The sequence below is a fragment of the Arachis hypogaea genome, chromosome 8, assembly GCF_003086295.3.
Source record: "Arachis hypogaea cultivar Tifrunner chromosome 8, arahy.Tifrunner.gnm2.J5K5, whole genome shotgun sequence".
In the NCBI taxonomy this organism is placed as follows: domain Eukaryota; kingdom Viridiplantae; phylum Streptophyta; class Magnoliopsida; order Fabales; family Fabaceae; genus Arachis; species Arachis hypogaea.
In genome coordinates, this window is record NC_092043.1 from 13,933,951 (window position 1) to 14,006,039 (window position 72,089).

At 33.6% G+C, this 72,089-nt stretch overlaps 2 protein-coding genes and 2 long non-coding RNA genes across 7 annotated transcripts; 1 reads left to right on the forward strand and 3 right to left on the reverse strand.

Moving 5' to 3' along the window:
* The first annotated feature begins 25,914 nt into the window (after nucleotides 1-25,914).
* Nucleotides 25,915-26,565, forward strand: LOC114924307 (uncharacterized). The gene is made up of 2 exons (XR_003811357.2): nucleotides 25,915-26,047; nucleotides 26,208-26,565. It is a non-coding gene; the product is annotated as an uncharacterized lncRNA (long non-coding RNA).
* A 356-nt stretch (nucleotides 26,566-26,921) lies between these two features.
* On the reverse strand, nucleotides 26,922-37,025 carry LOC112706222 (protein ALTERED SEED GERMINATION 2). Its single transcript, XM_025757406.3, has 20 exons — nucleotides 36,702-37,025; nucleotides 36,518-36,586; nucleotides 35,828-35,905; nucleotides 34,969-35,103; nucleotides 34,785-34,886; nucleotides 34,528-34,656; nucleotides 33,977-34,092; nucleotides 33,765-33,882; nucleotides 32,719-32,824; nucleotides 31,981-32,126; nucleotides 31,679-31,843; nucleotides 31,029-31,139; nucleotides 30,564-30,675; nucleotides 29,389-29,735; nucleotides 29,156-29,246; nucleotides 28,709-28,804; nucleotides 28,515-28,585; nucleotides 28,217-28,344; nucleotides 27,834-27,945; nucleotides 26,922-27,328 (listed from the first exon to the last, which is right to left on the reverse strand). Exons 1-19 carry the CDS (start codon nucleotides 36,771-36,773, stop codon nucleotides 27,858-27,860), a joined length of 2,280 nt encoding a protein of 759 aa, XP_025613191.1. The 5' UTR covers nucleotides 36,774-37,025; the 3' UTR covers nucleotides 26,922-27,328; nucleotides 27,834-27,857.
* Nucleotides 37,026-40,948: 3,923 nt separating this feature from the next.
* LOC112706223 (uncharacterized) lies at nucleotides 40,949-46,911 on the reverse strand. 4 transcript variants are annotated; one of them, XR_011864547.1, is made up of 6 exons: nucleotides 46,766-46,911; nucleotides 44,300-44,389; nucleotides 44,148-44,188; nucleotides 42,101-42,252; nucleotides 41,487-42,023; nucleotides 40,949-41,388 (listed from the first exon to the last, which is right to left on the reverse strand). It is a non-coding gene; the product is annotated as an uncharacterized lncRNA (long non-coding RNA). The 4 variants fall into 4 exon arrangements; XR_011864548.1 differs by lacking the exon at nucleotides 44,148-44,188; XR_003811358.2 differs by lacking the exons at nucleotides 44,148-44,188; nucleotides 44,300-44,389.
* Nucleotides 46,912-50,045: 3,134 nt separating this feature from the next.
* Nucleotides 50,046-53,347, reverse strand: LOC112706224 (transcription factor bHLH145). The gene is made up of 4 exons (XM_025757407.3): nucleotides 53,214-53,347; nucleotides 52,163-52,845; nucleotides 51,873-52,039; nucleotides 50,046-51,778 (listed from the first exon to the last, which is right to left on the reverse strand). Exon 4 carries the CDS (start codon nucleotides 51,758-51,760, stop codon nucleotides 50,660-50,662), a length of 1,101 nt encoding a protein of 366 aa, XP_025613192.1. The 5' UTR covers nucleotides 51,761-51,778; nucleotides 51,873-52,039; nucleotides 52,163-52,845; nucleotides 53,214-53,347; the 3' UTR covers nucleotides 50,046-50,659.
* Nucleotides 53,348-72,089: the final 18,742 nt, after the last annotated feature.

Sequence of the window (72,089 nt, forward strand, 5' to 3'; positions counted from 1 at the left end):
TTTAGAATTTAGATGTTAATGGTCTACATTGAGTTAGTAGGTTTAATTAGATATTAGTGGGTTATAGTATACTCTATATCTCTATGATAGTATGAGATGTGATATTTTTTACTAGATTTTGGAGAATTATATTATTATATAATATAATCGTATAATAGTATGAGATGAGATTTCCTAATAGATGTATATGTACATGTTCAAGTAGATTAGATGTTAGTAGGTTGTAGGGTATTCTATTCTATTACTCTATAATGGTAGGAGATTTGTTGGAATCTGTTTTTTCTTATTCAATTAGTATCCAACGAGTATAGCATAGGTGTTCTTGATTGTGGTAACTACATATGTATGAATATGTATGTGATAGATGATGATATACGATATGTGATACATATTTTTCACCTTTTCTTTGAGGTATTCAAATTCAAATCTTTTGATGATGTCTTATCTTCTCTATAAAAAAGGACTTCTTGGTTGTGTAGTCCAATACATCTCTCCTCCTCTCTCAAATCCTTTGTTCTTACTTTTTATTTATTGTTAGTTCACTCTATTGTGTTTGGTGGTTGAGTTAATGCCTTCTCGTTTGATTCTATTTCTAAGATTCACCCTCTAATGGAAACATAGAGACTTAAAGTTAGGGTACTAAAGACTTGGATTGTTCCTTTATTCGGGAATCATGATGTTGCAAATTCAATAGAACTTGTTCTTGTTGATGCAAATATGAGTGGCTGTTCATTATTAGTTTTTGGTTGATTTTATTTATGACTTTCTTTGTTCCTAAATTTTAGTTGTTGTGGCTGTTTTTTTATGCTTAATTTATTTTCGCAGTCTAACAAAATTCAGACAACTGTTAAGAAGCAGCTGATAAATAGGTTTAAAGAAAATATTATTGAGGGTCAAACGTATCGAATGGCATATTTTAGTATTGTTACAAATCAAGGCATTTATAGGGCAGTAGAACATGAGTTTAAGTTGGTTTTCCTTAACCGTACAAGTGTTGTTCCTGTCCCTGATGATGCTATCTCCAAGACATGTTTCAGTTTTTGTCCATTTGATGAGTTCTTGAAGATGACTGACGATTATGTTTACTTAGTTGGTAGGTGACTTCGTATCTTCTTTATCCCCCTCCATTTTCTTTTTTTCTTTCAATTTATTGTTTCTTTTTCGTTGGTTATTTGTCTTGTTCGATCATAAAGCTGCTTATTTATTGAAAAAATCATGTGCTGATCTGTTTGGGGAGGTTCAAAAGGATGCAAATGTATGGTTTATGCTTTTTTTCTTGTTGTTGAATTTAGTAATGGATAGGATCTATTTGTATCATGTATAATTGTATATGTTGATTGTGTTTGAGTGTGCAATTGGTCCTTGATTTTTCTAAGAATCACACACTTCAAATTATTTCATAGGTTGTTTGTGGAGATAATTATCCTGTGATGTTCCAATAATTGTTGGGAAAAAATTGCTTCTTAAGATAGATACCAAGAGTGTTGGTGCTGATAAATATTTTGGAACTTTTCGTGTGAGAAGAGTTTGCGATAATGCTGCTATTATTGCCATGTTTGAGTTGCCTAACTATGAATCTATGATGCTGATGATGAGCGTACTCCAGTCAAGGTTGCCTCTTCAAACTCCTGTATTTGATAGGTGTCTCTTTCATAATGTTGTTTTACTTTATTCCTTGCTGCTTCTTTGTTGGTTTCTTGTCGTTTGATTTTCTTTTATGTTTTTAATAAATGCTGTTTAAGATGGTTCTTTGGGAAAGATCCCTTCAAGTGACCATGAATATATTGTTGGCAAGAAGGATCCGTGTGAGGTGTTGGGTGAGGGTATTTCTTGTGATGGAAATTGTTCCGATATGAAGACAAACTGCAGACCTTTTATTGATTTCCTTGGTGAAAAAGATGCTGGAGTTCCTGGATTGGATGATATAAGCAGCGAAGTTAATATTATGAAAGAGAAAGGCAAAACTGTTGATGATAGTGTACTTGTTGATGGGGGAGTGCAACCTCGAAATTGAGGTCCTCTTGAATTTTTTTTCCACTGAAACTACGGTAATTTATTTATTTTGGAGAAATTTAAATTATGAATGTGTTGGTTGGTTAAATTATCTGCTGTATTTCACGAATTAGGGATGATTGTAAATTTTTTTTTGCTGGAAAATTAGGATGATGCGCCTCTTTATATGGTTGCATGTTCTCTCCTGTATACATTTATTTAATTATTCCATTCTTTTGCATGATAGGAAGTACTTTCCGCTGTTCTTGATGGATCCCCTGTTCATGTGATCAAGAAAGAGACTGCTGAGAATCTTCATAAAGATGCAAAGGTTAAGAGAAATTTGAAGAAAACTTTTGATGAAGTTGCTGATGAGGAGCTTGCCCCAGTTTTCAAAGTTCTCAAGAACCGTGATTCTTAAGATGTTTTAGTGGAGCTGCTGGTGTTATTGTAAAATAGCCTACTAATCTAAGAAATAGTTAAGCCATAGGCACTGAATCCAATGTTACAAATGAGTATGAAGATGCTGTCTCTCTGTCCCATCCATTTTTTTAGTTGTGTTCAAAGACTAGCATGGTTTGATAGTTCCCTTTTGCTAGTTTCTATTTGCTAGGAATTGTACACAGTGTCCTGTATAAATGATGTGATATAGTCAGGTTATGGATTCTAACCTTATTTTTTTTATTTCTAGCTATGATGTTTATGTATATGTATGTTTGTGTGTGAAGAGAAGGGGGGTTGAATCTTATTTCCCTTTTCGCTCAGTAACACTTGCTGTCCTTCGAAATAACTTCAGGAGACTTTTTGATTTTGGTCTCGTTCCTAGCCATGTGACTTTTATTTTTGTCTCGTCACTTGGCACGAGATATTTTTAGTTTTAGCTCATGTGTAGTAGAAACAGAAATGGAGTAGAGAAGAGAAAAAATTACACCCAGATATATCCTGGTTCAGCTGCTAAGTGCAGTGCAACCTACATCCAGTCTCCATCACAACAATCATGAAATTTCACTATAATCTTCTTGATTACAGACTGTAAAGTACTAATCCAACTTACAAGGGGATTCCTACAGAATTATGATACACAACACAGATGTACAAAGGAACTCTAAGGACATCTATGGCTTTTTCTTTTAATTTTGCACTCTCTACCTTTTTCCGCTCTATGGCTTTTTCAAACAAACCTCATTGTTTGCCTTTTTTTTCCATGAGACTCAAGACATGACAAAATTAAACAGAAAAATATAAAACAGAATACATTGAAGGAGAAGAAAAACTGTTAGTTCAGATAGCTCTGAGAACCCTGTGCATTGCACTCTAACTTCTTTCTCCTTACTCCAAACTGTGGATGTTCTCTCTTTTTATAGAAGAGGGAAGCCTCCACAGTTGAAGCCAAAAACAAGCCAACTTCTTCTTCTCCATGCAAAACCAGTTCGGCCAAAGAGAGAGAAGAGATAACCCATGCAATAACCAACATGCAATTACCTCTAGTCCTTTCTTGGTCATCAATCTTCATCAATCCGAGCGCTCCATCCTTGGCTTGCTCTCCAAGATGAATTTCTGGCCCTTGATGCTTCATGATGATGATGACTTCTTCTGCTCCACTTTTGCTTCCTTCCTCACGTAGCCACCCTAGCTACATTCTGTGATGAGTGAACCCAAAAGCAGAGACAAGCCATCTCTCCAAGGATCTTCTCCTTACTGGCCGAATCTCCTTCAACAATTTTTGGTATGGAGAAGCCAAGATCTCATCACCATATCTTACCATAAGTGATAAGAATCTCAACCACTACATTTTTTATGTTTTCTTGCCATCAGTTCGATGGTCTTGATGCATATAGCTTCTTCTTTCTTTTGGTAGCTCAACTTAGCTTCCATAATTTCCTGTGATATGACCGAAGAGAAGAAAGAGATGAGAGAGAGGATAGAGCTAGAAGAAAAGCAATTAAATGAATCAAATTAATTGAAATGAGATTGGTTTTACTTCCCTTGTAGTTTAGCGTGCAGCATTTATGTCCTCAATCAAATTAACAACACTTTCTCTCTCATAGTTCCCATGCATTTATTAACTTCACTTTAATAAAATTTGAATTCCATCACATGGTGAAGTGTGAGATCCGTTGAAGGCATAAAGCAATAACAACATTTGCTTTCCTGGTTAATTGTTTTTGGATCCTGCATTGGGTGTATAGCAAAAATAATTAACTTGGGCTTGTAGAAATAATAGTTCAATTTGGCCCAAGTAATAAAACATTTCAGCCAACATTCATATGACAAAAATTGCATAAGGCTGAATTTTGATTTTATTGGGTTTGGGATCTCTTCTTTTCATTTCGGCCCAAATAATCACAAATTGCTTCAGCCACATAATAGAGGAAACATTTAAACAAGGCTGAATGGTTTTAAGTATATTGGGCTTGCAATATTTATCTTTTATTTTCGGCCCAATAAGAAAACCTGCATCACAAAATTATTAATTAACATATGTTAAATGAAAATCAAATTAATAATTTTGTAATTAACTATTTCAATAATGTTTGTTCATCATCAAAATAAATCTGAGCTTTCCAAACTCATCAATCTCCCCCTTGATGACAAACATTATTAAAAATTGAAATGGAAAGAAATTAAAGATTAGAGTATAGAGTACTCCCTTTGAATATTTGAATTTCTCCCCCTTTCTAATTGTCACATGACTCCCCCTTAATATATACCATTTTTACCAAGGGAAGCTCCAACCTGTAATAATTTTTATCAAGCCTAAGGCAACAATGTTATTCAACATATTCAATGTAAGATGTTGAATGGCTTGATTTATGAGCAGAATTGGATGATAATCAAAACTCATTTGTTATCAATGATGACAAGTCATCTTAGCCTAGTTTCACTAGTCTTTTTCTTTTATTTTCACTTGAATTATGCACTTTCTTGAGCCATAAGCAAGCCAATTAAATAGAATTTCATGCTTCCCTTGATTGAATCAACCATATGTGAATTAATGCAATTTCATGAGGTTTGATGCCATAATTGGTGCATATTATGATAGATTGAACATCTCATGATTTTGAGCATAGCTTTGATGTGTTTGGTTGATTTATGATAGGTGAAGAAAGCTTGGAAAAAGGTTGAAGCAAGAAGGAACGGCTAGAAGCAAAGAGGAGACAATGAAACAAGTGAATTTGAACCAGGAAACATAAAGTTGGAGTTGAAGTTAGCCCTCAAACTTTGGCACAAACTTTTGGTGAAAAGTTAGCCTCAAAGTTAGCCCCCAAACTTGAAGGCTAACTTGAGAAGTTGAAATTTCTTCCCTGGGTACTCAAAGTTTGCGCCAACGTTAGCCCCCAAACTTGGAAGCTAACGTTGGCATGAGAATTCTACTCCAGGGTGGCCAAAGTTTGCGCCAACGTTAGCCCCAAACTTGGAGGCTAACGTTGGCATGTCAATTTCTCCCAGGGGTGGCCAAAGTTTGCGCTCAAGTTTGACCCCAAACTTGGAGGCTAACGTTGGCATGTCAATTTCTCACCCAGGGTAGCCAAAGTTTGCGCTCAAGTTAGCCCCCAAACTTGGAGGCTAACTTTGGCGCCAATTGTGTTTAAGGAAGGGCCAAAGTTTGCGCTGAAGTTTGCCCCCTAACTTTGGCACCAACTTTGGCACCAGAAAAATGGGCTTGCTGATATAAAAAGTTGGCCTCAAAGTTAGCCCCCAAACTTTGACTCAAACTTTGAATCCAACTTTACAAAACTCAAATCCGGTTCACATGGTTCACTTGGGTTTCTCTCCAAACTTCAAGAGCAATTAACCAAGGCCTCTTTCAACCCAATTCCACCAAGAGCAAAGGCCCAATTCAAGGCTTGAAGATCAATTGAAGAAAGTGTATAAATAGGCTAGAATTCAAGTTAGTCGGGGAGTTCCCTTTTTATTAATTTTCATAGAAGCTTTCCTTTAGTTACAGAGTGATCTTTAGTTTCTTGTTTCGGGGGAAGGAGAATTCCATTCTCTTCCTCTGAGCTTTATTGCTTTTTATTTCAATTACAATTGTCTTGGATCTTGGGTTGGAGAATTGAAGGAATTCTGTTTCAATCTCACCTTGGATCTTGTTTAATTTTCACTGCTATTGAATTTCCATTTTCGATTACTTGCTTCTCATCTACTCTCTTTGCAATTTACAATTTCCTTGCTATTGTTCTTGTTGGATCTAGGAAGGCATTGAGATCTAGACTTGGTTTTCTAGTCTCTGGGTCCTGAGATCTAATTTTCCCATTTCAATTCTCTATTTCTTGTTTTAATTGTTCATTTACTTTTCTGTTAGAATCCGATTCAATCCCAATTCCCAATTATTCTTATTTTTGACGCAATTTAACTTCTCTTTGTTTAATTCCTGCAAATCAAAGTCCCAACCCCCTTACATTTCAAGCCATTTACATTTCTTGTCATTTAAGATTCTTGCAATTTACATTTCTTGCTCTTTAAGTTTCTGCCATTTAATTTCTTGTTTCTTAAGATTCAACACTTTAATTTCTGTTCTCTTTAGATTCATGCCAATTTCCCATTCCCTTTACTTTCAATGCACTTTAAATTCTGCAAATCACCAATCAATCAACCAAATCTTGATTCGCTTGACTAAATCAACCACTAAACTAAAATTGCTCAATCCTTCAATCCCTGTGGGATCGACCTCACTCCCGTGAGTTTTTATTACTTGATGCGACCCGGTGCACTTGCCGGTTAGATTGGTGTTGTTTTGGGAGAGATTCTTGTCTCCACCAAAATTTACTCATCAAGTTTTTGGCGCCGTTGCCGGGGATTGATTAGATTGACAATGATTAAGTGAAGTGGAGATCTAGATCAAGCATTTTTTTTCTTTTCTGTTTCTTTAACATTTGACTAACACGCTAACTGTTTGAATTTTTGCCTAAGCTAACTAATATTTCACTTCAACCATGGATTAAAGTGTTATTGCTTTTCTGATATTATGTGATTCTTTTGTTTTGCTTGTATGTCAGATACAAGAAGAGAGATCCCTACCTTTCATGAAACTGACGAAAGAATCCTCCAAAGGCTAAGAAGAAAAGCAAGAGAAAAAAATGTTGCTGGAGAAGAAGAATCAGATGAAGAATATCATGAATTGGAGGAACACTCAACAAATCCAACAAATCCACCAGTGAGAATGGCCAACAACAATGGTCAACCCCAAAGGAGAGTCTTGGCTTCATATACATTTGCTAATCCAAGGCATTGTGGGAGTAGCATCCTTACCCCAAATGTCGATGCAAATAACTTTGAATTGAAGCCCCAACTCATCACCTTGGTGCAGAATAACTGTTCTTATGGAGGAGGCCCCTTGGAAGATCCAAACCAGCACCTATCCACTTTCCTGAGGATTTGTAACACTGTCAAAACCAATGGTGTGCCTCCTGACAGCTACAAGCTATTGCTATTCCCATTTTCTCTCAGAGACAAGGCCACTCAATGGTTGGAATCATTTCCAAGAGACAGCATCAACAACTGGGATGATTTGGTAACCAAGTTCCTTGCCAAGTTTTATCCACCACAGAGGGTTATAAGGTTGAAGACTGAGGTACAAACATTTACACAAATGGAGTCTGAACCCATCCATGAGGCTTGGGAGAGATACAAGGCTCTAATCAGGAAATGTCCTCCTGAAATGTTCAATGAGTGGGATAAGCTGCAGAATTTCTATGAGGGCTTAACATTGAAATCCCAGGAAGCTTTGGATCATTCAGCTGGAGGTTCTTTGCAACTCATGAAAACTGCAGAGGAAACTCAAAATCTCATCGATATGGTGGCCAACAACCAATACTTCTTCGCTCATCAAAGAAACCGCCAACCATCACAAAGGAGAGGAGTAATGGAGCTAGAAGGAGTTGACACCCTCCTAGCTCAAAACAAGATAATGCAGGAGCAGATTCAACAACAATTTGAGCAGATGGCTAAAAAGATTGATAGCCTGCAAGTTGCAGCAGTGAATACAAGCCAACCATCAACCAAATGGGGGCAAAATGAAGAAAACCAAGAAGATCAGCAGCAGGAACAACCTCAATATGTGCGTAACCAAAGTTCCAGCCAAAATGAAGTCTATGGTGACATCTACAATCCATCCTGGAAGAACCATCCAAACATAAGATGGGGAGATAACCACACTCAAAACCAGCAACCATGGCAACGAAATTCAAACCAAAATAACTCAAGAAACAACCAAAATCACAACCAGCAAAATACTAACCTCAATCCATATAGAAAACCCCAAAACAACCACCCAAATTCTAGCTACTATCCACCCAATAACCAAACCAATAACCAAAACACCTACCATCAACCTTCAACATCTCACAACCAGCCACAAGCGTCACAAGACACTCAAAGAATCTCCAATTTGGAGATATTGATGGAAAAGATGATGAAGCACCAAGAGATAATGATGGAGAAACTCATGAAAAATCAAGAGATGGCAAAACAAGATCAGGAAGCAGCACGGAAGGATCAAGCCATAACAATCAAAAACCAAGAAGCTGCAATCAGAAATCTTGAGAGGCATATGGAACAAATGGCTAAACAAAACACAGAGATGGGTGAGAAGTAATCAAATGCATCCCCTAGTACCACTTTAGACCACCCAAGGGACAAAGGAAAAGCTACAAAGTGGGAGGAGTGCAAAGCAATTATGGTGGGAAGTGAGAAGGAAGCCATCAATCAGGAAGAACACAACAGAAAAGTTCCACAAGAAGAGACAGAAGAAAGAAGTGAAGAGGAGAGAAATACCAAGAATGCAAAAAGCTCAAAGAAAGATGAGGACATCCTTGAAACACAGCTACAGGAGAAGAAGGAAGGGGTGAAGCCAGATGTCCCCAAACTTCCATACCCTCAGAGGTTCAAAAAAGAAAACGAGGATAAGCAATATTCAAAGTTCCTGGACATATTCAAGACACTCAGTATCAATATTCCTTTCTTAGAAGCACTTGAACAGATGCCATTATATGCCAAATTTATGAAAGAAGTGCTAACAAAGAAAAGATCCCTGAAGGAAGGACAGATTGTTGAGATGACAAAGAAATGTAGTGCTATCCTCCAAAGAGAGTTGCCAGAGAAGAAAGATGATCCTGGGAGTTTTTACATACCTTGCACCATAGGAAACATAACAATTGAGAAGTCATTCTGTGACCTCGGTGCAAGCATAAACTTGATGCCTTTAACTCTAATGAGGAAACTTAAAATTTCTGAGCTGAAGTCCACACAAATAGTTCTCCAAATGGCTGACAAATCCATTAAGCAAGCACTGGGAGTTGTGGAGAATGTGTTGGTAAAAGTGGGAAAATTCTTTCTCCCAGCTGATTTTGTTATCTCAGATATAGAAGAGGATCCTAACACTCCCATCATCCTGGGGAGACCTTTCCTGGCTACGGGCAGAGCATTGATAGATGTTGAAAAAGGGGAATTGTTGCTGAGAGTTCATGATGAACATCTAGCATTCCATGTTTTTAAAACCTTGCATGAGCCTACTCAAGAAGAAAATTGTATGAAGGATAAGGTCAGAGATCAAAGCTTGAAAGAGGCATTCAATGAGTTAACTCCAAGACTTTCAAATCCATTCTTGAAAGAAGTAGAGATGGTGCAACAGACCAAAGAAATCAAGGAGGAACTAGATCCAAAACCCCCAGATGAGAACCTCAACATTCCAGATAAAGAACCACTAAGGCATGAATTATCTCTTGAGAAAAAAGAGAAGAAGAAGAGGCCAAAAGGGTGGAGAAACAAGAAAATCCCCACTGAAGGCTTCTCACCAGGGGATAAAGTGATGTTGAACACCCAACCAATGAAGGTGTGTCCACAATTATCTGAGTATTATACTGTGAACCGGATCCTTTCACTTGAACACCTAGAAATCATCAAAGAGGAGACCGGAAGGAAGTTCACAGTAAGAGGAGAGAAGCTGAGGCACTATGATTTTCAACCCCCATGATCAAAGGATAAGATGTCAAGCTAGTGACAATAAAGAAGCGCTTTTTGGGAGGCAACCCAACCTGAGGTAGTTCACTTTTCATAGCTATTTCAATAAAAGGATTAATTAGACTTGTCTATATTGCAAGGAGCTAAGTTTGGTGTTGCACACCAAAATAAATTAAGGGAGAATGAAGGATTCTAAGTTTGGTGTTCCACCAAAATCTCATTTAAAAGCACATTCTCACCTTCTGCATACATGGCTGCTAGCTCCAAGCAATCAGATAAACCAATTAACCAATTGTTTACTTTTTAGTTTTTCTATTTTTTATCACCTTCAGCCAGGCCAAAAGAATTCATAAGTGGACAACTTGTTGCATTAGAGGCAGTGGCAAGGAATTAAGTTTGGTGTTCCCACACCAAAATAAATCCAAAAGCCACACTCAATTCATGCATACTAACCAGTCACCTAAGGGCTTGAGAAGCAAGCAACTTTTGAGATTTGTGCAGGGAACTAACCACCATTTGAAGACATTATGCATCATAACTCAAAAGGGGCACAACAGAAGGAAGGACAAAAGAACTGCAAACCAATAGGTTGTATCTATACTTAACTCTTGCTGTTGAGAAATGCTTTGACTTGTGTCTTGCTAAAGTGTTCATCTAGTACAAGTAGAATCAATTTTTTTTGGAATAAATAAGCTAGTCTAAGTGTGTGCTTATGTGTTTACTTTCACTTAGCAAAAAGCATGCTTTTGTCCCCTGCATCTTTAATTCAATAAAAGAAATGTTTGAAGGTGAAGTGAGATGGTTCTCTGTTAGAAAGAAGTAGAATAAAAGTAAGTGGTGGTATGTGTGTGATTGTATAATAACTCACTTTTAGTGAATAAAAGAACTAGGCTGTTTCCTTTCAAGTAGAAAGTAGCTCACTGTCTATGAATCTCAATCAAATAAGAGTCCTTGGTTAAAAAGAAAAACAAAAAGAGAAAAGAAAAAGCCAAAGATGGCAGCAGAACAAAAGAAAAAAAAAGGAAATAAAGCTAGACACCAATAGCTTGAACCTTAGAATATATGCTTGTGGTGTCTTTGTACTAGGATCTGCTTGGATTATTAAGTTCTTTGGAGTGCATCAACACTCGGTGACTTGGATTAACTAATCCGGGATCATCAGCTGAAAATCCACTATCAAGAGCAACCTAACTATAAGGCATTTAGTAACCCAAAGAGGTGCTGGGCATCAATGTTTAAAAGGAAAGGTGAGCCAAGTGTCCATGGTGAATAATGTGTCAAGTATACAGAAAAGAAAATGAACTTGCTACACATGACACTCAAATAAAGCTTTGAACAAAGTAATAGCCAAGGATAAAGGAATAATGAGAGGTCATAGCAGTAGGTTACTTGAAGCTTGAAGGAGACTTTCTAGGCCTAAGAGTCAATAAGAAGTGAGTATTGCATATCCACACAAAATCCCATGAACTACCAATAACATTCTGCTAGCATGAACATCCTCTTCCATTTCATTCTTTCTTCTTAATAATTCATTCATTGCTTGGGGACAAGCAAGCTTTAAGTTTGGTGTTGTGATGACAAGTCATCTTAGCCTAGTTTCACTAGTCTTTTTCTTTTATTTTCACTTGAATTATGCACTTTCTTGAGCCATAAGCAAGCCAATTAAATAGAATTTCATGCTTCCCTTGATTGAATCAACCATATGTGAATTAATGCAATTTCATGAGGTTTGATGCCATAATTGGTGCATATTATGATAGATTGAACATCTCATGATTTTGAGCATAGCTTTGATGTGTTTGGTTGATTTATGATAGGTGAAGAAAGCTTGGAAAAAGGTTGAAGCAAGAAGGAACGGCTAGAAGCAAAGAGGAGACAATGAAACAAGTGAATTTGAACCAGGAAACATAAAGTTGGAGTTGAAGTTAGCCCTCAAACTTTGGCACAAACTTTTGGTGAAAAGTTAGCCTCAAAGTTAGCCCCCAAACTTGAAGGCTAACTTGAGAAGTTGAAATTTCTTCCCTGGGCACTCAAAGTTTGCGCCAACGTTAGCCCCCAAACTTGGAAGCTAACGTTGGCATGAGAATTCTACTCCAGGGTGGCCAAAGTTTGCGCCAACGTTAGCCCCCAAACTTGGAGGCTAACGTTGGCATGTCAATTTCTCCCAGGGGTGGCCAAAGTTTGCGCTCAAGTTTGACCCCAAACTTGGAGGCTAACGTTGGCATGTCAATTTCTCACCCAGGGTAGCCAAAGTTTGCGCTCAAGTTAGCCCCCAAACTTGGAGGCTAACTTTGGCGCCAATTGTGTTTAAGGAAGGGCCAAAGTTTGCGCTGAAGTTTGCCCCCTAACTTTGGCACCAACTTTGGCACCAGAAAAATGGGCTTGCTGATATAAAAAGTTGGCCTCAAAGTTAGCCCCCAAACTTTGACTCAAACTTTGAATCCAACTTTACAAAACTCAAATCCGGTTCACATGGTTCACTTGGGTTTCTCTCCAAACTTCAAGAGCAATTAACCAAGGCCTCTTTCAACCCAATTCCACCAAGAGCAAAGGCCCAATTCAAGGCTTGAAGATCAATTGAAGAAAGTGTATAAATAGGCTAGAATTCAAGTTAGTCGGGGAGTTCCCTTTTTATTAATTTTCATAGAAGCTTTCCTTTAGTTACAGAGTGATCTTTAGTTTCTTGTTTCGGGGAAGGAGAATTCCATTCTCTTCCTCTGAGCTTTATTGCTTTTTATTTCAATTACAATTGTCTTGGATCTTGGGTTGGAGAATTGAAGGAATTCTGTTTCAATCTCACCTTGGATCTTGTTTAATTTTCACTGCTATTGAATTTCCATTTTCGATTACTTGCTTCTCATCTACTCTCTTTGCAATTTACAATTTCCTTGCTATTGTTCTTGTTGGATCTAGGAAGGCATTGAGATCTAGACTTGGTTTTCTAGTCTCTGGGTCCTGAGATCTAATTTTCCCATTTCAATTCTCTATTTCTTGTTTTAATTGTTCATTTACTTTTCTGTTAGAATCCGATTCAATCCCAATTCCCAATTATTCTTATTTTTGACGCAATTTAACTTCTCTTTGTTTAATTCCTGCAAATCAAAGTCCCAACCCCCTTACATTTCAAGCCATTTACATTTCTTGTCATTTAAGATTCTTGCAATTTACATTTCTTGCTCTTTAAGTTTCTGCCATTTAATTTCTTGTTTCTTAAGATTCAACACTTTAATTTCTGTTCTCTTTAGATTCATGCCAATTTCCCATTCCCTTTACTTTCAATGCACTTTAAATTCTGCAAATCACCAATCAATCAACCAAATCTTGATTCGCTTGACTAAATCAACCACTAAACTAAAATTGCTCAATCCTTCAATCCCTGTGGGATCGACCTCACTCCCGTGAGTTTTTATTACTTGATGCGACCCGGTGCACTTGCCGGTTAGATTGGTGTTGTTTTGGGAGAGATTCTTGTCTCCACCAAAATTTACTCATCAATCAATAATTTGATTTTCTGCTCAAACACACATTATAATTATCCAAAAAATATGTTTGAAGATAAATTGCTATTTTAAAATATTTTCCAATCAAATCAGAGTAACATACTTATGGTAAGAAAATATTTTTAATCACAACATGATCACAGCAATTTTCAACATTTATTTTCATACCCAAGGCTTAAAGGAACTGCCAAAAATAAAGTATTCAACAAGCATGTTTACCAAGATGAATCAGAATATTCCTATTTCAAGAGAAGCATGCATATTCATCAAGATACATCAACAACCAGGTAGCCACATAATAAAAACAAATGCATTATCAAACATCATAAACCAAATGCATTATTAATATGCATTATCCAGCATCAACAAGGGTGATCATGAACTCTCAAAGAGAATTTCATCCCCTGTTTTTCAGTTTCAATTTTCAGCACTATCTCTCCCCCTTTTGGCATTAAGAGGCACATGCAAAAAGATGACATATAGAATAGAATGTGCAAAATGTATCCAAAAGGTCAAGAGTGTATTACAGTGTCATGTGTCTACAGTACCAAAATAAACTACCACAGAATTAGATTGAGCCTAAACATGCCAAATATCAACAAACATAGAGAAAACAGTAATTAATCATCAGAGAGATTAAAGTTAGATTCCTCAGCGCCTTCTTTACTATCAATTCCTAACTTGTCCTCGAGGTTGTCCAGCATCATCCTCCCTGTAACTCATCCTCCCTAAATGACTGAAACCTTATTCTCAACAGTTTCATTAGTTAAATCGACTTTAAAATACTCAAAGATACTAGTGAGGAACATTGCCTTTTTAGTACTTTTAATCGATTCCTACATGTGACGAATCATAAGATAAGCAAATAAAATTGGAGAAGAGGTAACAAGGGCAAAGAGAATAATGGAGTCAGAAACCATTACTCTGTGGTGAGAACCACTTTGTGGTGTCAGAATGTGAGTGATGATCCGGTGTAGTAGTGAGTTCTCAGGGCCGAGAGCTTTATGAGTGGGAATTGACCCATCTAATCCAAACAAGTTTGCACAAATGTGCTACAGAACAGTTTGATGAGTGACTCCAACCTAGTCATCCCATTTGTCAGTCATGTATACTTTTGACCCTTCATCCGTGTACCCTAGAGCAGCGCTTATGGTTTGAGGATTGAGAGTCATGTAAACACGTTTTACATAGGAATGAATTGAGCCATCTATTAGGCGCATGTTTGCATAGAATTCCCGAACTAGCCCTGGGTAAACCATTTTCTTAATGTGGAGTGAAGAGAGAATTAAGTGAATTAAATGTCCATTAAGAGGCGGTTAATACCCAAGGAGTTTCTCTTTTATTTGAAATAAACTGAAAAAGGTGGTTTCCTAGAATAAAGGGATTAGGTAGAGGGAAAGATTTGATTTGACACCATCCTCTTCCAATAAGATTTGATGAGACAACAAAGAGATTGTGATTTTCAAAAAAATGAGGAACTAACAAAACTGTCATGGTAGGGTCAAAGAGATTTGGTAGGGCCCACGAAAAATTAAATTTTGCGCAGCCTCTCCCTTGATCACAGCCCTTCCAACACTCTTTTTATCTCGTCCATTCCTACGAGACAAAACTGAGCAGAATCAGAATTTCACAAGTTATCAATATAACTTAAATCAATTATTCCCAAACTTTTTCTCAATGTGCAGAATCTGTCTTCACATAGGGGTTTTGTAAAAATATCAGCAAGTTGGTCTTCAGATTTTACAAATTGAATATCAATAGTACCCTTTTGCACATGTTCTCTAATGAAATGATATTTAATTTCAATGTGCTTTTTTCTTGAGTGCAAAACAGAATTTTTTGAAATATTAATAGCACTCATATTATCACAAAATAAGGCAAACTATTGATCTTTAATTTGTAATCTTCCAACAGCATTTTTAACCAAATTAATTGTGAACAAATGCAGATGCGGATATATATTCAGCTTCAGCTGCGGATAGAGCCACTGTGGCTTGTTTTGCTTGACCACATGTTAAGTGAGCTTCCAAGGAAGCAACACATGCCGGATGTACTTCGTCTATCCACTCTATCTCCCGCTTAATCTGCATCACAAAACTCTACTGCACAAAAATCATCAGATTTTGGATACCATAAGCCATAATTACATGTTCCCTTAATATATCTAATGATGCGCTTAACAGCCGAAAGATGGGATTCTTTTGGGTGAGATTGAAATCTTGAACATACACCCACACTTTGAACAATATCCGGTCTAGAGGAAGTTAGATACATGAGTGAACCAATCATTCCTCTATACCTTGTTTCATCCACATCTTTTCCATTGTCATCCTTTTCAAGTTTAGTGTTAGGATGCATTGGTGTTCCCATTGGTTTAGAATTTTCTAGGCCAAATTTTTTGATAAGTTCTTTTGCATACTTTCCTTGGTGAATAAAAGTACCACTAGGAGTTTGTTTAATTTGGAGGCCAAGAAAGAAAGTAAACTCTCCCATTAAACTCATCTCAAACTCACTAGTCATGAGTTTTCCAAACTCTTCACATAAGGTCTCATTGGCCGAACCAAACACAATGTCATCCACATAAACTTGAACTAGGAGAATATCATCATTAGATGCTTTAATAAATAAAGTAGTATCCGTGGTACCCCTTTGAAATTGATTTTTCAACAAGAAGGCACTAAGCCTTTCATACCAAGCTCTTGGAGCTTGTCTAAGACCATAAAGAGCTTTAGAGAGTTTGAAAACATGATTTGAAAAATCCTTATGCTCAAAACCAGGGGGGATTGAGCCACAAACACTTCTCTATCAATAAAGCCATTAAGGAAAGCACATTTTACATCCATTTGAAACATTTTAGAGCCTTTATGGGCAGCATAGGCAAGAAGCAACCTAATTGCTTCCATTCTAGCTACCGGAGCAAAAGATTCATCAAAATTTATACCCTCTTCTTGATCGTAACCTTGGGTCACTAATCTAGCCTTGTTACGAACAACTTGTCCATCCTCACCAAGTTTATTTTTAAAAATCCACTTAGTACCCGTTACCTTCTTACCATCCGGATGAGGTACTAATGTCTAAACCTCATTCTTGTCGAATTGAGCAAGCTCTTCTTGCATGGCTTTGACCCATGATGGATCTTCAAGAGCTTGTCTCACATTGTTGGGCTCCATTTGTGACAAGAAGGCAATATTGCTTGGTTCGGATTGCCTTTTGGTTGAGGATCTTGTTGTTACACCTTGAGAGGGATCACCAATGATAAAATCATGAGGGTGGCCCCTCATGGACTTCCATTCTCTAGGATTCCTTTGTGGTGTTGAGCTTTGATGAGCTTCTGTAGGTCACACTATTTCAGTTTCTCTTGCTGGCTCAGGAGACAAAATGGAAATGTCTCCTCCATTCTGACGAGACAAAACTGGGCTGGCAGATTCTTTATTTTGGGCAGACTTAGGATTTTCTTTGCTTGTTCCAGCTTCTTCATAATCTGAATCATTATCTATCACAGTACTGGGAATTAAATTAGAATCACAAAAAGTAACATGTATGGATTCCTCTATAGTTCTATGATCCTTGAGGTAAATTCTATAGGCTTTGCTAGTAGTGGAGTATCCAACAAACTTGCCCTCATATGATTTTGGATCAAATTTGTCAAGATTTTCTTTGTTATTAAGCACAAAACACTTGCATCCAAAAACATGGAAATACTTAAGATTTGGAGGGGTTCCTTTCCATAGCTCATAAAAAGTTTTCTTTAACCCTTTCCTAATAATGGTCCTATTCAAAATATAACATGTTGTATTTACAGCTTCAGCCCATAGAAACTTTGGAACCTCATTCTCACATAACATAGCCCTAGTCATCTCTTGAAGGCTTCTATTCCTTCTTTCAACAACCCCATTTTGTTGAGGTGTTCTAGGACATGAAAAATTATGAGTAATTCTAAAGTCATCACAGAATTTTTCAAAGTCTTGGTTTTCAAATTCTTTTTCGTGATCACTTCTCAAATGGGCCACTTTTAAATCTTTTTCATTTTGAATTTTCTTGCAAAGAGTTGAGAAAGCATGAAATGCATCATTTTTATGAGCAAGAAAAAGTACCCAACCAAATCTAGAGTAATCATCTACCACTACTAAACCATAGTGTTTACTTCCTAGACTTTTAGTTCTTGTTGGACCAAAAAGATCAATGTGTAACATCTCTAATGGCTTTTTGGTTGAAATTCCATCTTTTGATTTAAAAGAGGATTTAACTTGTTTGCCTAATTGACAAGCATCACAAGTAAGATCCTTATCAAATTTGATTTTAGGAATTCCTCTAACCAGATTTTTCTTTACTAGCTTAGAAATTTGGTACATGCTAGTATGACCCAAATTTCTATGCCATAGCCATTTTTCATATTTAAGAGAAGTAAAGCATGTTATATTTTGTTCTTTCAAGTCCTCAAGAGTTAATCCATACACATTGTTGCATCTTTTAGCTTCAAAAGAATATCCCCAATTTTTTCACAAACAACCAAACACACAAATTTTTTAAAAATAACTTCAAATCCTAAATCACACAATTGGCTTACACTAAGTAAATTATGTTTCAAACCATTTACAAGAAGAACATCATTTATACAAGATGAAAAGCTTTTACCAACTTTTCCAACGGCCACTATCTTTCTTTTTCCATCATCATCGAAAGTGACAAGTCCTCCAGCATACTCATCAAGCTTTATGAAGAAGGTTGTCTTTCCGGTCATGTGCCTAGAACATCCACTGTCCATGTACCACATATTTTCCTTCCGTTTGGATGCTAGGCATACCTACAAAACAAGCTCAAGTGACCTTAGGTATCCAAATTTTTTTTGGATCCTTTCACGTTAAACCATCTTCTATGACCCAAACCATTGTAATCAAAAACAACTTTGTAAACTTTGTCACCAATCATTCTTTCACCAAAAAAATATTGAATGGAAAAATGTCCATTTTGGTTGCATAGTTTACAAAATCTTGGAGTTGCTGATTTGTTAAAGTAGGTGGGATCTTGAAACCTTGTGTCATTAGAAAATGAAGCTCTATTTTCAAAAAAAGGTTTCTCAGCAGATTTGTAAAATCTCAAACCAGCTTTATCAAAGAGTGATTTTTGACTAGCCAATATTTGATTTAAATTTTCAGAACTTTAAGTAAACTTGGCTAAGTCATTTTCAAGATTTTTAATCTTTTTCAGCAACTCTTCATTCTCCTTAAAACAATTTACATATACAACAACAGAATTGTTACTTTCACAACTTCTAAGTTGGGCTTTTAACTGCTTATTTTCTTCAACAAGATCACAAGCAGTTTCGGCCTCCCTTAGCTTTTTCTTGAGAAAATCATTTTCAATGTTAAGAATGATAATTTGTTGTTCAAAATCTTGGTTATCAAGGAGAAAACATCTTATTTTTCCAAAAAGGTAGTCTATCATAAGATGAAGATCTTCAGTGTTAGGGTTGTGGAAGACTACCTAATCTATGTGATCTGCCATGAGACATGGTTGTGACTTGATCTCGGATTCCTCATCATCATCTGAGTCATTTTCCAAGTCTTCCCATGAAGCCATCAGTCCCTTCTTCTTTCCTCTTTTTGGCTTCTCCTCCTTCTTCAACTTGGGACAATCAGATTTGAAATGCCCCATTTCCTTGCAGTTGTAACAAGTTACTTTGCTTAGGTCTTTCTTCATTTTTCTTGAGCTGCTGCCTTTGCCTTTCCGTTTGAACTTCACCATTTTTTTGAATTTTTTGGCAAATAACACAAACTCATTTTTAGAGGAATTATCACTGGATTCATCATCTAGGGGGTTAGTTACAGAAGAAAAAGCAATTCCTTTTTTTTTTAATCTTTTTTCAAGTAAGTGTTTTCAAAAGCAAGTAAGTTTCCTCTCAAATCATCACATGTCATGGAGTCTAAATTACTACTCTCAGAAATAATTAAAGCTTTTGTTTCCCACTCTTTAGTGAGACATCTCAACACTCTTCTCACAAGCACAGAATCAGAATGTGTTATTTCCATAGCATCCAAGCCAACAATGATGGTGTTGAACCGTTCGAACATTTCATCAATGGATTCTCCTTCCTTCATTGCAAACATTTCATACTCTCTGTTTAACATGTCTATCCGAGTCTTCTTCACAATGGTGGTTCCTTCATGAGTGATTTGCAGTTTATCCCAGATTTCCTTTGCCGTTGTGCATCGTGATACCCGTCGGTATTCCTCAAAGCTGATAGCACAATTGAGCAGATTTACAGCCTTGGCATTTAGCTCCACCTTCTTTCTATCTTCCTCGGTCCAGCTTGCTTCTGGTTTAAGAGTGATTACTCCTTCAGCACTTGTGTTAGTTGGAAATTGAGGACCCTCCAGGATAATCTTCCATAGTCAGTAATCCACTGCTTGTACAAAGATCTTCATTCTCTCCTTCTAATAGGTATAGTTTTTCCCATTAAAAAGAGGCAGTCTGTTGCTTGAGTGTCCCTCTTTGACGTTGTAAGACACCAGATTTGAGACACTACTTTCTGCCATCTGGATCTTTTCTCCAAGCTACAAAGCTTGATCTCTTTGAGACCAAGCTCTGATACCAAGTGATGGTTTTCAGTGGCTAAGAGAAGGGGGTTGAATCTTAGCCCCCTTTTCACTCAGTAACACTTTCTGTCCTTTGAAATAACTTCCGGATACTTTTTTTATTTTTGTTTCGTCCCTAGTCACGAGACTTTTATTTTTGTCTCGTCACTTGGCACGAGATATTTTTAGTTTTAGCTCCTTTGCAGTAGAAATAGAAATGGAGTAGAGAAGAGAGAAAATTACATCCAGATATATTCTGGTTCAGCTGCTAAGTGCAGTGCAGCCTACATCCAGTCTCCATCATAACAATGATAGAATTTTACTATAATCTTCTTGATTACAGACTGTAAAGTGCTAACCCAACTTACAAGGAGATTCCAATAGAATCATGATAGACAACACAAATGTACAAAGGAACTCTAAGGACATCTATGGATTTTTCTTTTAATTTTGCACTCTCTGCCTTTTTCCGCTCTATGACTTTTTCAAACAAACTTCACTGTTTGCCTTTTTTTCATGAGACTCAAGACATGACAAAATTAAACAGAAAAATACAAAATAGAATACATTGAAGGAGAAAAAAAACTGTTAGCTCAGGTAACTCTGAGAACCATGTGCCTTGCACTCTAACTTCTTTCTCCTTACTCCAAATCGTGGTTGTTCTTTCTTTTTATAGAAGAGGGAAGCCTCCACGGTTGAAGCCAAAAACCAAGCCAACTTCTTCTTCTCCATGCAAAATCGGTTCGGCCAAAGAGAGAGAAGAAATAACCCATGCAATAACCAACATGCAATTACCTCTAGTCCTTCCTTGGTCATCAATCTTCATCAATTCGAGCGCTCCATCCTTGGCTCGCTCTGCAAGATGAATTTTTGGCCCTTGATGCTTCATGATGATGATGACTTCTTCTGCTCCACTTTTGCTTCCTTCCTCACGTAGCCACCCTAGCTACCTTCTGTGATGAGTGAACCCAAAAGCAGAGATAAGACATCTCTCCAAGGATCTTCTCCTTACTGGCCGAATCTCCTTCAACCATTTTTGGTATGGAGAAGTCAAGATCTCATCACCATATCTTACCATAAGTGATAAGAATCTCAGCCACTATATTTTTTATGTTTTCTTGCCATCAGTTCGATGGTCTTGATGCATATAGCTTCTTCTTTCTTTTGGTAGCTCAACTTAGCTTCCATAATTTCCTGTGATACGACCGAAGAGAAGAAAAAGATGAAAGAGAGGATAGAGCTAGAAGAAAAGCGATTAAATGAATCAAATTAATTGAAATGAGATTGCTTTTACTTCCCTTGTAGTTTAGCATACAACATTGATGTCCTCAATCAAATCAATGACACTTTCTCTCTCATAGTTCCCATGCATTTATTAACTTCACTTTAATAAAATTTGAATTCCATCACATGGTGAAGTGTGAGATCCGTTGAAGGCATAAAGCAATAACAACATTTGCTTTCCTGGTTAATTGTTTTTGGATCATGCATTGGGTGTATAGCAAAAATAATTAACTTGAGCTTATACCAATAATAGTTCAATTTGGCCCAAGTAATAAAACATTTCAGCCAACATTCATATGACAAAAATTGCATAAGGCTGAATTTTGATTTTATTGGGCTTGGGATCTCTTCTTTTCATTTCGACCCAAATAATTACAAATTGCTTCAGCCACATAATAGAGAAAATATTTAAATAAGGCTGAATGGTTTTAAGTATATTGGGCTTGCAATATTTATCTTTTATTTTCGGCCCAATAAGAAAACCTACATCACAAAATTATTAATTAACATATGTTAAATGAAAATCAAATTAATAATTTTGTAATTAACTATTTCAATAATGTTTGTTTATTATCAAAATAAATTTGAGTTTTCCAAACTCATCAGTGTGAAAGCACAAGAATAAATGAAATACATCAGCTTTTTTATTTATTCATGTAGTGTGTATTTTTAATTTCATTAATAGTTATTTTATAATTATTTGAGTATCCTAGCAAGGTATTTTTTTTAAATCTAATATCTAGAAGATAATAATAATAATAATAATAATAATAATAATAATAATAATAATAATAATAATGGTCGTCTTAATAACAGCAGGATCCATATCAAAGGTAAAATATATAAGATTACTCGATCCTATCAAAGGGTAAAACATATAAGATTACTGTGAGTGTGAAACAAGAAATTATGAGTTATATATTATTCTTTTATCTACCTATGTACTAGGTATATTGTATTATTAGGTATAGCTTTGGTGCTATATTTTAGGAGCCAGATTTTTCTACATATTTTTTTTAGACTAGGATCATATGCATATTAGATATCTGAGTTTTAGATTTTTTCTCTCATTCCTATTGTAGGTTTACTTCATAGATATATCTATATACGTGTGTGTCTCTATATATATGTGTATAGTTTTGTTTGTTGAAGTGATTAGTTGGTATTCTTTAATAAACAAAATGACTCAAGTATCATGTTAAAGATTCTTTGCTACATATTGGTATATTTATCTTATATTATTTTTGTGAGACAAATCAAGTTTAAATGTTTCAGTTATGTGCTTTAGCAAGGTTATATAAAAAGAAATGTTTAAAAAAAATAAAGTCAAAAATCTCAACATTCACATGATCCGTATAATTTTTCTTTTCATGTATTTCTCAACCAAGTGTTAGATATAATATATATTGTATTGTGCTTACTATTTGTGATATTTTATAAAAAAATGTTATTTCTTCATTACCTAATACTACATCTACAAATACTATAAGTTATTTTTTTTCTCTCTAATAGTTAAATATTGTAGCTTTTCCTTCCTTTTCACTTATTATATTTCTTGTTATTATAATTATGATCTTTTTTATATATGGACTTTTTTTCTTTTTTTTGTTTTTATAATTTTCTTTAATACTATATTCTTTCTTTCTTTATTTGAATGTTCTTTTTATTTTTTTTAAATGTCAAATGATATAGATATTGATCGAGATGCCGGTGGTCTAACACAAAATTTATTAGCGTAAGGTATTATCATATGTTTTAAATATTTGCATATTAGTTTCTTTTAAATTTTTTAGCATTACATGTTTTATGCTTAATTTTTATTTTCATATTATTTTTTATTCTTTTCCGATTTAATATTACATTAGTTTACATGTGTTCTTGAATTTGTATCACTTAATGTAAACTAATTAGTGGTTAGGTTTGTTACATTCAAATTGTATTGAGTAGAATAGTTAATTTGCATTTTAGAATATTTTGTATAGCATCATCTTACATTTTTCATTGTTGTAATATTTAGTTTCATGATATTTTTTTTATAAATTAACATTGAAATAAACAAATATGTTGTTCTACATCATGACAAGACCTTGACTAAGTATGAAGTCAAAGCTGATCGATTTGTAAGTTTGTATAATTATATTTTCATGTTTATTGGTTACTTTATTTTTTATGGACTAATTGTTACTTTTTTTTTTACACAGCATATTCCATATCACTTTGCTAGATTACTACTTAATACCGAAAGATCAAAATATTAGAAGTTTGTTGTTAAGGACTCAGAGATTATTAAAAGATTTGCAATGAATGTGCTAAAAAGTAAAGGCAAGAACTGAAAATACAAAATTGGTCATAAATAGAAAGATTTTGTGAAAATGTATAAACTTAAAGCTGCATATTCATGTGTTTTTAAGATGGTTTTGAAAGAAGATCATCTAATTCAAGTTTCTGTAACTAAAAATAATTATTTAGGTGGATTCTCAACTTTCTAGTTTACTTTTAAGATGTGTATCATAGTTTAGAACCTTAATTTTTCATCCTCTAGAATACATAATATGTATAATACGTGAACTTGTTAATTAGTCTATGTTATTTTTTACTTTATGTTATGAATAGTTTCTATAAATAAATGTGAACTATTAAGTTATCTTTTTTCTTCTTTTGAGAATGTTAAATCATTTTATTTTTTAACATGTTGACTAAAATGAAATTCCGTGCAAATGCACGGCCTTCATGTTAGTATTAATAAGAATGAAAGGGAGAAAGTATGAGATATTATATGTTCTAGTGTTTAGAGACATCTAATTATATATATGTTTAGTAACCTTAAAAAAACTATAATCATTGACTAAAATCTTAAAATACTTGTTGAAAACATTCGCAAGAATTAAGTAATAGAATAAGAAGCATGAGATTATATAAAATAAAAATAATAAGAAAAAATATAAAATAAATATTAATTTATATAATAAATATAAGAACTAATATGAAAGGAGATATTAAATTAGATTTTATTATTTAATTTATATTTATTAAAAAATAATATTAACATTAGAGATATAAAATAATATACATAAAAACAAAAAATATACATATACAAAAATATAAAAGATCTAAAAAATAAGTATTATGAAAACAAAAAGAAAAAAAAACTCAATCATGAGAAAAATCATAAGTTATGATACAAAGAATAAAACTAGATGATGCCATCATAATATGAAGTGGTATAATAAAAAAATTTTAAATGTTCAAAAATATTTGTCAATTTATCTTGATTTCTTTTGTTATATTATAAATAGATGGTGAGATGAGTAGATGACCTACCAGTATTTTTTAATTTAAAAATAGAATGGAGAAACGTGTAAAAAGTAGTTATAGAGTGTATAGATACTTTACGCAATTGTGGTGTTAGAGCAAAAATTAGAACTTTTTATTTGTGTTTAAAAATTAAAAAAATTTTGGAGTACACAATCCTTCAATTTGTGTATTCCAAAATTTTTTAATTTTTAAACATAAATGGGACCCTCCAATTTGTATTTCTCATAATTTTAAAAATACAAAAAATTATAATATTAAGATATATCACTCATCTCATTTCCATAACTAAATTTTTTAGCCAACCAACTATCAAAGAGAAATTAAGTTTAAGAAAATTACAAAAACATTCTACACATGCTTATTACTTGTTACGCAGTTCTGAAGCTGCTTTCTCAGCTTACTTGCCACTAGGGGTAGCAAACGGGCCTAAACCCGTCGGGCCAGCCCGCGTAACCCGCCCAAAAAGGCGGGCTGAACTTGAAAATTGGGACCGCCAAATAGTAAAAGCCTACCTAACCCACACCGCTTAAACCGCGGGTTTTGGCGGGCTTTGGCGGGGCGGGGTGGGCTTCCCCGCCGGGCTTAGTATTTTTTTTGCAAGGGGTACTTTTACAATTTTTTTGTCAAAACCTAACTTTTTCCAACCCAACTTACAAGAGAATGAAGATGAAAATTGAGTGTTTTGGATTATGTTTATTTTGTTTTAGAGACAATATTTATAATTATGTTTTGGATTATGTTTATTTTACTTCGAAAACAATATTTATAATTATGTTTTGGATGAAAACTTGGTTTATAATTATGTTTATTAGATATTTATAACTACAAAAACTTTAATGTTTGTGAATATAAAAATTATAATTTGTTTATATTTTTAGAAATTATAATATTTAAAAGTAAAAAATAGAAGAGATTTTTTTATGCCTTTATATATATTATTTAATAGTTAAAAGTAAAAAAAAAGATTTGGCGGGCTTAGCCCGCCAGCCCGCCGTTAGGCGGGGCGGGCTGAAATTCTGGAACCGCCTCATTAGGCGGGGCGGGGCGGACCAGCCCGCCAAAAGGCGGGCTTCTGGCGGGGTGGAGCGGGGCGGGGCGGGCTTCCCCGCTTGCCACCCCTACTTGCCACGCTGCCATATATGTGTCAGTAGTCTGCAGAACTCTGAAGCTGCTTCCTCAGCTCGACCGATTTGCGATCCAAGGTGAAGGTTGTGAAATTTTCTCTTTTTCCCAAATTGGTATGTGCGAATTTTTAGTTTCTTAGTTTGCAAGGTAATTTGAAGGATTCTGGTTTCAGACTAACTGCTAAAGTAATAAAGATGGATTCTGACGAGGGCATCTTAGAACACACTCCCTTGCAAAAGGGCGACACCTGTGACTGTAAGAACAACGCGTCCTCCCAATCTCCACATGAACAAGGTACACATTCTCTTTTAGGACTTTGAATTTGAAGTAGGTTCTCTCCATCTTTGTGCTTCTATGTATGGATTTCTTTTGGGTTACTCAAAATTGCTAACCTTTGAATTACTAACTCAGTTCATTATTTATTGAATCAAAAATGGAACTGCTGTGGTTCTAGGTATGAATAAAAGACCTGCGAGATTAAATTTGTATGAGATCTGTGCTGCAAACCATTGGAGGCCCCCTCTATTTGAATGTTACAAACAGGATGGTCCATGCCATCAGATAATGTAATTCTTCCGGTTATGATATAGTACACCTACTCTCACACAATAATTCTGTATTTTAGTGTTTAATGATACTCGCTAGATTTATTACTTTTCATTTTTGTTTACAAGATTTATTCTCTTTCATGTAGTTATCCGGCTGATATGTACATTCAACTTCCAAGCAGTTGTAACAAAATTTGCCTTCATTAGTCTTTGTAACAAAATTATAGTATAAACTTCCGGCTGATATATTATTGGATATCATCAACACTCATGGCTTCGCATGCCCCCAAATTTAATTCATTCTTCGGTGATGCTCTCTAGACTCGGTTGCCAAATCTCAGAAGACCATGCTTTCTTAGGAGAGTCCCTACAGTCATTTCCTGCGATTCTTGCATCCTTCTGCTAGTTTATACTATAATTGATTCTCTATATTTTCTCTTTTAAGATTAAGCCTTACATAAAAAATGAAATTAGTCTTCTTCCTTAATCATTAAATAGTAAGACCTCAATACCCGAGGATGGCCAAAACCTAAAATCATCATGTAGTATTCCTATAGGAATTGAATCAAATCCTCTCGACAATCAAGAAATAAGTCTGGAACATTTACTGTACAAATAAATTTAATAAACCTCATCATATTTCAATTTAGGTATCACCTTTTACTATACATATTATATTACAAGGAATACTAAAGAAGTAAAGAGCCAACACTTTTAATGGAAGAAAATGAAAAGTTTGACTAATGTTGGCTCAAATGCAAAGCAAATGCAAGAAAGAAATATCAGTCACCTAACATTTCTCTCCGTGAGACGACCACTAAATTTGTACAAAAAAATTCTCAAAAATCACGAAGTCTTAGGAAATAAACCAAGGAGGTAAATGTTGCAACTTATTTCGCTTGTCATTGAAAAGCGTTCCTTGGTCAATTCTACTACCACACGGATAACAGCTTCCCATTATTGTTAATTTCCAGTTTTCCACACATCACTGATTAATCCAGACTCATGCAACTTCAGGATACGGTACCTGCAATAATACAAACATGAAAAATGCTACATAATTAGAAGTTGGAAGGGCCGAATGTTGTAAAATACTTTGGTATGTACCATTTTTTTTCCATTTAGCAAGACTAAGGATCAGCCACAGTCAAAGCTGTCCATTCTTAGATTCTAACGAGTTGTTTCTTTTGGTTATGTTTTTAGGGCATTTTCAAGATATTGAAAAGGCATGATTTCTAAGTTTCGAATAACATTCAATACATTAAAAACTTCAGGTATACAATATAAGAAATACGACATGAAAAACCGTGCAGAATAAAGAAAGTGAACTTACAGAGATCAATACTTTGATAATAAATAATGGTTTCACAAGATAAAAACCCAGAAATGGTTCAATTTGTGGAGAAAATATACCAATCCAGTATGTACTCGGATAAACTTATTTTGTGTTTCAAATAGCTTGCAACAAGGCTTCTACAGAGATTAACTTATGCAAGACGTGAACATTGACTTGGGCAAGAGAGAAAATTTACCAGCATGTGAGGATTAGTGTATGTTTAGCTCTGGGCACATTCAAAAGGACGCAGGCGCAGGGATCCTTCGGGAAACTCATGCATTCTAAATGGCTCCAAAAGCTCAAAGGGCCTGCAGAAATCAAGACGATATAATCAAACATATCTAAAACAGTGGATCACTTCCGGAAGCACTAATGGAGATACCTATGTACTTGAATGCCGCAATATAACAAAGAAATACAGGACTCTTCCCCCCTTTCATTTTATTATTTTTATTTTTTTGTTGGGGGGTGTTCCTAACAGGTTACAAGCCATTATGCTTCCCAAAACATGACCATTATTCTAGCCGGCATTACCACAAATGATATGTTATGCCTAGATGCTGGGTTCAAGAGCCTTACAGAATGGAATCACGACCACGGGATAACTTTTGTTGATTGCTCTCCATAGCAACCAATACATCAGCAGTCTCTGGTCCCGCTGCACCACCAGCTACGGCAGATGGAACAGGGGCACTTGGAGTCCATAACTGCAAATAATGCATAACCAAATTACCAGAGATTCAGAAATATTCTATTCGAACCAAAAGCTTTCATTCTTATTGAAAAGAAAACAGAAAACAAAAAAACGCTACAATATTTCTCAAGGAGGTTTCCATTCTACCAAAACACACCAGCAACATCAAGTCAACCTTCTCACCTTTATTGTGCTATCAATTCCACTTGTTGCCACAACAAAATCAAATGGATGGCATTGTACACAATTTACAACTGCAGAGTAGAAACAAAATCCTCAGGAAACCACAGAGAGAGAGAGAGAGAGAGAGAGAGAGAGAGAGGGGGGGGGGGGAGGGGGCTGCTAATACTGGAAACCATGGAGAAAACAATGGTTACCAGATTCATCACCGTTCAGCATTTTTATGAGTCTACCAGTTCCCTTTTCCCAGATAAACCATCTGCCATCATCACTTCCACTAGCAACAAACTCACCTGCAAATGAAGATACAAGAAAATATTGTGCCTATCATGGACTAACTGTTATTTTAAGAAAACTAGAATTGATTATGCTGGTATAAATCATTGCTTTCCATTCCTAAAGAATGTATTATCATACGAAGTAAGGGAAACAACTAAAAATAAATATAATTTCATCTCTTTTTAAGGGGAGCAATATGTTTCTTAACACACATGAACCACTGGTGCTGACTGCTGAGATTGTTTAAAGATAATTCTTTCTGGTACATATAGTTTCGTTGGAGATTGACCGAGACTAATAGATGAAAGCGCTTGCTTCTCTACATGAAAGTTTATATAAAATCACGAGAACAGAAAGTCATTTACCTCTTTGACCAAGAAAACTGGCCTGTTTTATATCAGTTCCAACATTGCAATGGCCAATAAATCTTTGATTCATGTCAATAGCTGCTTCAGACTGCATCACAACAAAGTGAATGGAAAATAAAAAGGAAACCATTGTCAACACAAAATAGAATTAGAAGAAAGCAAATTATTATCTAAGATACAGATTAACGAGAACGCAATAATATGAATAAAAAAGGCCGACAAATGTAAACCTGATAAGCTTTGTCATTCTGTGATGAGGACGAAGGTGATTCAACAGTGCCATTCGCACCAGTGCTTTCTCTGGAGTCACCCCTTCGGTGAATTCTAAGGTTTAAACTCCCATGAAGAATATTGGACTCAACATCATGTCCCTCATCACCAGACATTGATGTTTCAAAGTCCAACTCCAACTCCTCATCATAATCAGAGTCATCCCTCTCTGATCTTGGACCATCTTGGGAAGCATCACTGTTAGCCTCCGAACGATAGAGTATGTCACTTAATGACAAAATTCTCCCACCTCGACTATCGAATCTTGATCCTCCATCATTTGTCTTGTTATTTTTCTCTGCCTCGGCTGGTTAAGTAACAAACCATTTAGATAATCATAAAACCATAAAAAGAAACACCATTTGACTCCCTCAACATAAAAAAGATAATTTTTGGGTTGAATCTTAGCGATTTTGGCAATATAGTAACCTTAAAAGTCTAACATCAATGGTTTCAATGAGAAAAAGGTGGATTGTTTGTTTCAGTTACTTCCATGGTGCACAAACCTCTTAAGAAAAGGGCCACTCACTGGATTCATTAAAACATTTTTATAATCAAATTTCAATCCACCCTATAGTGATATTATAGTGGCACAGCAGGAGTGGATCACTTGGCAGCCACAATGGCAATATGTCAAGATGCATTTCAAAATAGCAACCATCATGGCCTCATAGATCAACCACTCTGGGCTACCCTCCTCCAAATAACTATAGGCTGCGTTTGTTTACAGGCACAAAACACTGAGACACGGACACAGAGACATAAAATTGTATTTGGCAGATGAAACATGGACAGAAACATTGTGTCCAGAGACATTGAATTAGTGTATTTTGTGTCCATCCTGATAGAAAGGACACAGAAACACTAACAAGAAGTACAACTTATTTTTTATTTTTTCTTTCATTATTCTTATTACTATTTCATAATTGTAGCTTTTATTATTATATTTTTCTTCCCAATTTTTTTGAATGAAAAAAATGAGAATAAATTGGACTTTTATAATTTGTTCTAATTTATCGCCAAACAAAATACAAGAACTCTAATTTTTATGTGTCTGTTTTTTGTGTCTTGTCTTGCCCTATTCTCAGAACCAAATCCAGCCTATGATCCACACATGAAACCAACTTATGCTCACCTGAAGAAATGTCCTTCTTAGCTTTCTCTACTCTTTCTGCAACTTCAGGTATGGATGGGGCCAACAGCTGAGCAGCAACAGCAAAATCCAATGCTTCTTTGTGCCTTCCTAACTGCAACATAACATTAACATATAAATTAATTAATTCATAGATCCAAAAAGATAAGTTCTATCAACAAGAGTTGGCAAATAACTTAGGAGAAAATGTACACTCAAACCTAAAATTTCATTCAACTAAAGCTTATTGTAGCACTAGCACTATATAGTCAACCTTACCAAGCACAGAAATGACCTAATTTTCAGTGCATCAAAATTTTCAGATGCCTAATCTTTGATTACTTGTTTGCTTTTGGATTTCCTTGAAAGCCTTATAAACAGTCAGTTGAGATTGTCTAACTGAACATCAAACTAGCCTGTCAACTGAACTATTATGCTAAAAGTGAAGATTATACAACCCAGAATTACCTGTGACAATGCATCTGACATATAGTAAAGTGCTTTGTAGTCGTAGTTATCAATTTTCCTAGCAGCACAGCAGTCCCTTATGGCCATGTGAGCATCATTTTTCCACTTCCTCTAGATAAGCATCAAAGTTTTAAAACATGATAAAGAAAAAGGGAGAAGAAATTTCTTTTTTTTTTTGGTAGAGGGGGAAGGGGGGGAGAGGGGAAAAAAATATCCTCCTTAATCATAACATCTTGAAGTTAACATCAACCATGGGGAGAAAATTGATATCAGTTTAGTATTTAAATTTCTATATCAATTTTATCCTTTTGACAAATAATTACTACTTTGCAGCTTCAAACGTTCTGCCAATTTGCATATCCAAGAGACAAATCAATGGTGATCTGCATTGATGCTTAGGAACTTAGATGGTAAGATTTTTATTCCTAATTCATTTATTTTCAGAATGAGAAGAAACATCCCACCCTTCATTAGCCAAGGCAGAAAAAAAAAAGCAAGATCAGCTTGGAATAACATAATGTACATTGACAATAATTTGACAGAAAGAATCATAATAAAAAGTGTTAGACTTATAAATTCCAAACTGATGTTAACTTTAAAATATTGGACTAACAAGGATACTAAGTGAAAAATTATATAGTGGGAAGAACCTTAAGCAATAGTGCAGCTCGAATACACAGGCATTCATATTTTAGTGCAGGCCCAATAGTAAGGCTGTAGCAATTCAAAACTTCATTACATGCCTCAATTCCATAATAAGGACCATCATTCAAGGTCTTTTCAGCGTATTTTATTAGTTTCCTGCAGTAGTCAATCTATAAAACCCAGTTAGTCAATGCCAAACCAGAGAATTATATCGCTAGATTCACCACAGATCGGCAACAAAAGCATAATAGTTTATAGAATAATATAAAATACAATAAAAAATCGAGAGAGAAAAAAAAGTGCATACCTTTGCAGCAACATTCTTTTTTATTGAAAATCCATTTGGGAAAACACTAGATACAGAAGGTTGCAATTCCATTCCATTAATTGTTGGAGAATATGTCATTAGTTTTGATACATCTCCTGAAGTATATTGCATGTCATTCAATCCAGCTGCATGGTACATGAATGAGTATGACTTCAATAAGTAGTGTAGTTTATATAACATGGTAATAAACAACAAACAGAATAGATGTTATTAACTTATTATATCTATATGGTTATGAATAGATCTTGTTGATCAAAAAGGAAGGTTATGAATAGATCTTGTTGACCCAAATAAAAGCTTATGAATAGATCTTTGATAACACCCAAATCCATACCATACCCGCACCTAGACAATAATGTGATTTATTGTTCATCAATGAAGACTTGATACTAAATGATGATTACAACAGTAACAACAAAGCCTTGTCCCACAGATTTGGACTGCTAAATTATTCAAGCCACAGCATAACATCCCATCATATAGATCAAACTGGATCTTGATCGTGTTCAAGATGCATATCGAAATATCCAAAATTATAAATCACCATTTAGGATAATGTAATATAAAAAAAAAGCCTTGGTTACTTATTATTGTTGCTACTATTGATGCAAGTACCCAACAATCCAATCAAACAAAATACGATAAAAATCACATCACAGTAATACTAGTGTGATATAAACAACTAAACAAGACATGGTTCAATTTAAAATGCTTTACCATGATTAACATTCATCAAGTAAACATGCTCTCCACTATAGCTAAGGAGAACCTCATCTCCATCAGGACCAAATGTAACATGAGTTAAGTGCAAGCTTGGATGTCCCTGAAAGAACCAAGACCCAATTTGAGTGCAACAATGGTTGGCTTGAAGTTCCAGTAAGAGTTACATGTGCATAATATCCTAAGGGGAAATTGTTGAGTAGTAGAGACCATAGTAAGTCATAACACATGGAATTTGATATGCAGAATTAAAGGTTCACAATACAGATCACCTATTTTTTAGTAGGGCACATTAAACACTACTTAGGTTTGATTTAGACATTTTTAGGATATTATTACTACTATCAGAATTTTTTCCCACTGTAGCCATGTCAATGTTGGACATTGCTAGGAATCTTTCCCAAAACCCTCTACAAAATCAACAACACACCACTACCACCATAACTGCATTTGAGACTTTTGTCATGCCCAATTGCTGCCACCTCCCCACAAGATCTAAGCAAGCCCAAAACTGCAGAGGATGTTGGCTTTGCAATGGAATCCAAAGAAGTTGTTCAAGAGCATGGACTGCAGTTGGAGGCTTGGTTCAAGTGGCATATCGTATGCCCCCCAAACAGCCACATCCAGGTTCGAATCTGGCTTTAGCCAGTAATGGAAAAAGGAACCCATGTAGGGTGTGTAAAACGTGGGTGTGTTGTGTTGTAATGACACCCCCCCCCCCCCCAAAAAAAAATAAATAAATAAAACAGCATGTACTGCTGCCATCTTGAAATATGATCAGCATGCCAAATGGCAGGTATTCAACATAATAGTACAGCCACTACCAACCCCTACAAACAGGAAGACATACCCAATGATGCAGGAATATTGCATTAATTGAACCCTTCAACATCTGAATTTCATATTCCAAACCAAAAACATATCTTTGACAGGAACCTTAAAATATATCCATATCCCCATTGAGAATTCATTTTTATGAGGAAAAAGAACTTGCAATAATTGATCAAAAGCAGATATAATAGATAAAAAAGCACAGAACTAACACGATCGGAAAGATGCATTGGACAGAAATAATTGACACAAGGTGGTGGTGACATTCTTTTCCGACAGGAGCTCAAAGGTGGTAGCATCCTCCGATCATACAAGCGAGCAAAAGCATCACTAAACAAAATAGAGAATTTAATATCAAAATGTAATATGTATTAAAAAAATTATGAAGGGAAATAAATAACATGTAGCAACATAGAATATTTACCTCCCGCCAACAAGGAGCAGATGTGGTCTAGTTGAGCTGATATCACAAGATTTTAGGGCTAGAACTTGTTTAGGAGGATCAGCAAGTGACCTTTTGGCTCCACTCCGTAAGTCGAGCTGGGGTTCCGTATTAAACATGAAAAATAATAAATAAACTATGCCATGGATTCTAGCTTTTGAAAACATGGTTTTCCTAACAAACTTCCCAGTGAGAAATTCTAATAACTATATCATAGAAAGATTTGACCCTAACTGCTTTCGGTATGCAAGGCATGTAATTTTAAGAATATTAAGATAACCATGTGAGATCATGTCATCAAGTATGCAACTCATAAGTGCCTGCCAAAGAGCCATATGTAAATTTCAACCTATTGATCTCCCTTGAAATGCCTCAGTAATAAAGGTTTCACATGTGCGCTAATGTAGGATTTATTAACAACAATAATTATTGCAACATGCGATGGTTTGAAAAGTATGCAAATATTGCTAGAGAAACAACATCTGAGTTCAAAACTGCAAGCAGGAGGAATTACAAGAAGTTAAACCACTTACTAGAACACTTCTACACTCTTGGTGCGAAGATCCTGCTGGCGGACAAGATGTTCCCTCTCGAAAATCATGCTGCCTCAAGGTCCCATCTTCACTAGCACTCCATACCACGTTAGGGTTTCCATTTTCAACCTACACAAAATGAATATATAACAATGAAGCCTTGCAGATAATAGGATGCAAATAAAATCAGATACTCCCATGTAAATTATGTTGTGAAACTATTTCAATTTAAAATTGTCTTGGTCCACATGACTCACAGCCAACTTCTTGACTCTCCTTGTGTGGCATTGGTAAAGTGCTGATGGAGCAATGGCATTTTCAGCAGATCCATTTAAGTGAGACAAATTAAATAATCGGACCTGCCAAACGGAAAAATATATTATGATCGATGACTAAATTTGCACAAGCCACTTACAACTATTGAATGAATCATGGAATTACTTCAGCATCTCCAGCTCCAGAGACTACAATCTCATCAGAAGTTTCTGGTATAAACTTTGTACAGAAAATATTTGCAGTATGACCAGTGTCAATCGAATGTAGAAGTTTCCGATCAGCATAGTTCCAAATATTGATCTGGAAATATTACACACAATTCAGTGCCTTTTGCTACTCTAAAAGCCCATATAAAGAAAGAACTGGAATAATTTGCTCTATCACTCTCTTTTCATATATTTTAAGATTGAACTCGTCAAACAAGTCCGGTCTTTAAAATATAAGATGTAAATCGTAACTTTTATGGAATATGAACTTTATATTTTTATTGAAGAGATAAGAGTAGCTAAATATAGATAGAAAGATAAGCTATTGCACGAGAAGAAAGACAATTAGATTAATTATAAAATCCAAGTATTATTCTCAGTACAGTGTCCTCCCTCCCTCCTGATCAACCAGTCTACTTGTTAAGGGAAATGAAAGCATGCACAAGCACAATATGCAGAAAAGATGTTGATCATGTGGAAGGCAAAAAGCCCATTTAGCCAAGGAAGAAGAAATTCCATCTTAATTCCAAACGTAGATGAATTTTCACACGGGAGAAATATATTCATGGAACAGGCACACGCAATAGTTTTGCGGACTTGAAACCCTTAAGCTTATTTCTCTTATATTATTATAGACATAGATTCCCGCGGCGGGCGGGGGGCGGGGGAGTGGGGGGGGGGGGGGGGGGGCCGATTAAAAAGAAGAAGAATCTCCTATATAAGATCTTGCTCAGCATCTTTTTATCTGTTTTTACATCAGAACTACCACTTAGCTGCTAATATAGATTACAGTTTTTTTAAGATTAAAATTGCCATACCCGTGTATCATCTGATCCAGATATCAATAATGAGCCTCTGGAATTCCAAGCCACAGCATTGACACAGCCAAGGTGGCCCTGCTCAAATCATAGCAAGCGGATACTCAGTAAAAATATAACAATGAATGTGAGGGTACGTCACATGGCAAATGAAGCAAACAGCTAAACGCTGGAAGACAATCTATATTCCAATCATGTGTGAGAAATGGCAGCATTCTTAAGAACCTGATATCTACTTCCTACCTGGTTCAAGAAGATAACATAAAGAACAGATACACAAGAGAACATTCAAATAATTCCCAGGGTCATAATAGGCAAAAAAGGATGAATATGCTAATGCCAGTGTAGTAACAAACTCATGATACAGTACCACAGTATAGCAATGTTGTTAACTCCAAAAATAAAAAATAAAAGGAGTCACACTGCAATGCGCGAGCAATCACACAATCACTATTTAAAACCCTATATAGCAATACACTAATTTCTTTTCACTTTCTTTTACCGATATGCACATGTCACAAATTTTCCAGAATACAATAATCCTACAAGAACAGAAGAACAACACAGCTACATACTCCTTACTTTCAAATACTCAAAAAACAAAAGAAAAGAAATACAAAAGTGATCAAAGATGAACTTTCTAATTCATCATATGAAAGTGATAATATGAATATAAAGCATCTTACCAACCTCTAACTCTCTCTCCTGAGTAAGCCTGCGAATCAACGAGGAGTGTGTCTGCAAGCTATGATTAACATCCTAATCAAAAACAAGAAAACATTTCGGTAATTATTTCAAGATATTAGAAAAGTAGGATTCGCGAAGTAGTAAACCCTTCGAAAGGAAAATTATAGAAAAAGAAGAAGGATGATACTTGGCGAGAGTGAAGGTATCGGGTTTCGAGAATATGGTGGATGTTGCCATCGTGGAAAGGAACAGAGTCCATTGCAGAAGAAGAAAAAGAGCGAGTCGTCGTCGTTGTCGATCGCCGTGAATTTCATCAACAGCAGCTGAGTCGGTTACACTTGGTCTGTGGTGCAATCCTCTGCACTCACCCCTATGTTATACACACTTCTCTTCTCTTCTCTTCTCAATTATTCCTTTTTTTTTTTCGTGTGTCTTAAAACTTTCTTTTTTTATTTTAAAAATTTAATTTTGATGTATATAGTTAGAGAAGACTTGCATACAGCATATCCTCATCTAAAGTGGCTAGTTAAGACCTATTATATAATTTGAGATATTTAACAAAATTATTATCTAATAATTTTTATCTAACAACTTTACATAAAAATTGTTAGTGTTGCAAGTGTGAGGAGTGTTGAAGTTAGTCCCACATCTAAGAAAGCATGGAAGAGTGAGAAGTTTATAAGATGAGAGACCCATTAACTTGATACCTTAAGGTTTTGAGTTGGATGTGGTGTCTTCTCATCTTATATTCTCTTATTTGATTCCTCTCTAAAATCTCCTCGATTGTCAAGAGCTCCCCATGGTTGGCCCAAAAAAAATAACTATATATAAATTTTTATTATATTCATCGTTGTAAATAGTTATAAAAAATAGAAGTGATAATAAAGGGTTAACTAACCCTTACTATGCAGAAGCCAATACTAATCCATGGTTTTGTCACGGATTATCATTTAGTGGCCACTGGCCAGTGAATTGATCATAAAACAAGCTGTATACACTTATTTAGTTATTTATGAGAACTGGATATGACCATTAACCATTTGAGACTTATATTAGTATTACACTATTACATAATAGATAATTACATAATAGATAATATAGATTAATTATTAAAATCGTCTTTAAAAAATCGTATTAATATTAAATTTATGTCATTTGTTATTAGGTGTAGTTTATGGTGGCCACAAGTTTTAGTGTCTATAATGGCTATGAACTTCACAAAATGATATTTTCAACTAAATAAAATGAAAAATTGAAGCACGTTTTAGTTTTATTAATAAATAATAACATGTTTATGAGTGTAAATAAAAGAAAAAAATTAGACCATTTATCATATTTTTTTGACAAAAATGATCTATCGTTTTCTCTCATCGTCGGAAATGAAATCGCTACCAATGCCCAAAATTTAAAAAATGATAGTATCTAAAAATACTTACATTGCATTCATTTTTTTTCTCACATTAATAAATAATTATTTATAACTTTTATTTTTAATTAAAATAATCATTTTATTCTGTAATAAAAATTTTGAAGTATAAAGTTACTGTTATTAATTAAATTTTAATATTAGTAAAGTGAAATTTAAAATTATTAATTACAAAAAAGAAAAGTATAAGTAGATAATGAAAATATTAATGCAATATAAGTATTTTTAGATACTATCATTTTTTAAATTTTGGGCATTGGTAGCGACTTCATTTCCGACGACGAGAAAAATGATAAATCATTTTTTTTGTCAAGAAATATGATAAATGGTCTAATTTTTTCTTTTATTTACACTCATAAACATGTCATTATTTATTAATAAAACTGAAACATGCTTCAATTTTTTATTTTATTTGGTTGAAAATATCATTTTGTAAAGTTCATAGCTACCATAGTCACCAAAACTTGTGGCCACCATAGACTACACCTTGTTATTATGTAGTAGATAGAAAAATCAATTTATGTCATTTGTTATTATGTAGTAGATAGAAAAATCAACCGATCACAATTGTATATTTTAGAAATTAATTTAAAGTATATTTTTTTATAGTTAAATGAATAAATAGTCAAAATGATTTCTAAAAGATCACGCGATTTTTAATTTGGTCCCATCCATCCCGAAACATTTTCAGTGAGTCATGTTAGTCCTTTTATCAACTCTCTTACTAATGCCGTTAACGAAAGTTGACATGGCATGTTAGGATCCATGTCAGCAGACCCATCCATCCTAGTTGTCTGCTAGCACGACTACTTTATGAAATTCGTAAAATTAATCCCTAACTAATAACCCTAATCCCATCATAGTGTATATATGTCCCCTTACGTTGAGTGCAGTTATAGAGGTTCAGAGATCAATATTGGAGCTCGCCGACATGATGGGTGGTGGAAACAGAGATCGTCGTTGATGGGTCTCCTGTCACTCAGTTTGTAGCTATGAGTCTAGCTCGTTTATGCGAAGAAAGAGGAAGAATGAAGACCTTATATGTCATTGTGGATTGAAGATATTGATTAAGAAATCTGGAACTTCAGAAAACCCAGATAGATTGTTCCATATATGTCCAAGATACAAGTGAGTTATTCTCATAAATTCCTTTATCTTCAATATTCTTACTAGTTGTGGGGGTTTTCAACCGTAGGATTCCTTAAGCAGCTTCTTCAAGTGGATTGATGAAGATTGTTACCTAGATTTTTTTTATCAATAATAAGCTTACCATTGTAATTATTTTTTAGTGAGAATACATAAAGAGTACATAGTATATAAGGTGTAATAACTCAACAAATATTTTCTAAGGGAATTTTTCATTCTCTTCAACAATGAGAAGAACTTATTTTTCTCCCTCTCTTAATCCCTTCTAGTTCGTCAAACCATCAACATCACAGCTTGAACAGCTTAGAGCATAAGATTTTCTTCATGGTGCGGTGAACGTGGACAGCAACCAAGCTGTGAATCCAATTTTAAAAAAAAAAAGTTGTGAATTAAGATCCAATCCAATTTCGCCATTTTCTTCCTATCCCTAATTTTTCTTTCGACATTTTCTTTCCCCCATTCTTACCTCTTCATTCAAACTCATCCAATAGAGCTTGATGAGAGGCTATTTCGCAAGATTCTTTCTTGGTGAACATAGTTGTTCTGATCAACAAGTTGGAAGGAAGAATATCTAAATCCTTATTACTCTGTGATTCATTGATTTCTCAAAATGGCGAACATGGTAAACATATCCTCCCATTGTAGAGGTCGTGGAGTTACATTGGCTTGCTCTCATTGTAACAAGCAATGCCACACAAAAGATGTATGCTATAAGAAGCATGGATACTCCTCTCATCTTTATCAACGGCAGCAACATAACACCACCATCAATCACGTGATCACTGAGGGGCATGGTGATATACTCAGTGACAAACAATTCCAGCTCAATTGTCTCCAAGAAAACACTGGAATATCAAGATCTGAGTTCACTCCAGAGCAAAGATTTGCCTTGTTAGAGTTGATCAAAGACAAAAAAAAGTGTGCAACAACAACCTCATAATGCAAATCAAATTTTGACTAGTTCCATTCAGACTTCCACTCCAAGTAAAACCATTGCATTACATTTTAATGCTAGAATTGTGAGTACTATCACTCCAAAATCTGTACTATGGGTCATTGATTCTGGTGCAACAGATCATGTGACTTTTGACTTAAAAGATTTTGTAAGTTTTCAAAATATTGCTCCAATCAATATGATATTGCCAAATGGGACCAAAATTGTTAGCACCATTATTGGCACAATCACATTCTCTAAAAAATTTTGCTCAAAAATATTTTATACATTCCTTCTTTTGATTTTAAATTGATCTCTGTGTTAAATTTAACCTCAAACTTACATTGTCAACTGTTAATCAATTATAAGTGTTGTGAGATACAATATCGATCCACATCAAAGATGATTGGCATTGCTGAGTGTATAGAAGGGTTATATACAATGAGTTATATACAATGAATAGAGAACCATAACTATATATGATGGAGAAAATGGAGATGCAGAAATCAATGCGGAAGTAGACAGCAATCATGATGAGTGAAAAGTAAACATTGCATGGAGAATCGGAAATTTGGAAGCAGAAGTGAGATTTGCAAGAATGCTAATGACCTTTATGTTCATTGGATTGATAATTGTGATTTTAGTTGTGGGTTTAATTTGCACATTTTGTATTTTCAAGTGATAGTGCAGTTAATTTGTATTTAGGCATGTAATTTGGTATGAACAAAAACTAGAAGATATGTCCTATTGTATTCAATTCAGCCTTTAATTGAGCAACTTGTTTTTTTAATTTTTATTCTAGCAAGATTATCCTTTAAATTATAACCTGATTAATTGAACTTAAAAGTAGTGGTTGAAGTTAACACTTTATAAAATCAGTAAACACATTACACAACTATACCCAATTACACAAGATTACAATGATATGTAGATAAATAAAATATTTTCATATATTGAAACTAAAACAGCAACATTGTTTGATCATAATTGTCTGATCGATATCCAAAAAACTAACCATATTAACTTAATCAAAGGGCTAAACCAAAAAAAGGGACTTCACATTGAAACCAACCACAATGTTTTTAATGGCAATAAGAGAGCCCTATACAAAAAATATATCACTAGCTTTAATTACATAATGTCCAGATATCAGCATCAAGTAGGTTTATCCTTCTTCCTAGGAGGTTTGAATCCTGGAATAGAAACAAATGTCATAAAGTCTGCAAGTCTCTTGGCAGTGGCAGAGCTAGTTCCCCTCATGGTTTCAACAGAAAGAGAAGCTATTGATGTTGCTACAGCTTGGGGGGAGGATTTTTCTCTGGCTCTTCCCTTAACAACTTTCAGTTTTGATGGCCTTGGAGTAGTTTCCTGCATAATTTTAGCAAGAATTTCATCCAACATTCAAAAACAATTTCAATTACAAATAGAAATAACAACATATAACTTTTCCAAGTTACAAATGCAACCTTTTGAGTTTTGCGTGTGTTGTGTTGATGGGTAGGGTTATGTCTGGCTACGCACAAGCTCAGATGGAGCGTTCTGCTTGGCTGCGAGTGATTAAGTAATTGGGACAGCAGGGTCAGCATCAGATGGAGGGGCAGCAGTAGTTAAAACTGCAAGTTGCAGCTGCATTTGCCTTGCTTGTTCCTCAATGTCTATCTATTTCTTCTTTGGACAAGTTCTCTTGTTATGACCACCTTCATCGCAGAACATGCACTTTATGGGATTGTATTTTTGCTTCATCTTTGACCTTGTGCCGGAAGGGCCCTCATTCTTGTCTTTTCTCCTCTTTGTTGTTGGCCTTCCTGATTTAAGCTTAATTGGGGGCGAAATGGGGGCTGGGGATGGTGTTTTCTCCCAAAGATCTTGTCCCTTGACCGGGTTGACATTGAAAGCATAGGTTCTTTTGTATGATTCCATCCTTAGCCATTTATGACAATACTCCTCTAGCCTCTTATCATGCTTATCTTATATGGCTGCAATCGCATGCATGCATAGCATTCCTGCATGACAAAAATAATTCCTTAATTGATATTGTTGACATTGTATGAGTATAACAAAATTGGGTTGGAGTATATACTGTGAGTTGCCAGAAGCCCAGAACCTACAGGTGCATGTGTAGTTACCCATTAACACTTCCGTGTGATATGGTTCATGAATCATTCTTCCCCTTATATCGGTTTTAAACTTGCTACCATGATGAAACACAAATGTCATTGGAGGTCCTTCCATCTACAGATGAATAAAAATAAAACTCAGCCTAATCCCAAAATGACAAACAACTATATAATGTACATTATCTGATTACAAGAGTTTTGACAAAAAAAAAAAAAGTTTAACTCATTAGTATTAGCATACAAGGAAAATTAGAATTTATATTCTCTAAGAGTATTACCTAAGTAATATCAAATAAATAATATCATACAAGTAAACTTATTAGCCAATGATTGTTTTTCATGTTACTTAGAACGTGAAACAATATCTTATCTCGATTTTTTTATCTCATGACAATGCTTGATCTTATTCTGTATTTGGAGTACGTATTTGGAAATTGGAAACAATTCATTATGTTTATTCTGTTTTCAAAAACGTAATCTAATGCATGTTTACCTTCATCTATCAAAGTTTGCAAACTCTAAGGAAATTCCAAAAATAACAATGCTAAACTATAACCACCTATAAATTCGAGCCTAAACAAATTAAAAATGAGTTTATTAACCACAACAAACCCATCGCCCATTAACATGAAAAAAAACAGACACCTGCTCCATTGCAAACCAAATCACTAAGGCACAAATAACACCTGGGCACAATTGAACAACATTTCATTCAGGTAAAAAACAACAAAGAATCTCATCCTCCCTTTTACCATCAAAGATAGCATATAAGTGACAAAGAAAAAATTTTTTCACACCTTGCAGTAGTATCGAAAATGCTGTTACTGAACAATATCTTATTTTCATTTTTTTATCTCATGACAATGCTTGATCTTATTCTGGAAGCAGACTAATACAGTTAATTGGAGAAAAATTGCATAATTTTTTATAAACATAATTTCAAAATAAAAAAATTAACATTCATAATTCAGAGTATGTATGTGGAGTACGTATTTGGAATACGTATTTGAAAATTGAAAACAATTCATTCTGTTTATTCTATTTTCAAGAACGTAATCTAATGCATGTTTACCTTCATAATTCAGAGTATGTATGTGGAGTACGTATTTGGAGTACGTATTTGGAAATTGGAAACAATTCATTCTGTTTATTCTGTTTTAAAAAACGTAATCTAATGTATGTTTACCTTCATCGATCACAGTTTGCAAACTCTAAGGAAATTCCAAAAATAACAACGCTAAACAATAAACCACATGTAAATTCGAGCCTAAACAAATTCAAAATGAGTTTATTAACCACAACAAACCCATCGCCATTAACATGAAAAAAAACAGACACCTACTCCATTGCAAACCAAATCACTAAGGCACAAATAACACCTGGGCACAATTGAACAACATTTCATTAAGGTAAAAAACAACAGCAGAATCTCATCCTCCCTTTTGCAATCAAAGATAGCATATAAGTGACAAAGAAAAATTTTTTGCAGTAGTGTCGAAAATGCTGTTACTTATAACGTGAACAATATCTTATCTCCAATTTTTTTATCTTATGACAATGCTTGATCTTATTCTGGGAAGCAGACTAATACAGTTAATTGGAGAAAAATTGCATGATTTTTTATAAACATAATTTCAAAATCAGAAAAATTAACATTCATAATTCAGAGTATGCATGTGGAGTACATATTTGAAAATTGGAAACAATTCATTCTATTTATTTTGTTTTCAAAACCGTAATTTAATGCATGTTTACCTTCATAATTCAGAGTATGTATGTGGAGTACGTATTTGGAAATTGGAAACAATTCATTCTGTTTATTCTGTTTTCAAAAATGTAATCTAATGCATGTTTACCTTCATCGATCACAGTTTGAAAACTCTAAGGAAATTCCAAAAATAACAACGCTAAACTATAAACCACCTATAAATTCGATCCTAAACAAATTCAAAATGAGTTTATTAACCACAAAAAACCCATCGCCATTAACATGAAAAAAAAAATAGACACCTGCTCCATTGCAAACCAAATCACTAAGGCACAAATAACACCTGCATACAATTGAACAACATTTCATTCAGGTAAAAAACAACAGCAGAATCTCATCCTCCCTTTTGCAATAAAAGATAGCGTATAAGTGACAAAGAAAAAATTTTTCATACCTTGCAGTAGTGTCGAAAATGCTGTTACTTAGAACGTGAACAATATCTTATCTCCAATTTTTTTATCTCATGACAATGCTTGATCTTATTCTGGGAAGCAGACTAATACAGTTAATTGGAGAAAAATTGCATGATTTTTTATAAACATAATTTCAAAATCAGAAAAATTAACATTCATAATTCAGAGTATGTATGTGGAGTACGTATATGGAAATTGGAAATAATTCATTCTGTTTATTCTGTTTTCAAAAACATAATCTAATGCATGTTTACCTTCATCGATCATGGTTTGCAAACTCTAAGGAAATTCCAAAAATAACGACGCTAAACTATAAACCACCTATAAATTCGAACCTAAACAAATTCAAAATGAGTTATTAACCACAACAAACTCATCGCCATTAACATGAAAAAAACAGACACATGCTCCATTGCAAACCAAATCACTAAGGCACAAATAACACCTGGCACAATTGAACAGCATTTCATTCAGGTAAAAAACAACAAAATCTCATCCTCCCTTTTGCAATCAAAGATAGCATATAAGTGACAAAGAAAAAAAATTTTCATACCTTTCAATAGTGTCGAAAATGCTGTTACTTAGAACGTTAACAATGTCTTATCTCCATTTTTTTATCTCATGACAATGCTTGATCTTATTCTGGGAAGTAGACTAATACAGTTAATTGGAGAAAAATTACATGATTTTTTATAAACATAATTTAAAAATCCGAAAAATTAACATTCATAATTCAGAGTATGTATGTGGAGTACGTATTTGGAAATTGGAAACAATTCATTCTATTTATTTTGTTTTCAAAAACGTAATCTAATACATGTTTACCTTCATAATTCAGAGTATGTATGTGGAGTACGTATTTGGAAATTGGAAACAAATCATTCTGTTTATTCTTTTTTCAAAAACGTAATCTAATGCATATTTACCTTCATCGATCACAGTTTGTAAACTCTAAGGAAATTCCAAAAATAACAACACTAAACTATAAACCACCTATAAATTTGAACCTAAATAAACAAATTCAAAATAGTTTATTAACCACAACAAACCCATCGCCATTAACATGAAAAAAAAACAGACATCTGCTCCATTGCAAACCAAATCACTAAGGCACAAATAACACCTGGACACAATTGAACAACATTTCATTCAGAATCTCATCCTCCCTTTTGCAATCAAAGATAGTATATAAGTGACAAAGAAAAAATTTTTCATACCTTGCAGTAGTGTCGAAAATGCTGTTATCTCATGACAATATCTTATCTCCATTTTTTTATCTTATGACAATGCTTGATCTTATTTTGGGAAGCAGACTAATACAGTTAATTGGAGAAAAATTGCATGATTTTTTATAAACATAATTTTAAAATCAGAAAAATTAACATTCATAATTCAGAGTATGTATGTGGAGTACGTATTTGGAGTACGTATTTGAAAATTAGAAACAATTCATTCTGTTTATTCTATTTTCAAAAACGTAATCTAATGCATGTTTACCTTCATAATTCAGAGTATGTATGTGGAGTACGTATTTGAAAATTGGAAATAATTCATTCTGTTTATTCTATTTTAAAAAACGTAATCTAATGCATGTTTACCTTCATCAATCACAGTTTGCAAACTCTAAGAAAATTCAAAAAATAACAACACTAAACTATAAACCACCTATGAATTCGAGCCCAAACAAATTTAAGATGAATTTATTAACCATAACAAACCCATCGCCATTAACATGAAAAAAACAGACATATGCTCCATTGCAAATCAAATCACTAAGGCACAAATAACACCTAAGCACAATTGAACAACATTTCATTCAGGTAAAAAACAACAACAGAATCTCATCCTCCCTTTTGCAATCAATGATAGCATATAAGTGACAAAGAAAAAAAATTTTCATACCTTACAGTAGTGTCGAAAATGCTGTTACTTAAAACGTGAACAATATCTTATCTCCATTTTTTTTTATCTCATGACAATGCTTTATCTTATTTTGGGAAGCAGCAGACCAATATAGTTAATTAGAGAAAAATTGCGTGATTTTTTATAAACATAATTTCAAATTCAGAAAAATTAATATTCATAATTTGGAGTATGGATTTGGAAACAATTCATTCTGTTTATTCTGTTTTCAAAAACGTAGTCTAATACATGTTCAGTTTGCAAACCTTAAGGAAATTCTAAAAATAACAACCTAAACTGTAAACCACCTACAAATTCGAGCCTAAACACATTTAAAATGAGTTTATTAACCACAACAAACCCATCGCCATCAACATTAAAAAAACAAAGATTCCTGCTCTATTGCAAACCAAATCACTAGGGCACAAATAACATTTGGGCACAATTGAACAACATTTCATTCATGTAAAAAACAACCGGCAGAATCTCATTCTCCCTTTTGTAATTAAAGATAGCATATAAGTAATAAAGAAAAAAGAACCTACACTCTGACGAAAAAGACACAACACCCGCCGTTTAATCGTGCATCAGAATTCAGCTTGGATCTTCTTCCACGGAGTTTTGTCGATGGGTTCAGAGAGGAACAAAGAACAGGGGGTTTCTTTGACTACGAGTGTGTTTGAAGTACGACGAGGGATTAGCATTTTGTCTTCCTTTCTATTCTATACGGTACCGTTTCGATGTCAGCCTCTCAAACAATCTAAACGGCGTCGGTTAAGTTGGTTACGTGTATTGTATCCTTAACGTGCCATGTTAGCCTCCATTGATGACGAGAAAGTTGATGAATGGACTAACGTGACATACTAAAAATCTTTTGGGATTGATTTTGATTAAAAAAATCTTTCAATAATTAAATTGGAGATATCTTTCAAAACTATTTTGACTATTTACTCATAATTAAATTGAAAATCAATTGATTTTCTTGCATATTAGTCCGATAATATGTAATTCTCAAAATGGTCCAGCACATTTCTATTTTTTTTGGTATACTTATCAAGAACATTTCAATTGACTCAATACTCTCAAATTTTATTAATTAGTTTCGGGTTAATCTATGTGGGTTAATCTATATTAACACCGTTGAAATTTTAAGAGTCGTTTTTATGTTATTTGGGCATTTATTCTACAATGTGGTTATATGTAACAATAAAATTTTGCATCTAAGTTTATGTTAGTAACTAAGTCTAATCAAATAACAATTTTGTTATGTTACTGATAGTATTTCTGCCAATTTTTACTAACTCTTGTTTATGATTGTGTTTAATAAAAGTGTCTTTATAGACGTGTCTAACAAAAATATATTTTTTATGGCGGTATCTAATAAGTATCTTTATATCTATATTTTCTGAATGTGTCTCTTTATATATTTATTTAAAATATAATAATTAATTATTGTTAGCAATAAATTGACAGATAGTATATTGGTACCCTATACTTTTCCATCAAATAATTTAGAATCATGCATATTCATGCACGCGTGTTTATACGCTCCTAACAAACATTTAGCGTAAACGTTTTTTTGCTACGTAAACGCTTTTCTCTTCGGCGTTTTTTTTGTGTGGATTCTCTCATTTTTCTCAAATTTCTCTAATTTCTCTGCGAATTTTTTTCCTTTTTTTCTACAGATTTTGATCTGCATTGTTTTTCAATCAAAATTTGCATTTCTTTTGAAATCTAACACTGCAATCAAATTCTTATAGATTTTGCGTATTCGAAAATAATGAATGATTCAAGTTCAGATAAGTTGAATCAGAGCGAATTGAATTATTCTTCTAAATCGAATCAAGTGGATGCAATTTGGTTCGTTTCTAATTTATGTAATTTCATTCTTCAACAATTTGAATTGAATGTAATTGAATCAAATGATAATAAATAATTCCATTTTTCTTTGTAAAAATCAGTGTTGTTTCTGAATTTGAATTTGGATAGAATGCTGTAGTTTTGAAATTTTTAGATGAATCTATTTGATGGTATATGAGACATTTTTCGGTTCATTTTTGTTTGTGTTTGATATTGTTAGTTCTTATGCTATACATTTTGTCTTAAATGGAATTAATTATTTGATTTCAACCAACAATGAGCTGATGAAATCTTTTTATTACAAATATGATATTCTCTACTATACATTCGGTTCATTTGTTTTTATATAATGCTATCGTGCTTATAACATTCTATATCGTAAGTACAGCAAATCCTAAGTTATAATGTGTGTTAAATGATAACAAAAGCACCACAATTACATTCCATATCCTATGTACAGCAAATCCAAGCGAATGAAAGCAAATTAACCTCAATTAAATTAAGAAATGAATGGAAATTATTTAAAGAATAAAAAATTTAGTAATATTTAATAGCAGTATCAACTGAATCTCAGTTAATTCATAAATGAATCGAAATTAGTTCACGATTTGAACAAGCAAACAAAAGACTCAATCATCAACAAAAATATTTCATGTCCTAAGTACAAAAAATCCAAATGAATGAGACCAAATAAACCTCAATTAAACTATGTAATAAACCAAAATTACTTAATGATCGCACCACAAAAAATCATTTCAAAAGCAAATGAAAAGACTCAATAATCAACAAACATACATCCAAATCATTTTTTGATAAAAAAAAGTAATATAAATGACACCAAAAGTAGTACGAGTATATTTTATGACCTAATTGTACGAAATTCAGACAAAGGAGACTCAATCATTAACCAAAACATATGCAAATCTATTTTATATCTAGAAAGGTTATTAATGTGAATTAGATAACACCGAATGAGTATAGTTATCACAAAATATATATTATAAAGAGAACTACTATTTCTATTTTCTTTTTTTAACTATATCTACTATTTCGCAAGAGAGAGAAGACGAAAGAAAAAACTGTGTACCTCCAATTATCTTTCTTCCTTTCTTTCCTTGAGTTTTAGCTGGGATTTTGATGGTTTGTTGCGAGATTTTAACAGAGGTTTTAAATTTGAGAGAAAGATGGTATTTATTCATGTTGCAGAGCGTGAACGCCAAACGTCTTTGTATAAATTTTTTTGGAGACGTATATAAACGTTCTCTGAAATGAAAGTGGTTGTTTTGGGCTTGTGTCAATTTAGTTGGATTTGGATGGCAAAAATACTTAAATGTATAGATAAATAAATAAATGTAAGAAATTTACTTTCTTTTGTTGTTTTTGGGCTGGACCCTTTTTCTCATTTGGGCTACCTTATTTTTCGTTACGGATTTCAGCATTGGTGCAAGATAAATAAATGTAAAGAATTATCATGGCCCATTAACCACCACAAAACAAACACCACCTTCATTTTTCTTCTTCCAATGTGAAGTTAATTATTTAATTTAAATTTGAAAAAACACCCTAAAAAATTTTCAATTTGAAAAAAAAAAAGTCTAATTTTGATATACTGATATTTTACACAATCTTGCAATTTAGATACTTTATATTGTTTATCAAAATTAAATTCTTGAAGAAAATAAAGTAAAATTCAATTACTTAGGTCACAATCCTTTGTCATCGGCCCAAAATAGAGAAAATAAGGACATGCTTTCAATGCAGCGGAAGATCAATTGATTCAATTCATCTCAATAGAAACACTTTACAAGATTGCTTCTTTTGTTGGGACCCTAGTCCCTACCATTCACCACTCCTCAAAGTTCAAACACACATTGCATGTTAATTCAACGCTGTGGTCCCATATAAAGCTTTTCATCAATATACAGTGGTGTGTGATATGAATCATCCAAATTTCAAGAAAACCGAAACACAAAACAAATTACTTTATTATTATTATTCTCATATCATATCAATTTGACATAAATGTGTGCATGCTACGTAAATACACTGGCAAAGAGACAACACTAACACTAACACTAATTACCAAAACAAAACACATCCAAAAAACAAAACACACAACACAAGCTCAAAGATATTAAAAAAAAAAAAAAAAAAAACAATGCAACACACATATACATCCCTTAGAAGTGGCTGATGTTGCTGGATCAAGAAGTGGAATAAAAATAGTTTGTGACAATAAGTGCAAGGGGCCCCTCCTTAAAGCTCTGATGAAAGTTTCTTCCATCTGAGAAAAGGCAATAGTAACCCCCAAAGGAATAGCCATGAAAAGGATGCAAAGAAAAGAGGGTTTAAGACTGGCCCCCATCACTCTATCCTCTTTAGTACTACTTTCTCTGAGTGGAGTTCAGGCCAATCACATTCCAAGTTTCGTACTTCAGAGCTGTACTTTGCTGAGTAAACCTTACCACGGAAATTCCCTAACATGAACTCTTTGTTTTATTCAGCAGATTCTACCAACAATCAGCAATAGACAAATTCTACATAGGGCTTAAAATAAGGACATGTTCGGTTAACTGGAATCACTTGAGTCCAAGCTCTTTAGCCTTGACTTTCATGGCTTTCAAGCAGCGTATGGCATCATCCAAGAGCATAGCTGGGTCCCTGTCCTTGTCCATCCCACCAGGAATCATGCTCTGAAGAACATTCAAAAGTTCTCGTAATTTCTCCTTTCTCATCTTCTTGTTAACTGACAGGGAATCCGTTTCTTCAGATCTCCCATTGTAGCAGTTAGAACATCTCGATTCGGCATCATCTTCCATTGCAAAGGATTTGTTCTTCGACTTCAAAGAATCGGTAGTACCAATAAATTGTAAGCCATCATGATAACCATCTAATAGCTTCCTCTTCTTTGTTCTCCCAGTGGAGCTTGCAACTTCTTCAATTCCTCCAAATTTTTCGTGGTTATAAAGATTGGTCATTATACTTGGAGAATGCCCTGTACTGGTAACTTCATCGTCGTCGTCGTCATTCCCCGTAGAATAACCATCGCTGTCAGAGGAAAGCAATGCATTAATTTCTTCCGTGTCTTCATGCATCTCGCTTTCAACACCAGTTCCCAGATTCTCATCCCCTTTATCATCCACAAGTGGCCCATTCGGATGGCTCAATTCTTTTCCCAAAAGGTATTCCCCATTCAAATAGTTTGTGCCGTGCAATTTTGAATGCCAAGAAGCAAGGCACTCATTGGGACTCCCAAACTTAGAACTATAAACAACAGTTGTTTGACCACCCGTCTGATCAATAACAAGGAATTGCTTCTGAGGGGAGCCTGATTCACCATAAGGAGCAAATTTGCCCCTCAAACCTTTTACATGATCGGCGAGGAATTTTTCCTCAGCAGCAAAGTTTGGAGCAGGAGTAAACTCCTGTCGAGAGCGAGGCAAACAATAAAACCAACGATGGGGTTCATTAGAACATCCTAATGGCAAATTGGGCATTGAAGGTGACTCATAAGCTGGCATTGTTTCATTCCTTGCTATGAAATTGATGCCAGAGTTCACGGCAGTGGCAGAAATACCATTTTGCTTCCACGCATTAGTGGGAACGCTAAAGGAACCCAAATTGGGTGACTGCCAACCAAATTGCATATGCGGTAACCAGGTTCCACAATCTTCTCCCATTAAATCAATAACAATCACCTAAATATTATAGAAACATATGCTATGACATCAGTAACAATTCATTGATTCAAGAAAACAGCCAGTGCTAAATGAATGATGTTGCAGAATATACCTGAAGAAAAATGACTTTGACGCAAGACCTATTGCTTATCAAAGACTTCTTTCGCGAACAAAGCAAATAACTAAAAATACTGGCTTAACCAATAACCAACCCACCAAAACGGAATAACATGAAATACTCTACGTGATTGGCTTGAGCAAATGACGGAAATATTCAGCCTGGCCAACATACAAACACAAGTTTTGATATATTTACTAACAAATCATAACAACTTAACAAGTGCACAATTGAAAACAATGAATATAGCGAAACTGTTGGTCAACGACTGTTGATTCACATACCTGGCATTCTCTGAGAGGTTGAAAGCATGCTATAACTCTAACTATAATGGTGGAGCAACCGGCGATTCCATTCTCATGTTTCAATGCCCGAAATTTCGTATGACTTGCTGCTTGGCACACCATAATAACTAATTCCCCCTCCCCTCCCAACCCTCCTCAATTCAAAATAGAACAACCAAACAATCTTGCTTAAGACAACTAATCTGAACACCACCACTCCAGAACAAAAGGTTTATATGAACTAAACTAAATGAACACCACCAATGCAGTTACTAGTAAACAAGGTACAACTAGAACCACCTAAAGAAGAAAAACCCTAACTCTAACTAATGACACCTAAAATATATTTGCTTTAGAGAAGAAAATAAGATTTTTCTATTCCTTCTGTTCTCTGTCCCTTCAGCTAATCTGACGGACATAGCAAGGAACAACAACAAAGAAATTGGACCCCATGGAAAATGATGCAGGGGAAAATTGGTTGAGAGAAAAAAGATAGTAAGGATTTTATAGAACACAAAAATTACAGGATCACTTTGCAATAGAGATTTAAAGAAATGCCTTTTCGGAATACATCAACAGAAAGACTAAGCCACCACCGCATGCTGTTTTCTGCTTAACCAATTTTATAGAAAAGCCACCGCTACTCCTTCACCAACCCAAAAACCTAATTTGTATTTAGCAACCTGCAACGAAATCTCAACATCAGAAATATCGTAATTTACACGAATTCGTAACTCCTGCTTCTGAAAACAGCAGAATCAAAGCATAAAAGCAATAAAGATTAAAACTTTTCCCTGAACTTGAACCTTCCCGATAAGATTGTTCTTGGGGTTCAACTCAATTCAAGCTATAATGCTTCGAAAACGAAATAAGATTAAATAAAATAAAATTATGCAATTTGACTTGAAATCACACCACACACAAAATCATAAAAATCCAAGGCCACGAAGCTCCAAGCCGGTAATTGTTCCCAAAATTTGAGTGTAAAAATGAGTCAACGAAATGAATAAATTCCCTTATGAAGAGTTAAACAAAGAAATGAAGAACTTACAAAGAGAAAAGAGATAGATCCAAGTTGGAACTCAATCCCAATAGACAAAAATGATGGAGGAAGAATGAGGAGACGAAGAAGCAAGCGTTAATGGGTACCGTCAAAGTAGAAACTCCAACCCACAACGATTGCTCGGGAGTTCAATTATATACACCATGCATTCAAATTTGACATTTATGCCCCTCCGTTTTTTATCCAAATCAATTCCATCAAATTTTTTAAATAGAATATTTTAATTTTTTAAATTTTAAAATACATCGAATAATCTCTTTATTTATATTTTTTTTAAGTTACGACTTACCAATAAAATTTAAACCGATGACATCTAAGTGAATATAAAAATATTATATTATTTAAATTATAATTATTTATTTTTATTAAATAATATAATTTTTTAATATAATTCGAAAAAATAAAATATAAAAAAATTAATAATTTAAAAATATAAAAAACAATCCCTAAAAAAAATTAAAAATAATTATTTTGTCTAAACTAATCAAATTAAAAAAAACTGTATTATTTAATAAAAAAATGTTTTATATATTTTAAAACCTAAAAAATTAAAATATCTTATATTATAAATAGACTAATTTGATGATTACTCTTTTTACTCTTTTAAAAATATTATTTGATAGCTAATAATCCATATTATTAATTAAGAAAACAATTAACGTTTTTGGATGAGACAAATTCTCAAAGGAGACAAGAGTATGTTTGGATTAGATAATTAAAAGAGAAAAAATTATTTTGTTTATATTATATTTAAAATTTTTAATAGCCAAATAATACGTTTAAATATTTTTATGAAAATTAAAATTCAAAAACATTTAATGAAAAATTTTATTCATTAAAAATAAAAGACTTTTACTTCCTTAAAAGAAAAGAAATTTTGATTCTCGTTTTTTGCTGTCTCATTTCAAAATACATTTATATGTATTGATTAAAAGTTAAAATTAATATTTTATGAATACAAATAATCTAACTATATTCTCTAAATACGAAAGTTTTATAATTAATATAAAAAGAAAAAGTTATAAATGAATTATAATGATAAAGAATGAAAAATATAATTAGGAATTATCAATTAGTTATATGTAATTAAAAAATCATTAGCTATCTAAACCTTTTATATTAAATTAGTAGAAGCATGATTGTGGAACACGAGCAAAAGTGGGGTGCGTAGGGCCCCCCGTGTGTGTGGTTCTATGATCATTATTCACGAGTTTTGTTGACCATAATACCCCTGGGTGGGTAGTTATGTTCGAACCTAACCACACAACCTGGTTAGTTTGGTTGACCACTACCTGGCCTTGTGTCCTTGTCTCCCTTTCACTCGACGAATCAAACACAAATTAGTTACACGCATCATACTGCAATTCCAATCATAGCATCGCTCCATCTCTTTTTTTTTTTTTTTTTTCCACACTTCTGTACGAGGAGTGCTACATATATAAGTTTTTTTGTCTTATAAATCTTACAAATTGACACAAATTCAACAAAAAACACGTATTACACTCTCACATTTAAGAGTAAATAAACGCACGTTATTCAACAACTTCCTGTTTCTAAAATGTGCTACTCACCATACATTATAAACGAGTTTCTTGCCAAATTTGAAGATAATAGAACTTCAGAAATACATTCAAACGATTACAGAAATACACCCAAAGAATTACAGAAATACACTCAAATGGTTACGGGAATTCACCCAAACGATTATAGAAAATTAGAAATACACCCAAAGGATTACAGAAATACATCCAAAGGATTACAAAAACTACACACAAAGGATTTAAGAAATACACCAAAAATTCGTTGAAGTACACCTTATGCATAATTTAGAACGCTTTCTCTTTCTCCTCCTCACCTTCTGCTACTTCTGCTTCAAAAACGATTTCAAAGTTTGATGTCAAAAAATAATGAAAATCGAGAATAACGAAAGAAGAAAATAGAGAGAAAAGCATGCAAATGAAGAAGGAAAAAGAGAAGGCAAGAAACGAAAGAAAAGAAGAAGAAGAAGAGGAAGAAGAACGTGCAGCAAGAAGAAGAAGAAGGTGCAATGAGTAACGGTTGAAGAAGAAGAAAGAGAAGGCAAGAAACGAAAGAAAAGAAGAAGAAGAGGAGGAAGAGGAAGAAGAACGTGCAGTAAAAACGTGCAGTAATGGTTGAAGAATGAGAAAGAGAAAGCAAGAAACGAAAGAAAATAAGAAGAAGAAAAAGAAGAGGAAGAAGAACATGCGCAAGAAGAAGAAGAAGGTGCACTTGTAAAGACTTGTATAAAAAAACGCTTGTATGTGGAGAATTTTTCGTCAAGAAATTAATAAAGTGACTAATTTAATAGTTCAATAATCTAATTAAAATTTAACTGTGGTTAAAATAATTTAATTAAATATAAAATAAAATTATTAAAAAATTAAAATATTTAAATTCAATAATTTATAAAAAAAAAAAGGGCAACCCGGTGCACAAGCGTCCCGCGTTTAACGCAGGGTCCGGGAAAGGGCCGCAACCAAGGTTGTAATGTACGCAGCCTAACCTGATAATTATATCAGTGGCTGTTTCCACGGCTTGAACCCGTGACCTTGAGGTCACGTGGAGACAACTCATCCGCTGCTCCGAGGCTCCCCTTCAAATTCAATAATTTATAAGTTAATAAAATTTAAAAATTTACAATTTCATATAATAAATTGTTCATAAGTTATAATTAAAAGTTTATAAACAACTTCAAACATCAAAATTTATAATTAAAGAAAATTAAAATACACATAAATGACAAACGCTGTTCTATCACAAAAAAATAACATTAGCGAATAATTTTTCAACTAAATAAAAAAACTGTTATCACAAATCATAATCATCATTAAGTGTTCTAATATATTCAACAAAAATAGATAATCAGAAGGTACAATTTTCAGAAATACCACCAAAAAATTGTATTTGAGGACTTAATTATAATATCAGATATCAAAATTTAATAAAGTACCATCAACCGTGAACAAAATTATTTCAAAAAAATTAACAAATATTTTAGAATTATTAAAATTAAAATTTAACAAAGTAATGAAGCACCATCAATAAAATTATTCCAGAATCATTGAAATTAATCATTAACAGAAATATTTCAATTTAATAAAAATTAATAAAACAAAAAATAACAAAAGAAGAAGCAATAATTCCACAAAATTATTCTTTTCAGCGACCAGGATTCAGAATAAAAAATACAACAACTCATACTTATTATAATTAACAAAATAAAAAAAACATAAATTGAAGAAACGGTGCTTACCAGCTGGGAGGGAGGAAGGGAGGTGACAACAAATAATTGATGGCGACAGAGAAAGACATTTGCACTTCGTAGTGAGTAGAGAGAGAGAGAGAGAAAGGGGGCTTGAAGACAGAGAGAGAGGTAGGGCTTGACAACAAGGATAAAGACAATGAATTCAGGGGATGAGGACAGGACCGAACAATCGTTCACGATGGTGATATCAACAACTTCAAGCAGACCTTCTGGCAACGTCGAGGAGAAGATGATATAGGAAAAGAGGGCCGAGCAGGCTTTCAAGAGACGACGATAACAACTGCTATTTGTTATTGTCGGCGACAATAATGGTGGGTGCTGATGAAATAAACTTTGAAGTGTGGGGTTGCTGATAGAATTTAAGATTGGATTTCATTTGTAAGAGAGAATGAGGGAGTTTTATTATGTTTTTTTAGTAACGAATCGAAAACCCTAAAAAAATTGAACCAGTTCAAGTAGTTCATCGGTTAATTTTCGATTCAGCCAATTCTTTCAACGATTTTATGTTAGACAATTTTTCACGTCAATTAAATTGATCAGTCCAATCCAATTTTCAGAATCTTAATTGCATGATATTTAAGAGTTTGTTATTGATCAACAAATTATTATATGTACAAAATAATATAAACCTCCACTATTTATTTAAACAAATTAGTAAATTAACTACTAAAACAACACAAGTTTCTTATAACCCCGCTCCATGACCATATACACCATGTGTGATTGTGTGGATTGGACTTTGTCCACAAAATCTTTCTATACTTGTTAAGATTGCATGATACATCACATGGCCACCGTCACTTTAATTCGTATATATTTATATCATGTTAATTCTCTTCAATCAATTACTTCAGATATAGAAATCTATTTCATTGTGTATATTTGATTTTTTTTTTTGAACAAAAAAAAATTCAACATACTAAAGTTGAGCGACACAAAGAATCAAGTCACAAAGAAAAAGATAAAAACAAAAACGATTAATTCATTGTCATTTCTAGCATTACCATTAACGACCACATGGATCAGCACTAATCCACTCTTTGAAACTCAACACCGACCTCAATTTGATGTCCTCAACACTACCTTCTTTATTCTTAAACATTCTCGCATTTTGTTCCATCCAAATATTCCAAATTACTGCACAGAATCCAACCACCCGTTTATTCTGGTCAACTGTTCTGCCAGTTTCTCCTGTCAAACTCTCAAACAGTTTCTTAATCGTGCCCAGAACAACCCAAACTCTATCAAAAAATGTCAGCCAAGCACACCACACCTGCCAAGTAAACCCACGGTAGAAAAATAAATGTTGAACACATTCTACATCATTTTTTACATAAAACACAGGTATTATCACTCAGATGAATGACACCTAATATACTCAATCTTTCTTTGGTATTTATCCTTCCCACTAAAACAAACCATACAAAAAGCTCAATTATTGATGGAACCAAGCCTCTCCAACAAACAATAACAACAACAACAAAGCCTTGTTCTACTAGGTGGGATCGGCTACATGAATCAAATGACGTCATTGAGTTCTGTCATATATCATGTCTACAGAGATACTGTTTACATGTAGATCTCGTTTGACCACCTCATAGATGATTTTCATAGGTCTTTCTCTGCTTTTCACCCTTTGTCCATCTTCCATTTCATCTATTCTCCTGGCTGAATATTCTGTCAGTCTTCTTCTCACATGTCCAAACAATTTGAAGTACAATTCTACAATCTTTTTCACAATAGGTGCTACTCCAATATACACCAAATATAATTCCTCTTTTGCAAATTGATAACCAAATCAAATCATAGAAAGGTGAAAATGGAGAGTACCATCACTATAGAAAATGCAAAGAATATTTTTGTAAGAACATGGTAGTGGAGGCATTACCATGATGATTGAAGACCATAATAATAACATCCAAAAAGAAATTCAAGAAAGAAACAAGAAGAATGATATACGGTATCCAATGTTCAAATCAATCAATAGTAATTTTTAAGTTGACCGTTCAAACCTGGAATTATACATATTTAATAAGGACCCACGCACCATTCAATTGCATTCGCACAAATTGCACATTCAAGAATACTATACGCATTATTTTTTCAAAATAGAAATAATTAATAAAATGACAAAATATATAATTTTATTTTTGTATTATAAAAATATATAAGAATGATATAAATACTATTTTTTTATATATAGGTGTCAAAAATATTTTGTATGCACGTGTTATATATAAAATAAAGTATCGAAAGTATATAAAATGTATCAAATCTCCTATTTTAATGGTAAAGAAAAATGTGTATCAATTTACTACACAAGATAGAATAAAATCACATATACAAATTAAAATTTAGTTATTAATTAATTAATACGTATAAAAATATATATATATATATATATATATATATATATATATATATTTTGGCATATTATAGCAAGATTTATTATACTATTAAACAAATTTAATGATTCTTCAATTGAAAGTTTGATGCTTTTAGTGCTTAGTTATTGGTTTGAAAAAAATGATATATATATATATATATATATATATATATATATATATATATATAATTCATTAAAAAATATTTCTAAAATTTTAATGAGTTATTTAGATTAGAATATATTATCTCAATTAATTTTAGAGTTGTTATTTTTATTTAATAAAAAATAGACTGATAAAAACAATAGTATCTATTAATACACACTAGTATACGTTTTTTAATTTAAATGAATATTAAAAAATTATTTTTTAAAATATGTATGAATTTAAAATAATACAAAAATAAGCATGATCCATTTCGCATGGGCGGTGCGTGAAATGAATTTTAACTCCATTTCTCATAGAACTCCCGTAAAATGACACTTTTGATGCAGCCTTCACAAATTGGACCAACTCAAATTTGTCGAGAAATAAAAGCAACTTTGGACAATAATAATAATACAGAAAAGCTCTGCATACAAGTTCATTAACCAATAAACCCTCAAAACGCGCTGCAACCCTACGTCCAATACACGCGCTATATAACTACCAAATTCAAAATATTTGTTTCCTTTCTTCGTTATTCTTCTCGTTCTTCTTCTTCTTCTGGTTCTTCTTCTTCTCGTTCTTCTCTCCTTATTTCTAGATTTGTTTCGTTCTTCGTTCTTCTTCTCGTTTTCCTTCTTCTTCTCGTTCTTCTCTCTTTTAACTCCAGCTTCGTTTTCTATCGATTTTTGTTTACTGAAATCAAAGTTTGGATTCATTTTGAAGATAATGGTTGATTCAACGTCAGATTCTCAGCTAAATCAGGGCGAAGTGGATTATGAATTTGAATCTAACGAAGTTCCTGAGGTTTGATTTACATACGTTTACTCTGAATTTTGTTGTAATAATTTGTATAGCATTGTGTAGCTGAATAATTTGTGAACATTGACTGTGAGACTAACGCGTCAACATAAATCTGTGGATTGAATGTAATGTATTAGTTTTGATTGATTTTCTGGAATTCATAGCAGACGCTCGGGTGTAGATCAGAACTTTTTTGGGTGTATTTGTTTCGGTAGTGTGGGTGTATTTACATTTATGGCTGTTTTTGTTATTTTAGCTGAGTTGTTGTCGTTCAGGTGTATTATATCAGACATGATTGGGTGTGTTTTTAGTTTTTTGTGACGGTGTATTCTGCAGCATGTTTGTTTACAACTTATGGCTTTTATTGTCATTTTAGTTGAGTTGGTGCCGTACGGGTGTATTATATTTGCAATAGTTGGGTGTATTTATAGTTTTTGACATGGTGTATTCTGCATCCTCTCTCTATTGTTGATGACCATTTTGTTTCGAAGGTTGGAATGACCTTTACCACCCTTGAAGATGCTGAAAAATTTTACAGGAACTACGTCAAGGTTGCAGGTTTTTCTACAAGAGTTCGGAGCACAAATAGGAAGGAAAATGAGATTAAGAATCAATTGATTACATGTAGCAGAGAGGGAAAATGAAAATCTAAAATATCTCCGATCGAGAAGACGAATCCGATAGCCGGTTTAAACTGTCCTGCAAGAATTTATATACACACATTGAAGGATGCCGGTGCTTGGATCATTTCAAAGGTTGTGCTGGATCATTCACACCCCTACTGTCAAAGTAAAGCAGAGATGCTCAAACAGCACAGGGAACTAAGCATGTCCATTCGTCGTACAATAGAGAATAACGAGGAAGCCGACATCAGACCAAGCAAAACCTACCAATCATTTGTTGCGGCTGTCGGGGGTCACCGCGAGTTAAATTTTATCGAAAAGGACGTGAGGAATTACATTACCAGGGAAGTGCGGAATGTTTCCAAACAAGAAGATGCAAAGGAATTTGGGAAATATTTGTTAAGAATGAAAGAGAAGAATCATAATTTCTTTTTTGAGCTTGAACTCGAGGAGGATCAATCGATTAAGCTGGCTTTTTGGGCCGATGCAAGAAGTAGAGCTGCCTTTGAGTATTTCGGAGACGTCATTTCATTTGACACCACCTACAATACAAACAGGTAACAAACTGCCCCTGTTTATGATGCTAAATTAATGTATTTTTATGAATCCGCAGCAGAGGTGTATATTGGCTGTTTTTTGGGTGTATACGAAGCATGTGTTGGGGTGTACCTAATGATTTTGCATTCTGCACTATGGTAATTTGTTTCAGGTATAATTTGGTCTGTGGTTCTTTTGTCGGGGTGAATCACCACGGTCAGTCAACACTTCTCGGATGCTCTTTGATGAAAAACGAAGAAATTGAATCATTCAAATGATTATTTCAATGTTGGCTTCGTTGCATGGGAGGAAACGCTCCGAAAGGTTTCTCACCGATCAATGCGCATCAATGAAAAGGGCTTTAGAGGCCTGTATGCCAACAACAATTCACCGTTGGTGTATTTGGCACATCATGAAGAAGATTCCAAGCAAATTAAATGGGTACAAGGGACATGCAGATATTGAACAAGAAATGAGCCAAGTTGTTTGGAACTCTCATAGCAAAGACTCATTCGATAGGAATTGGAATGATTTTCTGCTGAATTTTGGTCTTGTGGACAACAAGTGGCTTTTAGGTAATGTTTGTTTAAAATCTGCAATAGAGGTGTAAATTGCATGTTTTTTTGGGTGTATTTATAGTCTGTGTTTGGGTGTATTCTGCAGATCTGTATGAATACCGTCATATATGGGTTCCTATCTATCTGGATCACCACTTCTGAGCAGGGATGAGAAGCACACAAAGGAGCGAGAGCATGCATTCATTTTTTACAAGTTTATCACCCGGAACAGCTCGCTTATTCAGTTCGTCAAATAATACGATAATTGCCTCGGAAGCAGGGAGCAAGCAGAGAGAGAATAAGTTGCTGCAGATTTTCATACGGTCATACTGTGTGCAACCAAATCCTCCATTGAAGCTCAGTTTCAAGATGTGTACAGTCATCAAAAGTTTAGGAAAGTCCAAGCGCAATTCAGAGGAAAGGCGAATTGCATCACCAGATTAACAAATTTTGCTCTAGGCTATTCAGTATACGAAGTCGGAGAACAAGTTTCCAGCTCAATATTCAACAAGTTTGTGGTTACTTACGACTCAGTTGCAGCCGAGGTAAAATGCCAATGCTTATTATTCGAGTCGAGAGGGATACTGTGTCGTCATGCACTAAGCGTGTTAAGCTTTGAACAAGTAAGCCAAGTGTCACCTAGATATATACTGGAACGATGGAGCAAGAAGGTAAAGAAGTGACACACACATCAAGAGCAGCCACGACGAGCCACTGATGGAGCCAAGAAGCAAGAGGTTTGACCAATTGGTTTTTCGTTCGCAAAATATTTGTGAATTTGCATCCGAATCGGAGGAGTTGATTGCAATTCTGCACCGTGTGTACGATAACGTCATGGCTGAGATGGAATCATTAAAAGCCAAAAGGAAGGGGACATCTTCTTTATCCCACGAAGATGCCAACTTGGAATCCGTTAACGAGCTTCAAAGCCCGCCAAGGATCTGAACAAGAGGACGTCCAAAAAATAGGCTAGGTTCAAAGTTGGACAAACAGATTGCAAATGTCACAAAAAAGAAGAAAACAAAAGTTTTAAGCGAGGTAAAAGTAATGTTCTTTAAATTTGTGGTGATTGAGTTTATTTTTCTCGTTAATAGTTTAGCTAATATGTGAGTGTTATATTCAGATAAACCTGTTTGATGTTGCATCAGTGGTGCATTCAAATTCCAGCCAATATCAAGGACATGTTATGAATTATCAGTTTAGGGTACCAGCAGCAGGGGATAACTCTTTGGGTGTATAGTTTTACAGAATATGGGTGTAAAAGTACTATTCTCTTGGGTGTATTTTTGTGAATTCACATTTTACATTTTAAATGTTTAGGGTTCAGGGTTTTAGTCTCAAAGCATCATAGGGGGATAGATTTCAGGGTGTATATTCAACTTTATTTGGGTTTAAAAAATTGCAGGTTATGGGTGTATATTTGATTTGATGTTTTTCTTCATATTTTAGTACCTGTAATTCATACATTTTGAATACAGACAGTTTAACAGCACAGACAGTTTAGGTGTATATTTTAAGCAATCTTGGGTGTATATTAAACTCCCGTTGGGTGTAAAATTTATAATATGTGTTTAGATTTGCCTTGATATTTTCCTTCATATTTAACCACCTGTAATACAACTTTTGAATACAGCACAGACAGTTTAACAGCACATATAGTTTAACTATGGAAAAAAAATTTCATTGAATAGAAGTTGTTTATAAATGACAATTTTTTGCAGCATTTGTTCAATTTACAAACTAGCTAGCAGTTGGATTACTCATTTTCTATATCAGTAGAATTTATCTGACAAAACAGACTCAATAATACGGAGGATGGCTTCGACAGTCTTATTGCATTACTCGCTCTAATTGCTTCATCTCTCTCTTTACTCATTTCATTGAATAGTATCCGCGAAGCATACTCCACTCTATAGTGGTCCACCTCCTCCTACAATTAAAAAGTATATTTTGTTTAAACAACAATATTAATTCAGTAAAGTAATACAGAGTTATATAGTTCTAAAGACAGTTACCTGTTTCCAATGATCACATTCATACTTTCCCCCTTTTAATGTTTTCTGGCTCAATTAACTCAAGCCACTTCATAACGTAGATAGCGCAGTCATATCTGAAAATGAAGAAAATAAATTACAAATCTCATTTAGGAGATTTTAATGTTCAGAGTCACAAATTTATACGTTGATTTTTGGCCTGATATATTAACGTATGATGCTTTAATTTCCTTCTCCTTCTCGCCTTTCTTCAGAGGTTCCCCGCCGGCATATGCTCTCATTCTTGAAATTACATATCCCTTAAATACCAAAACAAATCAGTAATACACCCGAATGAAATACACCCAAATGAATGCAAACAATCGTTATTTAGAACATACTAAAGATATAAAATACACCCAAATGAATGCACTAGATACAACCAACTGAATAAACAATATACACCCAACATGATCAACAAAACACACCCAAATTGTTCCACAAAATACACCCAAAGGAGAACACAGAGCCAACTTATAGTGAATTTATTAAGCTGCTTTCTCTTATCGCTTGGAGCTTTTTTGTGTAGCGGGTCAAGTATATGAAATCTCCGCTTTCTTGTATCAATCACCCATAACCACCAATGGTCCGAGTAGCAAACAGGTGCAAAAATCTGAAGGATTGCCATATTTCAACAGTGTGTTATTTTATTTGGCATATAAGTAAAGAACGGTACTAACAAATTTTACAAATGAAAACTTACATATGGATGCGAAGTTAATTTTTTTGCATCTATGAAGGGAATAAAACTTGGGTAGTCTTCCACCTTGAATTCTTTATTGGTTTTAGGTGATATGAATTCCCCGTTTGGGTGCTTCGAAATGGCCATTTTCTGCAACAATTGTGAAACAACAAATATAATACTGAAAATACACCCAAGTGAATACTATAAATGACTACACAATTTACACCCAATTGAACTTAAAAAATACACCCAAATGAATACAGAAAATACACCCAAAATGCGTAGAAGTAACATTTACCACAATATCGGGGGAGAGACAGTATACTTGTTCTTGAAACCTTTTATCATTTGTCTGGTTGAGGATGAGGCACATGGCAGATACAATCTAGAAATATATGCCGAAATCAATTTATATTAATAAACATTGCAGTAAACTTTGGTGTAAAAATATTAATGTTATTCTAATATTACCTCAGCTTCTATATAAGTTGCTGCCTGGAGTGATGCAATGTGCATTTTTGTCAAAATGTATTTATCTTGGGCCATTAGAGTGCACATGTTCTCATACTCGTTAGTTGTGCCATCCGCGTATGTCTTCACTCGCGTCCCCCAGATGTAGCACTTCTGTTTTATATCATCCGTATTCTGATTTATTCCCGCAGGAGTTTCAAACTTCCCAGAACTTTCTCCCCCAGTCTCCCTTTGAATTTGTGGACTTTTACTTTCTTCTTTTGCTGCACTTCTTGCTATTTTTTCTACCAAATTCTCTAATTGTTCTAGCAAATTTGCAGCTTCTGGAGATTTTGCCCTTTCTGCCTCCTGCGTTGACGCTCCCTCCTGCGTTGATGCTTCTTCTTGGCTTGAATCAGTGAGGCCAAGGCTGAATGATGGCATCTGATCTGTTCTAGGAACATACGATGTTGTCCGTGCCATCATCAATAGGGCAACAGCGTCTTCTGCGGCTGGATAACTGCGTCATCATGTATAACGTATTATAAGAATAAGAATATACGGATGATAAGTAAAGATTGATTTCAGTCTGATGAACTTACATTTTAGTTGGAGCTGGGGGAAGCGTGGGTGTGCTTTCTTCAAGTTGTTGGAGGGGTTCAGGAATGCTGCACAGTTACACACAAATTAATCATGGCGTAAAAAAAACTATTCAGGAACAATATACACCCAAACTGTTACCAAATATAGACCCGAACTGTAACCCAATATTCACCCAAACTCTAAACAAATAATACTATTTCTTACATTTTTGTAGTTTCTTCAATTTGTAGCAGAGGGGTTGGTTCAAAATCTATCTCAGGTGTTTCTTCAAATTCCGGCACAGTGGTTGTTTGGGACACTAGCACAAAAACTTGAATCAGAACTCTAAACAAGAAGAAAAATGAAAGGTTAACAACGCCTTTGAAAATAATAAGGTTATAAGGTTGAAATATTCTTGAAAAACTCACATTGCAAGTGCTTCCAACGGTGTCTGTTCCCTCACAACCATCACATTCGAATCAGCCGGCTCACTGGCTGACTGTTGAACCGGACTCAACCTAAAATACACCCAAAGAAAGTCAATAAATACACCCGAACAATTCAAAAAGAAGACAGGCTTTGTTTTTTGAGAACTTACATACTTGCAATTTTTGCTTTTTTTTCTCAAATAAAATAATAAAGGGCTTTTTTTTCTAAAAAAATATATAGAGAATTAGAAGTAGAAGGTAATAGAAGAACAAAAGTAACGGTTATTTGAAAGAGAAATTACATGCTCTCTGCCGGTTTGTTTATACTACTTTGTTCTGTGCGTCCTTGAGAGGAAGGATCATCACTTCCCAAGTTTACATCCGGTATTCTAAATAGATTTCATGTTATTCAGACAAAATATGATACAGGTATAAAATAGACCCAAATGAATGCACAAGATACAACCAACTGAATGGACAATATACACCCAACATAACAAACGAAATACACCTAATTTAATAAATAACATACACCCAACTTGATCAACAAAATACACCCAAATCATGATAACAAGATTTTATTAAATAAAGCTTCTTACGTTTCAGAGGAGACATAACGACCTTCTGTCGATCGCAGGTCAGCTTCGTTCTGCCTGCAAAACAAGAAACAATTATTAGCGAAGAAAACAGATTAAAATCTGAAATATACGCCCCAACAAGACATACCCTTCTGCAGCAAATTTTTCATCGATTTTCCTTAACAATTCATCTAGATCTTCACTTCCTATTTCATATCTCTCACTATATTCATAAAAGAAGATGTTAACAAAAATAATTATGATGATAGACAGTAATATATCTTATGAGGTACTGTACCCATCATAGTATTGATCTTCTTTAGGAGATGAATGCTCAACAACAATCTTTTTCTTTTTAGATTGTGTTCTGGGTGGAAAAATCAAGTATGAATCAGAAATAAAAAATTAATTTTATCACAGAATATTATCCAAAGAAGTGCTTACTTTTTTGGTGTTCTTTGTGTCTTTTTCTTTTTCTTTTGCTTCTCCACCGGTGATGATTCTTCGCTTCTATAAGTTAATAAGAGACACTTCAGTTAATACACGAAATCTTTATAATGAGGCCAAAAGAAAGGAGTAATAATTTCAGAACATTACTCATCAGTTGATTCAGATTCTGAATCCTCTTGACTCTTTTTTCTTTTTTTGGAGTCCATTCTGGAAGGCAAACAATCATTATTTAGAACATACTAAAGATATAAAATACACCCAAATGAATCCACAAGATACAACCAACTGAATCGACAATATACACCCAACTTAATAAACAACATACACCCAACTTGATAAACAAAATACACCCAAATGGTACTTACTTTTTTCCTTTTTTGCTGGGTTGTTTTTTTGGTGAATCCTCTGAGTCTTCTTGAGTATCAGACTCAGAGGTAGAACTATCAATGCCAGTTGTTTCTGTCTCCAAAGACGATGTTGAACTCGCCTTCCTTTTTTTATTTTTTTTATTTCTTGTTTTTTTCTTTTTTCTCTATTTTTTTCGTTTTCTCTCTTGTTTCTGCCATCTTTACAATGCCCTGAAACATTAGATATTTTAGTTAGCAGCATTCAGGTAAATAAAATACACCCAACATATAATGTTCACTTACCAAAATTTCCTCTGTTTCTGCACTCATTCTTTCGACAACCTCCTCCTTACTCCAATTGGCAATCCAGGATTTTGGCGGTCTTTCAGCCCTCTTCTTGCCTTTATTTTTAGAAAGATGAAAGTAAATTATCATCAGGGCAAAGAGGCAGCCATCAATTGCCTTCTTCTTTTTCACCTTGTAGTCGGTTATGCCCTTGACGATAAAGGTCAAAACATGCCCCCTAGTTTCGCTCCGTTATGCTGTCCATCTCAAAAATTGAGGCCAGGTGCACAGGCGAGATTTTGTTTATTGTCGTTGGTAAAAGGAACGTCATTTGTATATAGAGGATGAAAATCCTCTTGAACATTAGGCATTCCTCTTTGTTACCAACGCCAATATCCATCATCTCATCTGTAAGACTTTTGAGGGTCTTACCCTGGAATCTTCTAAAAATTACTTTGTCATCCTCAGAAAGTTTCTTATAATCGACTTTCTGAGGAAATAGATCTCCTACAAAAAGGAAAACAACAAAGTATCAAAGTTGATTCAAATACACCCAAGCATCAACTTAAATACACCCAAGCATCAGTTAATATACACCTATAGTTTTTAGTGAGTTACCTGTTGCAGTGATGCCAAGCGCATCACCTATTTTTCTTGGTGTTATTTTAAAAGAACCGTATCCCGTTACCAGTCTGTTCTCCCCTAGTTTGAAGTTGTTAGCCAGCTCCCTTAACACTTGGTGATGCACCTTTAGTGGTGGAATGTGCATCAAGCCACCGAATCCCAAATTCCTCACAATTATTTTTTTTTCCTCACTCATGTTTCTGAATTTATCACTTAAGAGATGTGTTGCACACTTAAGGTCTTTTGTTTGCTGTAAACAAAAATAAAATTATAGTCAGATATAATTCTATTATATAAAACTGATTTCATGTAAGACATATATTTGTTCTTACATTTCTTCCAGGTTGGTTTCTCGCTGCCATTTTCTCTGAAATGAAAAATACACCCAAAGATATCAGTAAGATACACCCATATATGAGTCAGATACACCCATTGATAACAGTAAGATACACCCATATAAATGATTCAGATACACCCACATATATCAGTCAGATACACCCATAGATATGAATCAGATACAACCATATATATCAGTCAGGTGTCACTCAAACATGCATCAATATCAAGCAACATTACAAGATTAACCAATATACACCCAACAAATTACTCCATATACACCCATAGATATGATTCAGATACACCCATATATATCAGTTCAGAATTATACACCCAACATTTTATGCCATATACACCCAACAAATTACTGTATATATACCCACCAAACTACGAATATACCCCCAAAAATCAGTTACCAGAAGAACTAGAACAACAAGAACAGTAACACCTACAATAACGAAGAAGATCAATGTAACATAGAAGCAAGAATAACAGTAAAACCTAGAACATTAAAAACTGTAAAATGAGACGTAGAGCAAAAAGAACAGTAAAAACTAGAAGAACGTAGAAGAACAGTAAAACCTAGTTCGAAATCTGGAAAATAAACAGGAATGGTAATGTAACGTACCTTGAGTATTATAGCTTTGTTTACTCTAGAGATTCTTGATCGAGAGTTTTATGGTGTGTTGATGGAGTTTTCGAATGTTAGCGACGAGTTGTATATCTTGAGTTTCGAATGTTGCTCGAAAATGGAAGGGTTGCGTTTTCTCTGAATGGCTTTGAGAAGTGGAAGAAGTGGAAGAGTCTTCCATTAAGGGGCGATTTACGCGAAGAGAAGCGTAACCGTTTGAGTGGGAGCGCGTGATGTTACGCTCCATTCAATATCTTTACTGCGCGTGTGGAATGTTTGTGGGTTGGGGGCTTGTAACACTTGTAAGGCCTTATTGCTTATATGTGTAGCATGCCCGATAATAATAATAATAATAATAATAATAATAATAATAATAATAATAATAATAATAATAATAATAATAATAATAAGAAAAATTATAGGTAAACAACAAAAATACTAAATAATGTGAATAATAGATATATCGGATGTTCATTTTATTAAATGTACGGATGATTATTTTAATATTAAGATTTAGATGGTTAATTTAAAGATGTGATATGTTTTCATTTAAGGTGAATTCTATGATGTAGAAAAAAAGATTCTTCTATATGTGTATGTTTGTGTTGTCAAAAGGGTAGTGTGACAAGTATTTAGAAAGAGAATAATTGAAGAGACAAGATTTGACATGTTGCAAATAAAAAATAGTGTATTTTATCTTATGTAACATGTAAATAATGTATTGATTAAATAGACTAATTATATTTATGTTAATTAATTATTAAAGATAATATTAGACCTTGTATGATTTTTTTATTTTTGGATCTTTTGGATGTAGCTCTGTCTCTCTCCAAAAATATTAACTTTACACACAAAAATTTATTAATATTTATTTATTTTAATATATACTTTTTTTATGAATTAAATATATTCAGTTTCACAGATATAAAAATGTATTTACATATTTTAACCAACAAAAAAACATATAACTTTACGTATTTACATACATTTAAATTAACGGTAATATTTATATATATTTAATTTAAATATTATATCAATACATCTATCAATATTACTCTGGATACATATAGATATTTATAAAAAAAATATTATTCAAATACCACATATTCTTGACATCTTATAAAAATAGTTTGTTATTAATTATTTATATATTTAATTTTTTTAATTAATAAAACAAAAAAATTATATTTAATTGTTTAAAAAATATTGATGTCAAAATAGCATTTATAATACTGTCATTTTTATGGTGTAGAAAGAGAGAATATATATTTTGGGAGAGTTAATTTTTTTTACGAATAAAAATTGTAATAAGAAACTTTGCTTTTTGTTATAAAGAAAAATTAAAAATAAATTTAATTTTAATGTAGTGTTAATATAAAATAATTTTATATTTATATCTAATGACATAATACTACATTAACAAAAATAATTACTTTTTATAGACGGTGTTTATTGTCATCCGAAAGACCAAATATAATTACACGACTGTGTAAAACACATTTTACATGGTCAATACATCAAAATTAAACTCACTAAAAATATGTACACCCAAAATTTGTATAACATCAGACATATTTTTTTTTGTGACTCATAACACTAGACATATAGGAAAACATAGTAGACACCAAGAAAAATATAAGAAAACATAGTTATTTTTCAGTATTATGTAGACGATATCTTGTTATTTTGTTTGCATTAAAATATCTATTTACAATTGTTTATAAAAAATAATTAAAAGAAAATTTTAAATACTAAAAAAAATCTTTTAATAATTAATATTTAAAAAAATTTGTCTAAAAAAATTAAATACTTCAAGTTATTATTGGAATATTTTAGATGCAATCTATTATTTATAATTAAATTATTAATTTTTTACAATAAATAAACTATGTTATTGAGTAAATATTTAATATTTATTATTTTATTAAACGAAAAAAGTACGTCGTCTGAACAGATTTAACAAAACTATATGATTAGTTTCTCTTTAAGAGTATAGAAGTGTGTTAAAGAAAGATAATAATTTTTTTAATATATATTATATATTTATTAATTTAATTTAAAATAAATATTAACAAATTTTTGTGTGTAAAAATTAATTTTTCAGATGATATTTATTATGTAAATAATTAATTGAATTTTCTTTTTCAAGTAATATGAATTGGAAGAAAAATAATTAATTGAATTTTTTTTATTAATTTTTCATCTAAGTTAATAATTTTTCTTTCAACTCATGTTACTTGAAAAAAAAATTTAATTAATTATTTTTCATGTTGTTAATTTAAAAGTGTGATGTATTTTTATTTAATTGGTGATTGTTCATGTTATTTAAAATGGTCATTATTTACTTAGCACTATTTTAATAATAATAATAATAATATTATTATTATTATTATTATTATTATTATTATTATTATTATTATTGTTATTATTGTTATTACATATTATTGTTGTTGTTTTTGTTATTATTATAAATATAACGGTATTATTATTATTATGACAATATTATTTTTAGCTTTGTTGTTATCATTATTATTTTAGTTATTATTAATAATATTATTATTAGGGTAAAAAACTGAAATGAGCCAACTAGAGCTCAAATTTACCTAAATCAGCCAAATGAAAAATCAATACATGAATCAACCAGGACGAATTACTATATAATTCGAATCAATATGATTCGAATTTGATTTGAACGTAATTCGAATTGATATGATTCGAATTACTAGGAATGCCCAAAATCAATGAAGTTCGAAACAACTTGTTTCGAATTACAACTATAGAATTCGAATTAAGTTAATTCGATTTACTAGGAAGGCACATTGTTTAGTAATTCGAATCAAGTTGATTCGAATTACTAGGTTAGGTTGTGACATTAGATAATTCGAAACATATAGATTCGAATTATATATATATAGTGCGAGCCAGGGCTATATATATAAGGTGTGAACTCATGTTGCTCTCAACAAAGAGGGGAGATGGCTAGTGAGGAGAGTTTCCTAGTTCTGGTACATTACAGAGGGTCCATTAAGAGAAAAACTCGGTCCGGCGTTAAGTTCACTGATAAGGATCCCCTATGTATTATCGTGACGCCGACAACCAC

Excerpts from the sequence above, each read along its gene's own strand:
- LOC112706224 (XM_025757407.3), bottom strand. The coding sequence starts at position 51,760 with ATGGGAGAAGATTGTGGAACCTGGTTACCGCATATGCAATTTGGTTGG.
- LOC112706222 (XM_025757406.3), bottom strand. The coding sequence starts at position 36,773 with ATGGACTCTGTTCCTTTCCACGATGGCAACATCCACCATATTCTCGAA. Across the intron at positions 36,587-36,701 it reads GATACCTTCACTCTCGCCAA|GATGTTAATCATAGCTTGCA; the intron begins GTATCATCCTTC and ends GTTTTTGATTAG. Across the intron at positions 33,883-33,976 it reads CTGCTCCTTGTTGGCGGGAG|TGATGCTTTTGCTCGCTTGT; the intron begins GTAAATATTCTA and ends TATTTTGTTTAG.